The 72,089-nt window shown below is 41.2% G+C and overlaps 1 long non-coding RNA gene and 4 pseudogenes across 1 annotated transcript, besides 1 other annotated feature; 4 read left to right on the forward strand and 1 right to left on the reverse strand.

The window, feature by feature from the left end:
- Positions 1-13,111: 13,111 nt before the first annotated feature.
- Positions 13,112-14,578, forward strand: LOC107985475 (translation initiation factor IF-2-like; annotated as a pseudogene).
- Positions 17,063-17,263: a silencer, noted in NCBI's record as "peak4330 fragment used in MPRA reporter construct". NCBI's record gives its function as "represses an SCP1 promoter by STARR-seq MPRAs in K562 erythroleukemia cells {active_cell/tissue: K562}" and the evidence as "EXISTENCE:reporter gene assay evidence [ECO:0000049][PMID:32103011]".
- LOC124904996 (uncharacterized) lies at positions 27,245-30,260 on the reverse strand. The gene is made up of 2 exons (XR_007067807.1): positions 29,839-30,260; positions 27,245-28,517 (listed from the first exon to the last, which is right to left on the reverse strand). It is a non-coding gene; the product is annotated as an uncharacterized LOC124904996 (long non-coding RNA).
- Positions 38,515-39,117, forward strand: MTCO3P26 (MT-CO3 pseudogene 26; annotated as a pseudogene).
- On the forward strand, positions 39,548-40,389 carry MTCO1P1 (MT-CO1 pseudogene 1; annotated as a pseudogene).
- Positions 70,968-72,089, forward strand: part of ANKRD20A16P (ankyrin repeat domain 20 family member A16, pseudogene) — a 4,050-nt pseudogene continuing 2,928 nt past the window's right edge.

Genomic DNA, 72,089 nt, shown 5'->3' on the forward strand with positions numbered 1-72,089 from the left:
CTGGGGGACCGCTCATATTCTCCCGAGACCTGTGAGTCTCTGGGGGACTCCTGGGTGCATGGGGCTGACTCCCACAGGAACCTGGGGATGGCTGGAGAGTAACTGGGAGCCACAGGAGAGTCCCTGAGGCCTGGGGGTGAAGAGATGAAAGACACAGGGGTGGAGCACCGTGAGGCTCATGAGTTTGTAGGTGATTCCTGGGTGTGGGGGGCTGACTCCAGCTGAAATCTGGGGTTGTTTGGAGAGTAGCTGGGAGACAAAGGAGACCCCCCAAGAGCTGGGGGTGAGCTGCTGGCTGATGGCAGTAAGAGCATGTGGTATATTATTGATGAACGTGGGGACTCTGAGGAATCCTCAGAGGAGGACACGGGAGAGCCCAATGTCTTCATTGATTGCCCATCACGGTGAGGACAGGGAAATGGGAGCTTGTGGGATTCTGGTGATGACAGAGGTGAGTGTGGTGAAGCCCTAGGGGATGGTGAATGGTAGCTCCGGATCCCTGGTGAGGAGCTTCCCCTTAAGCAAGAGATTCTGAGAGGGGAGAGGAAGAAGCTGGGTGAGGCTCGCATGGACCTTGGGGAGTCCGGGCTGGGGGACCGTTCATAAGAAGAGCCAGACAAGACCCTACTGTTCTTAGGTGCAGACATGATTAGGAAACCTGCAGCTCCCAGGGGCCCGTACCAATTTTCTAACTCGAAGAAGGAAGGAGTGTGTGTGTGCGCGCGTGTGTGTGTGTGTGTGTGTTTGTGTGTGCGGTGTGTGTTTGTGTGTGTGCGGTGTGAGGTATGTGCCCCTTAAGAAAATGGAAATCAACCAACCAATGAGACAGACAGACAGACAGAGATTCACTTGCCCACGTGTTCTGTCCTGTCCTCTGAATCCGCTTCCAAGTCGCAAGACGCTGTGAGCTCCAAGTCCACGCAGAGTCCGCCAAACGCTCCGGCCGCTGATCCGCTCCGCGAAGATCTGAGTACAGGCCAGCCAGGGTGGGTTTAAATAGCCTCGGGCGCAGCCTAGCAGCGGAAAGGGCGGAGCTTCACTCCTCCTTTCCATCAGTCACCCCCAACTTTCCCAGGCTACACCTGGTAGGAAACTGTTCTCCTGCTTTGATTTCATGCGCCACCTTTGGGACAATCTAAGAACTTACAAGTTTTCTTGGCCAGATATATTAGGAATTGTATGCACTGAAACACTGAAAACCAACTAGTGGTTCTGTGGTTCCCACGTTGTGGTTTTGACACCAGCAGCATCCTTGCCACAATCAAACCCCGGAGATGCACAGATCTGTGTTGTAACAAGACCTCCCCCTGACTCTGATGCATGGCAGTTTAAGAAGTCTTTCCGTGTAAACGAAAAGACTTTGAAGAAAAGGTGGAGATATGCGTTGTATAAACATTCTTTTGCTCTGGAACCACGTAGAGACTTGGGAGCCAGTTGGGTGGAGCATTCGTTGGATGAGGGTGCTCGGGTTAGGAATATCAAGGTGTGGCTCCAGATAATCCAATCATGTAATTAAGATTCCAGTTATGCTCATCTGTTTTAAAATTCCGTTTGGGTAAATTCTTTGAGTCAGACTGAGAATGGCAAAGCCTCAACCCCAATTTCCAGGGAGGGTTGAGAGCCTCGGGTGGAGCTGATCACCAATAGCCTATGGTTTAACCCATCATGACTATAGAAGGAGATCTCCATAAAAACCCAAAAGGACTGGGTTCAGAGGGCTTCTGGATAACACTTCCTGGAAGGTAGTGCGCCCCTCCCCACATGCCGGGCCCCACATTTATTTCTGAACTTTTTGCAATGTCCGCTAAAATACAACGGCAAATGTAAGTGTTTACCTGCGTGCTGTGAGCTCTTCCAGCAAATGAATGCAACTAAATCTGGGAGTGGTGGCAACCTGATTTATAGCCAGTTGCTGAGAAGCACAGGTAAAACAACGTGGGGCTTCCCATTGTTATTAGTGTGGGAGGCCTGTCTGGCGGGACTCGGCCCTTTGGAATCTAATGGTATGTCCCTGTAGATAGCGTCACCATTGAATTAGAAGACACACATATGTTGAGAATAATCTCTCTGGTCATTTGCTGCATGTCTTATTTACAATACATAATCAAATTTTTTATTCTGACCTTATGGCACCTGGGTTGAGAACCCATGATTTGAACCAAACATTGGTCTGTCACTTTCTGAGTTTGAAACTTTATTTTGCCTTTAGCGTTTTGTTACTGCTTTTTCGTTTTCTTTTATTTCGTTTCGTTTCTAAGTTCGGGGTATATGTGCAGGATGTGCAGATTTGTTACTAAGGTAAACGTGCGCCATGGTGGTTTGCTGCACCTGTCAACCCATCACCTAGGTATTAAGCCCAGCATGCAGTAGCTGTTTTTCTTAACGCTCTGCCTCCCGAAAGGCCCCAGTGTGTGTTGTTCCCCTTCCTGTGTCCATGTGATCTCATTTTTCAGCTCCCATTATAAGTGAGAATGTGGTGTTTGGTTTTCTTTCCCTGGATTAGTTTGCTGAGGATAATGACCTCACATCACCAGTGTTTTTGTTTTTCAGTATAAAGAGTAGTATTTTATTGAATAAGATTTGCTCACAGGAAAATAAGCTTAAATCTACAATGAATGCCAGACTCTACAGCAGAAAGCAATTTCCTCACTTTTCCACACACAATGGTTCCTACTAAGCGAAAATAAGCCATAAAATTTCATTCACAAATGTACTACTCTGTCTCAAAACATCTCACATAATCATGCACTGTACTAAAGCCTTTAGATCAGTTCTTCCGTCAGGTTAAAGAAGTATTGATTGATGGGCAATCAATGAAGATATTGGGCTCTCCCGTGTCCTCCTCTGAGGATTCCTCAGATCCCCCACGTTCATCAATAATATACCACATGCTCTTACTGCCATCACCCAGCAGCTCACCCCCAGCTCTCGGGGGGTCTCCTGTGTCTCCCAGCTACTCTCCAAACAACCCCAGATTTCAGCTGGAGTCAGTCCCCCACACCCAGGAATCACTTACAAACTCACGAGCCTCACGGTGCTCCACCCCTGTGTCTTTCATCTCTTCACCCCCAGGCCTCAGGGACTCTCTTGTGGCTCCCAGTTACTCTCCAGCCATCCCCAGGTTCCTGCGGGAGTCAGTCCCATGCACCCAGGAGTCCCCCAGAGACTCACAGGTCTCGGGAGAATATGAGCGGTCCCCCAGCCCTGACTCCTCAAGATTCATGCCTGCCTCACCCAGCTTCTCCCTCTCCCCTCCCAGAAACTCAGACCCAAGGGGCAGCTCCTCACCAGAGATGTGGAAGTACTCTACATCACCCCGCAGGGCTTCACCACTCTCACATCCATCATCAACAGAATTCCACAGCTTTACGTTTCCCTTTCCTAACCAAGCAGGACAGTCACTCATGTCATTGTGTTCTCCCGTGTCCTCCTCTGGAGATTCTTCACAGTCACCTCATTCATCAATAATATACCATATGTTCTTACTGCCATCATCCAGCAGCTCACCCCCAGCCACCCATGAGTCTCCTGTCTGTCCCAGCTATTCTCCAACTACGCCCAGATTTCAGCAGGAGTCTCTACCCCACACCCCAGAAACACCTACAAACTCACAGACCTCAGTGAGATCCTCGCCAGTCTCTCTCACGTCTTCACCCCCAGCCCTTACGGACCCTCCAGTCTGTCCCAGCTACTCTCCAACCACGCCCACATTTCAGCGCGGGTCAGTTCCAGGAACCCAGGGATCACCACCAAGCCCACCACTTTCACTGAATTACTCCCCAGTCTCTAGTACGTCTTTATCTCCAACCCTCAGGGAGTCGCCTGTCTGTCCCAGCTACTCTCCAAACACGCCCACACTTCAGCGGGAGTCCGTTGCAGGCACCCAGAAATCACCACCAAACTCACCAATTTCACTGCGTTACTCCCCAGTCTCTCTCATGTCTTCACCATCCCTCAGGGACCCTCCCGTCTGTCCCAGCTACTCTCCAACCACGCCCACATTTCAGCTGGAGTCAGTTCCAGGCACCCCGGAATCACCACCAAACTCACCAATTTCACTCAGTTACTCCTCAGTCTCTAGCACGTCTTTATCTCCAACCCTCAGGGACTCTCCTGTGTGTCCCAGCTACTCTCCAACCACGCCCACACTTCAGCGGGAGTCCGTTCCAGGCACCCAGGAATCACCACCAAACTCACCAATTTCACTCAATTACTCTCCAGTCTCTCTCATGTCTTCACCAGCCCTCAGGGACTCTCCTGGGGGTCCCAGCTACTCTCCAACCACGCCCACATTTCAGCTGCAGTCAGTTCCAGGCACCCCGGAGTCACCACCAAACTCACCAGTTTCACTGAGTTACTCCGCGGTCTCTCTCATGTCTTCACCCCCAGCCCTCAGGGACTCTCCTGTGTGTCCCAGCTACTCTCCTACCATGCCCAGATTTCAGCGGGAGTCAGTTCCAGGCACCCAGGTATCACCTACAAACTCAGCAGTTTCACTGAGTTACTCCCCAGTCTCTCTCATGTCTTCACCCCCAGCCCCCTGGGACTCTCCTGTCTGTCCCAGCTCCTCTCCCACCACGCCCAGATTTCAGCGGGAGTCAGCCTCCCACACTCCGGAATCACCTACAGACTCACAGACTTCACTGAGGTCCTCCCTGGTCTCTCTCAGGTCTTTGCCCTCAGCCCACAGGGACTCTTGTGTCTCTTTCAGCTACTGTCAAAACTTCTCTAGATTCCAGCTGGAGTCAGTTCCAGGCACCCACGATACACCACCGAACTCACGAATTTCACTGACTTACTCCCCAGTCTCCCTCATGTTCTCACCCCCAGCCCTCAGGGACTCTTCTGTCTCTCTCAGCTACTCTCCAACCATCTCCAGATTTCACCTGGAGTCAGCTTCCCGCACCCAGGAATCACCTACAAACTCACGGACCTTACTGCAACCCTCCCCCATTTCTTTCACCTCTTCACCCCCTGCCTTCAGGGACTCTCCTGGGTCTCCCAGCTTCTCTCCAGCCTTCCCCGGATTTCTGCCACAGTCAGCCCCAGGCACCCAGGACAACCCTAGACACTCACAGGCCTCACGAGACTATCTCCCTATGACCTGTACCTATACAGGGATGGCTCCCACGCATCCCTCAGTGACCCCAAACCCATCTCCACTTACACTCAGACACTCCCAGGGCCTGACAGCTACTCCCCGTTATTGTCCTTCAGTTCGAAGCCCTGGCCAATCTACTAGCCCACATGACGCAGTTACATGGCCATTTCTCCACATTTCCGGTGAGGGCCCCACAACCAGCCGCACAAGAGCCCCTCCTGCATTCCGTCCTCACACGCAGGCCTGTCCATCTACTTGCTACTGTCACACTTTTGCCAGCAGAAGAGGCCCCTGTAATGGCCGATATCACCACCCAGTCTATCCTCACCCCACAGCTGTGCAGCAGGACCCTCCTGCTGGCCCACGTGGCTGCCAGAGCCCATGCTGGCACGACGCTCCAGCAGGTCGGCGTCCCTGCGGGACACACTACCGGTGACATGGCTAGCATGACCCTCCTTCCTGGCAGTGACACTGTTGATGTGAACCCCGGTTTCACATCTGTCATTTGTAAATAGGACCATTTTCCCTTTTCGCTCTCCCTTCCATTCACAGGGCTTTTCATTCTCTCTGTTTCTGCCTCCGTTTCAGATATTTACTCACCTTTTTCTCTCTCACTATGTCTGCCGTGGTCTCCATTAGAGTGCGCCACATAAGATTCCCCCATTAAAAGTCATGAATTGAGTGGCTTTTAGTATACCTGTGGTTGTGCACATTCAATTTTAATTCGCAATCCATTGTAGAACGTCTTATCACCCCCGACCAGAGAAAAACCCTGTAGACATTAGTCACTCCTCATTCTGTCTCAAACCATCAGGGCCTGATGGGAAGGCACTTTCGTCTGTGGGGGACCCATGCCCTGCTTCTCCGTGGCGCGGTTTTTTTTTTTTCCTGCCATAGATCCCTCACCTCTCCTTCCTCAAATCTCACCTTCCCCTCTTGGGTCTTCTGTCTGCCTTGGGGTACACCTAGCGGCCCGAGGTGCACTGTGGGCTCGAACCAGGGACTCCAGTGTCCCTGAGGCCCAGCGCAAGGCCTGATGGAAAGACACTTTCGTCCGTGTGGAAGACCCAGTCCCCGCTTCTCCGTGGCAGGTTTTTTTTTTCTCTGCCCCATGTGCCTCACCTTCCCCTCTTGTGCCTTCTGCACGCTTTGGGGTACACCTAGCGACCCGGGGCACACCCTGGTCTCGAACCATGGAAGCCAGATTCCACTGGGCCAAGCTCAGTGGCTGATGGGAAGACACGTTCTTCCTCGGGGACCCAGGCTCTGCTTCTCTGTGGCGTTTTTTTTTTTTTTTTCCCCAGTTGCCTCACTTTCCCGTCATGGGCTTTCTGCCCGCCTTGAGGTACCCCTAGCCGACCCGAGGCACACCGTTGTTTTGAGGCAGGGATGCTAGGGTCTCCGGGGCCCAGTGCAGGGCTTATGGGTAGGGACGTTCGTCCATGTGGGACCCAGTCCCCACTTCTGGGCGGCACAGTTTTTTATTTTATTCTCTGCCCCAGGTGTCTCACCTTTCTCTCATGGGCCTTCTGTCTGTCTTGGGGTACCCCTAGCAGGCCGAGGCGCACGCTGGGCTCGAGCCAGGGATACCAGGGTCCCCGGGGCACAGTGCAAGCGCTGATGGGAAGACAGTTTCTTCTGTGGGGGACCCAGGCCCCGCTTATCCGAGGCACAGTTGTTGTTGTTTTTTTCTCTGCCCCACGTGCGTCACCTTCCCCTCATGGGCCTTCTGCTTGCTTTTGGGTACCCCTAGCGGCCTGAAGCACACCCTGGTCTCGAACCAGGAATGCCAGGGTCCCCTGGGCCCAGCGCAAGTGCTGATGGGAAGACACTTTCGTCCGTTGGGGACCCAGGCTCCGCTTCTTCGTGGTGCAGTTTTTTTTTTCTGCCACAGGTGCCTCACCTCTCCTTCCTCAAACCTCAACTGCCCCTCCTGGGATTTCTGCCCGCCTTGTGTTACCCCTAGCAGGCCCGAGGCGCACCCGGGGCTCGAACCGGGGTCTCCAGCGTCCACAGGGCCCAGCGCAGGGACTGATGGGAAGGCATTTTCACTCTTGGGGGACCCAGGCCCAGCTTCTCCTAGGCGCGGCTTGTTTTCTTTTTTTTTTCTGCCACAGGTTCCTCACCTCTCCTCCCTCAAACGTCAACTTCCCATCATGGGCTTTCTGTTCGACTTGGGGTACCCCTAGCGGCCCAAGGCGCTCCCTGGACTCGAACCATGGATGCCAGGGTCACCGGGGCCTAGCGCAGGCGCTGATGGGAAGGTACCTTCATCCGTGGGTACCCAGGCCCCACTTCTCAAAGCTGCGGTTTTTTTTCTCCGCCCCAGGTGCCTCACCTTCCCCTCATTGGCCTTCTGCCTGCTTTGGGGTACCACGAGCAGGCCCGAGGCGCTGCCGGATCTCCAATCAGGGTCGCCAGGTTCTCGGGGCTAGCGCAGGGGCTGATGGGAAGGCACTTTCATCAGTGGGGACCCAGGCCCGGCTTCTCCGAGGTGCTGATATATACATATATATATATATATGTATATATATATATATACATATATATATATGTATATATATATATATATATATATATATATATATTTTTTTTTTTTTTTTCTACCACAAGTGACTCACCTCTCCTCCCTTAAATCTCGCCTTCCCCTCGTGGGCTTTCTGGCTTCCTTAGGGTACCCTAGCATGCCAGAGTCTCTTCTGGTCCTTGAACTAGGGTCGCCAGAGTCCAGGGGGCCAGCGCAGGGGCTGATGAGAAGGCACTTTCGTCCGTGGGAGAACCAGGCCCCGCTTCTCTTCCGCACGTTTTTTTTTTTTTCTGCCGCAGGTGCCTCACCTCTCTTCCCTCAAACCTCACCTTTACCTCATGGGCCTTCTGCCCGCTTTGGGGTACACCTAGCGGGCCCGAGGTGCACCCAGGCCTAGAACCAGGGTCGCCTGGGTCCACGGGGCCCAGCTCAGGGACTGATGGGAAGGCACTTTTTTCCCATGGGAGACCCAGGCCCCACTTCTCCGTGGCGCGGTTTCTTTTTCTTTTCTGCCACAAGTGTCTCACCTCTCCTCCCTCACAGCTCACCTTCCTCTCATGGGCTTTCCACCGCGTTGGGGTACCCCTAGTGGCCCGAGGCTCTCCCTGAGCTCGAACCAGGGACTCTAGGTTCCCCGGGGCCCAGTGCAGGGGCTGATGGGAAGGCACTTTCATCCGTGGGGTACCCAAGCCCCACCTCTCCGCGGCGCGGGTTTCTTTTTTTTCTTTTTCTGTGACAGGTGCCTCACCTCTCCTCCCTCAAAACTCACCTTCCCCTCACGGGCTTTGTGTCCCCAAAGCCCCCCTTGGGGTGCACTTAGCGGCCGAGGCACACCCTGAGCTCGAACGAGGGACACTAGGGTCCCTGGGTCCCAGTGCAGGGACTGATGGGAAGACACTTTCGTCTGTGGGGCACCCAGGCCGTGCTTCTCCGCGGCGAAGTTTTTCTTTTTTTCTCTGCCCCAGGTGCCTCACCTTCCCCTTAGGGGCTTTCTGCCCACCTTGGGGTACCCCTACTGTCCCAAGGCGTACCCCAGGGTCAAACCAGGGACGCCAGGGTCCCCAGGGCCCAGCGAAGGGGCTGATGGGATGGCACTTTCATCCGTGGGGGACGCAGGCACTGCTTCTCGGCTGAGCGTTTTTTTTCTCTGCCTCAGGTGCCTCACCTTCCCCTCATGGACCTTTTGTTCGCTTTGTGGTACCCCAAGCTGTCCCGAGGCGCACCCTGGGCTCGAACCAGGGTCGCCAGGGTCCACCAGGCCCAGCATAGGGCCTGATGGGAAGGCACTTTCATCCGTGGGGGACCCAGGCCCCGCTTCTCTGAGACGCGGTCCTCTTTTTTTTTTTTTTTTCTCTGCCCCTGGTGCCTCACCTCTCCTCCCACAAACTTCAACTTCCACTCATGGGCCTTCTGTCCAAGTTGGGGTACCCCTAGTCGCCTGAGGCACACCCTGGGCGTGAACCAGGGATGCCCGGGTCCCTGGGGCCCAGCGCAAGGGCTGATGGGAAAAAACTTTCGTCCCCGGATGACCCAGACACCGCTTCGCGGCGCATTTTTTTTTCTTCTTTGCCCCAGGTGTCTCACCTTCCCCTCATGGGCCTTCTGCCTCTCTGCGTCTGCGCCGGCGCTGTGGGCCTCTCTGCGCCTGCGCCGGCGCTGTGGGCCTCTCTGCGCCTGCCCCGGCGCTGTGGGCCTCTCTGCGCCTTTCGCCAGCGCTGTGGGCCTCTCTGCTCCTGCGCCGGCGCTGTGCGCCTTTGCGAGGGCGGAGCTGCGTTCTTCCCAGCACAGACAAGGAGAGCATCGCCAGGGCGGAGCTGAGTTCTCCTCTGCACAGACTTCAGAGATACAGCGAAGGCGGAGCAGTGTTCTCCTCAGCACAGACCCAGGCGGGCCGGGGGCACCGCGAGGGCGGAGCTGCGTTCTGCTCAGCACAGACCCGGGGGACACCGCTAAGGCAGAGCAGCGTTCTCCTCAGCACAGACCTTTGGGGCACTGCCTCGCTTTGGGACAACTCGGGACCGCATAGACGGTGAATAAAATCCTTCCCTTTTGCAGCCCTGAATAATCAGGGTCAGAGACCAGTTAGAAGGGCTCAGTGTGGAAAAGGGAAACCAAAAGCCCCTCTGAATCCTGCCAACCGAGGTTCTCCCCAGCCAAGCCAAGGCAGCCGCAGTGCGAGATCCACACCGCAGCCTCGGAAGACAAATGCAGCATTCCTAATGCAGACATGACACCCAAAATATGACACCCCCATTGCTCATGTAACAAGCACCTGTAATGCTAATGCACTGCCTCAATACAAAAATATTAATATAAGATCCGCAATCCCCTTGCTGCTATGCAGTCCTAAGACAGAGATCATAATAATCAACATTGACATAGTACAAACGTAGTAAAGAACCTAGGGTTAAGGTTGGTGTTAGGGTTAGGGGTTAGGGGTTAAGTTTAGGGTTAGGGGTTGGAGATAGGGGTTGGGGTCAGAGTTAGGAGTTAAGAGACAACGTTTAGAGTTAGAGGTTAAGAGAGGTTAGGGGTTAGGGATAAGGGGTTAGGGTTGGATTAGTGTGAGGGTGAGGGTTGTGGTTAGGGGTTAGGCTTAGGGGTTACGGTTAAGGGTTAGGGTTAGGGGTTAGGGTTAGGGTCAGGGGTTAGTGGTCAGGTTCAGGGGTTAGGGATCAGGGTCAGGGGTTAGGGATCAGGGTCAGGTTCAGGGGTCCCACTCTTTGAGTTGTCCATTTACTCTGCTGACTGTTCCCTTTGCCATGCAAAAGCTGTTTAGTTTAATTAAGTCCCAGCTATTTATCTTTGTTTTTATTGCATTTGCATTTGGGTTCTTGGTCTTGAAATCCTTGCGTATGTCAATGTCTAGAAGGGTTTATCCAGTGTTATCTTCTAGAATTTTTATAGCTCAGGAATTAGATTTAAGTTCTTAATCCATCTTGAGTAGATTTTTGTATAAGATGAGAGATGAGAATCCAGTTTTATTCCCCTACATGTGGCTCGCCAATTATCCCAACATCATGTGTTGAAAAGGGGGTCCTTTCCCCACTTTATGTTTTTGTTTACTTTGTCGAAGATCAGTTGGCTGTAAGTATTTGGGTTAATTTCTGGGTTCTCTCTTCTGTTCCATTGGTCTATGTTCCTATTTTTAAACCAGTACGTTGGTGTTTTGGTAACAATAAGGTAAGCCTTATTGTACAGTTTGAAATCAAGTAGTGTGATACCTCCAGGTTCTTTTTGCTTAGGCTTGGTTTGGTTACATGGCTCTTTTTTGGTTCCATATTAATTTTAGAATTGTTTTTGTAATTCTGTGAAGAATGATGGTGGCATTCAGATGGGGATTGCATTGAATTTGTAGATTGCCTTTAACAGAATGGTAATTTTCACAATATTGGTTCTACCCATCCATGAGCATGGGGATGCGTTTCCATTTGTTTGTGTCATCTATGACTTCTTTTCTTTCTTGTTTTTTTTTTTTTTTCAGAGGGAGTTTCGCTCTTGTCGCTGAGGTGGGAGTGCAATGGTGTGATCTCGGCTCACTACAACTTCTGCCTCCCGGGTTCAAGCGATTCTCCTGCCTCAGCTTCCCGAGTAGCTCGGATTATAGGCGTGTGCCACCGTGCTTGGCTCCATCTATGATTTCTTTCAGTAGTGTTTTGTAATTTTCATTGTAGCTGTCCTTTGATTCCTTTGCTAGGTATATTCCTAAGTTTTGTTTTTTTGTTGTTGTTGTTTGTCGCAGCTATTGTAAAAGGGGTTGAGTTCTTGATGTGATTCTCTGCTTGGTAGCTGTTGATGTATGGAAGAGCTACGGATTTGTGTCCCTTAATCTTGTATCTGGAAACTTTGCTGAATTCTTTTATCAGTTCTAGGAAGTTTCTAGAGGAGTCCGTAGGGTTTTCTAGGCAAAAGATTATATCATCAGCAACAAGTGACAGTTTGACATCCTCTTTACCGATTTGGATTTCCTCTATTTCCTTCTTTTGTCTGATTGCTCTGGCTAGGACTTCCAGTACTATGTTGAAGAGGAGCGGTGAGAGTAGTCTCCTTGTCTTGTTCCAGTTCTCAAAGTGAATGCTTTCACCGTTTCCCCATTCAGTATTATGTTGGTTGTGGGTTTGTCATAGATGGCTTTTATTACATTAAGGTATGTCCCTTGTATGCCTATTTTGCTGAGAGCTTTAATCATAAAGCAATGCTAGATTTTGTCAAATGTTTTTTCTGTACCTGTTGATATAATCATATTAGATTTTTTTAACTCTGTTTATTTAGTGTATCACACTTATTGACTTGCATATGTGAAACTACTCCTATATCATTGGTATAAAACCCACTTGATCATGGTGGATTATTTTTTGATATGTTGTCGGATTCAGTTAGATAGTATTTTGTTAAGGATTTTGGCATCTGAGTTCATCAAGGATATTGGTCTGTAGTTTTCTTTTTTGGTTATGTCCTTCCATGGTTTTGGTATTAGGGTGATGCTGGCTTCATAGAATGAATAAGGAGGGTTTCTTCTTTCTCTGTCTTGTGGAATAGTATGAAAAGATGGGTATCATTTCTTCCTTGAATGAAAGAAGACATTCTTTGAATGTCTGGTAGAATTCTGCTGTGAATCTGTCTGGCCCTCAGCTTTTTTTGCTGGTAATTTTAAAATTACCATTTCAATCTTGCTGCTTGCTTTATTGGTCTGCTTGGGGTATCTAATTCTTCCTGATTTAAGCTAGGGGAGTTGTATTTTTCCAGGAATTTATCCAACTCTTCTAGGTTTTGTAGTTTATGTGCCAAAAGGTGTTCATAGTACCCTTGAATAATCTTTAATATTTCAGTGGTGTCAGTTGTAATATCCCCTGTTTCATTTCTTAGTGAGGTTATTTGGATTTTCTCTCTTCTTTTCTTGGTTAATCTTGCTAATGGTCTACCAATTTTATTTATCTTTTCAAATAACCAACTTTTTGTTTTATTTATGTTTTGTATTTGTTGTTGTTGTTGTTGTTGTGTCAATTTCATTTAGTTCTGCTCTGATTTTTGTTATTTCCTGTGTTTGCTGGGATTGGGTTTGGCTTGTTCCTGCTTCTCTAGTTCCCTGAGATGTGAACTTAGATTGTCTGTTTGTGCTCTTTCAGACTTTTTGATGTAGGTTTTTAGGACTACAAACTTTGCTCTTAGCAGTGCCTTTGCTGTACCCCAGAGGTCTTGATAGGTTGTGTCATCCAGTTCGAAGACATTTTTTACATTTCCATCTTGATTTCATTTTTCACCCAATGCTCATTCTGTGAGGAACAACCAAATTGTTTTCCGCAGCAAGGGCATCATTTTCTATTCCTAGCAGCCAGATCATGAGGGCTCCAACTTCTCCACCTCCTTAGCAACATTTATTTTCTCTGTCATTGTTATGAAAGCCTTACTTGTGGATGCAGAGTGGCATGAATGAAGTCAATTAACACGTTTATTACCTCACAGAATAGTCACCTTTTGGGTGCATGGGTGGGATAAGAAAACTTAACTCCATCCCCTGTGACGGAATAGTGGCCATTCCAGCTGCTCCAGGCTCCAGCAGAGGAAGACCGGGGTATGTGGCCCCACCAGGGTGACCCTCAGGCCTGGCGCGCACGCATTCCAGAGGCCACCCAAACCATGCTCTGCCATCTGGGCGCCCAAGCTGCCGTCGCCCCCTGTGTGCAGGCAGCATCTGCCTGGCAACCCCCGAGCCCGCTCGCGCTCCTAGCATCACAGAAGCAGGGCCACGTGTCCCAGTGGCTGCAGCCAAGCCAGGCATTCTGCCCTGCGGCAGCAGCTGCACAAGAGCGAGAACTGAGAACCCACCGCTCAACCCCACACGAGGTGACTGCCGAGTGCCCATATAAACGGCTCCGATCTCCCTCAGGTGGAGGAGTGGTCGGGAGGCATGGCCTGGGGGCCCTCAGGCTTGGCGCGCTGGCGATCCCAAGGCCGACCAGGCCATGCACCTCCAGCCTGCCTGGGCACCCGAGCTGCAGCCGCCTTCTGCGTGCAGGCAGCAGCCTCCAGGCAACTCCCGAGCCCGCCCACACTCCCCACATCTTGGAAGCAGGGCCAAATGTCCCTGTGGCTGTGGCCAAGCCAGGCGGTCTGTACTGCAGCAGCTGCACAGGGGCGGGAACCGACCCTCAGCCCCATCCCCGGTGGCTGCAGAGGGCCCCTGGATAGAGATCTGGAGCTCTGACAGAGGAGGAGCCGGGCCAGGGCAGGGTCTGGCAGGCTCTCAGGCCAGGGGCACCCGCGATCCAGAGGCCGCCCAGGGCATGCTTCACCACCTGGGAGCCCAGCTACAGGCGCCGGGCGACTCCCAAGCTGGCTGGCGCGCCCAGCCTCGCAGAACCGGAGCTAGATGTCGCCATGGCTGCGACCAAGCCAGGCGGTCTGCCCAGGGGCGGCTGCACCGGGGCAGGAACCGACCCTCAGCCCCATCCCCGGTGGCTGCAGACGGCCCCTGGGGCGGCCCCGATCTCTCTTCGGAGGAGGAGAGGGGCGGGAGTCACGGCCAGGCGGACCCTCAGGCGGGAAGGAGTGCGCGCCTGTGATTCCGGGACGTCCCGCGCCAGCCCAGGAGAACCCGCAAGCCAGCGGCGCCTGTTTCTCTGTGTGATTCTTTGAGGAACCACCAAACTGTTTTCCACAGCAAGTGCATCATTTTCTATTCCTAGCAGCCAGTTCATGAGGGCTCCAGTTTCTCCACCTCCTTAGCAACATTGATTTTCTGTGTCGTTGTTATGAAAGCCTTACTAGTGGATGCAAAGTGGCATCTCATTTGGGTTTTGCCTTGCATTTTATTAATGAATAATGGTGTTTAGCATCTTTTCTTTTCCTTCTTAGACATTTGTGTATCTTCTTTGGAGAAATGTCTGTTCAAGTCCTTTGCCTATTTTTTAATTGGGATCTTAGAAATTCTGTTGTTGAGTTGTGGAATATTAAGCTTTTATCAGATACACATTTTGATTTTATCAGATACATATTTTCTCACATATTATGGGTTGTCTTTTCACTTCCTTGATAGTATCCTTTGATACATAAAGGGTTTTTTATTTTGATTAAATCTAATTTTCGTGTATTTTCTTTTGTTATCTGTGCTTTTCTGTCATATTTCAAAATACACTTAAAACTCAAAGGTCATAAAGGTTTACCGTGTGTTTTCTTCTAAGAGTTACATATTTTTAGTCCTTACATTTAAGTATTTTATTAATTTAGAATTAATTTTTGTATATACTGCAAAGTAGGGGTCTAACTTCTCTCTTGTGCACTGACATCCAGTTGTTGAAGAGACTGTTCTTTCCTCCCTTGACTAGACTTGGCCACCTTGTTGAACAGTCATTGACCATATATGTGAGGACTAACTTGTAGGATCTCAAATCTGTTCTATTGTATTGGTCTGAAAGTCTATTGGTCTTATTCCAGTACCACACTCTCTTGATTACTGTAGATTTGTAGTAGGCTGTGAAACTGAAAAATGTGAGTTTTCCAATGTTCTTTTTCAAGACTGTTTTGTCTGTCAGATCCTTTGAATTTTTGTATGATTTTAGAATGAGTTTCTTTGTTTCTGCAAAAATGCCTTTGGGATTTTGATGGTATTGCATTGAATCTGTAGATTACTTTAGATGGTATTGTCATCTTAACAATATTGTCTTACAACCCGTGAACACAGAATGTCTTTCCACTTATTTCCACTCTCTTTAGTTTTTTGCAGCAATGTTTTATGTATACCACCATGGTTAGATTTATGCCTGAATAACGTATTATTTGATGTCATTATAAATGGAATTTTTAAAATGTTTTCATAGTTCTTTACAACTATATAGAAATATAGCTCATTTGCCTATGTTTGTTTGCATCCTGCCTCTTTTATTAGTTATAATCGGTTTTGTGTTTTGTTTGGAGCTTTATACCCATAAGATCATGTGTAGATATAATTTTACACCTATTTTTTATTTCTAATTTAGATGCCTTTTATTTCTTTGTCTTGCCTAATTGCTCTGGCTAGAACTGCCAGTGCTACGTTGAATACAAGTGGCAAATGCACCATCCTTTTCTTCTAGATGTTAGGAAAACAGCTTTCAGTGTTTCATCATTGATCATGATATTAACTGTTGGGTTTTTGTACATCCCATTGTCATGTTGCAGAAGATCCCTTCTATGCCTAGTTTATTGAGTATTTTTATTATAGAAGGGTGTTGTATTTCATCAATGTTTTCTCTGCAGCAATTGAAATAATCACGTGCTTATTCATTTTACTGTTACAGCATATTACACTGATTGATTTTTTATATGTTGAACCACCCTTGCATTTTGGGGATAAATCTCAAAGGGTGATAGTTTACAATCCTTTGATTATACAGTATTGCTGCTGCTAGTATTTTGCTAGTATTGCTAGTATTTTGCTGAGATTTTTGCTTATATATTCATAAGGGATATAGTGCTGTATTTCTCTCTTTTGTGCTCTCTTTGTCTTTGGTATAAGGATAATGCTGTTATCAAAAAATGAATTAGCAAGTATTCCTTCTTCATATATTTTGTCAGAAGAGTTTGAGAAGAAATGGTATTAATTCTTCTTTAAATGTTAGGTTGACTCACCAGTTAATGCAGCTATTTGGTCATAAATGTTTCTTTGTTAATCGCTTTCGATTACTAATTCAATCTCCTAGGTTATAGGTCTATTCAGATTTTCTCTTTCTTCTTGAGCCACTTTGGTAGTTTGTGTCTTTCTAGCGATTCATCCATTTCATCCAGGGCACCTAATTTGTTGCTAGACAGTTGTTCACAGTATACTCCTGTAATCCTTTTGTATTTCTGTAAAGTTGGTAGTAATGGCTCTGCTTTCATTTATCATTTTAATAATTAGTCTTCCATCTTTTGCTCAGTCAATATAGTGAAAGGCTTGATCTTTCAAAGAATCTACATTTTTTCATTCTACTGCTCTCCAACCTTCTGTTTTATTGATTTATGCTCTAATTATGCTCTTTATTATTTCTTTCCTTCTGCTAGCTTTGGATTTAGTCTTCCACCTGGATTTATTTTGAGAGTGATATTGATGTAACTTCATGGAAATAATACTAGATAGAAAGTTAGCAGATAGATTCTCTATCTGATGAGAGTTTGGTGCAAGTCGAGTACCAGGTTACCAAGTTTTATTTTTTTCTCTGACCCAAAAAACAATTTGGCAGCCGGTGAGAAACTCTCACAGCTCTGGATGTGAGTTTAGGACACTGCATTTCTAGCATTCAATTTCTTAATACTTTTTTGCACAGGGATCATGGCACAATTTGCAGTTTCCACCCTGCCCATGGAAGATGAGGAGTCCATGGAAGATGAGGAGTCTGTTGAAGATGATTCCGTGGAGAGCAGGATGGTGGTGACATTTCTCATATCAGCTCTCGAGTCCACGGTGAGACCTTCTGTTCTAACATGATATAATTTGGTAGAACTGGGTGGTAGATAAGGTTGATTTTTTTTTTGTAGAACTTATAATTTTATGATTTGTAGTTCTAATGAGTAGATCTTTTTCTGGAATAGTAGTTATGTTCAAACACTTCTAACCAAATGTGCCATGTTGTCCAGTCTGGTCTCAAAATATGGGGCTCAAGAGACCTGCCCACCTTGGCCTCCCAAAATACTGGGATTACAGGTGTAAGCCCCTGAATCTGGCCAGATATTTTTCTTTTTATGGCTGAATAATACTCTGTGTATGTATATATTACATTTTCTTTATCTATTCACCTACTGATGGGCATTAGGTTTGGGCTACCTTCTGGCCACTGTGAATAATGCTGCTGTTAATCGGGTGTACAAATACCTGTTTGAGTCCCTGCTCTCAGTTCTTTTGGGTATATACGCTTAAAGGGTGTTGATGGATCATATAATTCTATGCTTCATATTTTTAAGGAGCTGCTAAACCATTTTCCACAGTGGGCTGTACCATTTTACATTCCAAAAAGCAATGCATACAGCTTCCAATTTCTCTATAGCATTGCTGACAGTTAATATTTTCTGTTTATGTATTGTATTTTTATAGTGTTTGAAATTAATCTGAGGCTTTTCACTGATACCAAAATATTAGGAAATGTTTTCCAAAAATAATACTGCTTATTATAGAGGATTTTACGTGTTACTTGATGCCCTGTGATCTGTTTTCTAAGTAAGAAGAGGAACTTCTTGGCTGGGCACAGCGGCTCATGCCTGTAATCCTAGCACTTTTGGAGACCGAGGTGAGTAGATCACCTAATGTCAGGAGTTCAAGACCAGCCTGGCCAACATAGTGAAACCCAGTCTCCACTAAAAAAAAAAAAATTAGCTGGGTGTGGTGGGGGGTGCCTCTAATCCCAGGTATTCGGAAGGCTGAGGCAGAGAATTGATTAAACCCATAAGGCAGAGGTTACAGTGACCGAGATTGCACCACTGCACCCCAGCCTGTGTGACAGAGTGAGAGTCCATCTCAAAAAAAAAAGGAAAGAAAGAAGAAGAACTTCTCTCCATCCAGCCTCATTCCACTACACCAACTCTTCTGTGTCTGGTTGTGCAGGGGAGAAAGGGAGCTTGGCAACTCTTTGCTGTGTTGAGTTGTGGTAGCCCATCACTGGGTTGTAAAGTGCCTTGCCTCCTTTCCTCCCCTCCTTTTTTTTGAGACAGAGTCTCACTCTGTCGTCCAGGCTGAGGTGCAGTGGTGCGATCTCTGCTCACTGCAACCTTAGCCTCCTGGGTTCAAGTGATTCTCCTGCCTCAGCCTCCCAAGAAGCTGGGACTACAGGCACATGCCACCACACCTGGCTAACTTTTTTTATTTTTAGTAGAGACAGGGTATCACCATGTTGGCCAGGCTGGTCTTGAACTCTTGACTTCAGGTGATCCACCCACCTTGGCCTCCCAAAGTGTTGGGGTTAAAGGCATGAGACACTGCGCCCATCCACCTCCTCTTTTACCTGGGAGAAATGCACAGATTCTGGGTGCCATGTGCATTTGTTTTGGGAGTGATAATTGATCTAACTTATGGAAATAATACTAGATAGTTAGCGGATGGATTCTGTATCTGATGAGAGTTTTGGGCAAAATGAATTCCTAGTTTCTGAGTCTTATTTTTCCCCTGATTCAAGATAACTGTGAATTATCCAGCCAGTAAAAAACTCTCACAGCTCTGGATGTGAGTTTAGGACACTGGATTTCTACCACTCATTTTCTTACTACTTTTCTTGTGCAAGGATCATGGCACAAGTTGCAGTTTCCATCCTGCCCATTGAAGATGAGGAGTCTGTTGAAGATGAGGAGTCCTTGGAGAGCAGGATGGTGGTGACATTCCTGTCAGCTCTCGACTCCATGGTCAGACCTTCTGTTCTCACATTCTGTAGTTCGGTAGGACTGGGCGGTAGATAAGGTTGATTTGTTTTTGTAGAACTTACAATTTTGTGATTTTTAGTTCTAATGAGTAGAACTTTTTCATGAATAGTAGTTACGGTCAAACACCTCTGACCAAATGTGCATGTGGAGTTTCTACACTGATTTTCAGACAATCTGGATCCCAACTGGGTATCCCACAATTCCATCCTGACACTCCCTGGAGTTAGTGCAGACCCTGCAGGATGGGAGCTCAGTCCCAGGAGTCTACCCTCACTCCACATACCAATTGCAAGTCTTGGGTTGTTACATGTAGTTTTGACCAACCAGTTAGAAAACAGGGTTTCATGACCCCCATTGGTGGGTGGAATCATTTGCTCGGACAGCTTGCAGAACTCAGAAAAACAGATTGTTTTCTTTTTTTTCTGAGATACAGGGTCTCAGTCTGTTGCCAGGCTGGAATGCAGTGGTGTGATCAAAGCTCACTGTAGCATGGGACTCCTGGGCTCAAGTGATCCTTCCACCTCAGCCTCCCAAATAGCTGAGATTATAGGCCTGTACCAGCATATCTGGCTATGTTCTTTTACTTTTTGTAGAGATGGGGTCTTGTTATGTTGCCCAGGCTGGTCTCAAATTTCTGGGCTCACGTGATCCTCCCACCTTAACTTCACAAAATGCTGGGATTATGGGCATGAACCACTGCATCTCACCAATTTACTTTCTTTTACTGGTTCATTTTAAAGGCTAAATCTCAGAAACAGCCAGTGAAAGAGATGTACATGCTGGGCACAGTGGCTCATGCCTGTAATTTCAGCACTTTGGGAGACTGAGGCGGGAGCATCACTTAAGTGCTCAGGAGATTAAGACCAGCCTGGGTAACAAGGTGAAAATGCATCTCTACAAAAAGATTTTTCTAAAAATTAGCCAGGCACAGTTATCTATAGTTCTAGCTACTCAGTGCCTATAATTCTAGCTACTCAGGAGGCTGAGGTGAGAGGATGAGAGGATGGGGCTTGAGATAGGGAGGCATAGTTCGCAGTGAGCCATGATTGTGCCATGACACTCTAGGCTGGGAGACAGAGCCAGACTCTGTCTCAAAAAAAAAATAAAAAACACACAGGGCAAGGTATGTCGAGAGGGGTACAGAACTTCCATGTCCTCTATTGTGCATATTACATTCCTGGTATCTCCCTTGTGTTCAGCAACCCAGACATTCTCCAACTCCAGCTGTTGAGGGCGCTTATGAACGCTTCATTATGCAGGCATGATTGGTGAAGTCATTGACCATTGGTGATTAAGTCAGTCTTCGGCCACTATTTCTTCCTGGAGCCCAGGGGGTGAGACTGACAGTTCCAAGCCTCTAATCACATGGTTTGTTCTTCTGACAACAACCACCCCTTTTTCTGAAGCTGTCTACAAGCTTTCAGTCACCCAGTCATCTCAGTAACATCACCAAATGCATTCTTACTATGGTGATCCCAAAGGTCTTAGAGGCTCTTGTGTTAGAAACCTGGGACTAAGACCAAATATTGAAACAGAAGATGCCCCATCACTTTCATCACCAAGGCCTTTATAAGAGCTTGAGAAGCTCTTTGCCAGGATGAGGGGCAGAAACCAAATGTGTATTTCTTTTCTTTTTCTTTTGAACACAGAGTCTCTGTTTCACCCAATCTGGAGTGCAGTGATGGTGTTGTAGCTAACTGCAGCCTCAACCACCTGTGCTCAAGCAATTCTCCCACCTCAGCCTTCCAAGCATCTGGGACTACAGGTGCACACCATCTATGCCCAGCTAATTGTTGTATTTTTTTGTAGAGATAGGATCTTGTTATATTGCCGAGGCTGGTCTTGAACTCTGGGGCTAAAGCGATCCTTTCACCACAACCTCTCAAGTAGCTGAAACTACAGATGCATACTACCATGCCCAGCTAATTTTTTCTTATTTCTTTTTGTTGTTTAATTGAGGGGGTCTCGCTGTGTTTCCCAGGCTGGTCCTGAAGTTTTGGCCTCAAGCGTTTCTCCTGCTTTGAACTCCTAAACTGTTGGGATTATGGTTGTGAGCCACGGCCTCTGTGTCCAGCAATCACAAGAGGTCTTTATAAGTGAAAGAGGGAGGTAAGAGAGTCCGAATTGAAGGAGATTTGATGATGGAAGCACAGGTCACAGAGGGAGATTTGAATATGCTTTGCTTCAGGCTTTGAAGATGCAGTTAGGGGCCATGAGCCAAAGAATAGGAGTGGCTTTAGCAACTGGGAAAGGCAAGGGAACATATTCTCTCCAGAACCTCCAGAAGGGATGCAGTCCTGCTGGCACCTTGACTTTAGCCTTAATAGACCTATTTTGGACTTCTGGCCCCCAGACCTCTTAGTGAGTAGATTTGTGGTGTATTAAGCCACTCAATGTAGGGTAGTTTGTAACAGCGGCAAGAAGAAATGAACATGAAGCCAGAATTGGTGGCCCACACCTATAATTCCAGCTATTTAGGAGGCTGAGGCAGGATGGTTGCTTTGGCCCAGGAGTTCACGATAAGTCTGGGCAACAAAATGATACCCTGTCTACATGGAAAAAAAAAAAAAATTAGCGGGTGTGGTGGCATGCACTTGTAGTCTTAGCTACTAGAGGCCCTGAGGCAGGACAATTTCTTGACCTAGGAGCTCCAGGTCTCAGTGCGTTGTGATCGTGCCATGGCACCCCAGTCTGAGTGACACAGCGAGATTATATCTTAGAAAAAAAAAGAAAAAAGAAATGAGTGAGCATGGCAGGAATAGGGACAGATAGCAATATTAAATAGAGTGGTCAGGGTTGGCCTCCTAAGTGAAAATTGAGCAAAGACTTGAAGGAGGGGAAGGAGCTGGCCAAGGTACTGAGGGAAGAGCATTTTAGGCAGAAACAACAGAATAAAGATGCTAAGAGGGAACTCCGTGGTGTGTCTGAAGCTCAGGAAAGAGGTCTGTGGAGTAGAGAGAGGGAGAGAAGTAGGGAAGGAGGCCAGGGAGTTGTTGGACTCAGATCAGTACAGATTGTGTAAGCCCTGGGAGGCTATTGCTGGGGCTTTGGTTTTTATTCTGTCTGAGATGGGAGATGCGGAAGGGTTCTGAGCAGAGAGTTGACACGAACTGTCTACTGATTTAAAAGCATCCCATGGCAGCTGAGTTGACAAAGATTGTGGGAAGATTTGGGTAGAAGCAGGGAGGCCATGCTGTGGCAACCTCCAGGTGGGAGATGATAGTGGTTCTGACCAGGGCCCTGGCAATGGTGAGAGATGGTTGATTCTTGTTGAAATGTTAAGTAATTAAAAAAAAACCACTACTGCTTTTCCCAATTATATGAAGTATGGGATGCTAGATTACAGAGATCTTAAGTCGGGCCAGGTGTAGTGGCTTATGCCCGTAGCTTCAGCACTTTGGGAGGCAGAGATGGGAGAATGGTTTGAGTCCAGGAGTTTGAGACCACCCTGGGCAACACAGCAAGACTTCCTGTCTATGCAAATAAAAATTAATAAAATATAATTATCCCGGCATAGTGGTATTTTCCTGTAGAACCTGTTACTTAGGTTGTTGAGGTGGGTAGATCTCTTGAGGGCGGGAGTTTGAGGCCAGCTTGGGCAACATAGCAAGGCTCCTCTTTCTACAAAAAAAAAAAAAAAAAAAAAAATTAGCTGGGTGTTTTGGTGTTCATCTGTAGCCGTAGCTATGGTGAGGGTGAGGCAGGAGGATCCCCGGAGCCCAGGAGGTCACGGCTGCAGTTAGCTATGAGTGCACCCCTGCATTGCAGCCAGAGTGACAGAGTGAGACCCGGTCTCAGAATACAGATACAAGTAAAGAAATCTCAGCTCAGAGCAGTCTGTTTGTCACTATGCAGCCTTTGCAACCCCATAGCTGCGCGATTGGGTTTGTGTTGCTGGAGGTGAGGAGACCCGTGCCCAGGTGTTGTTGCCTGTCTAATCAGTTTATTTTAAAATATATTAATGAAATTTATTTCATCATACTTTATGGCCTCATACCTGAATGGTTTTTTGAATTCTCCTTTGAATAGCTTGTAACTATTCAAACCTCTTATTGATTCTATAATTAATTCTTTTTCTAATTAGCTTTTTAAAAATCAGAATTGATATTAGACTAATCAGTTATTAATGAGGAGATGAAATTGAGTTGTTTGTACACTTTATCTAAGATAGTGTTATATTGGCTAACTCAAATCAGTAGTTCAGCAAATGCAGAATCAGAGCTTCTTCAGCGTGGAACTCTCTTGTGGTTCTTGAAGATGCCATTTCTTTCTTTTTTTTTTTTGAGACAGCATCTTCCTCTGTCACCAGGCTCGAGTGCAGTGGCACAATCTCAATTCACAGCAACTTCTGCCTCCCGGGTTCAAGCATTTCTTTTGCCTCAGCCTCTGAAGTAGCTGGGACTACAGGCACATGCCACCATGCCCGGCTAAGCTTTGTATTTTCTGTAGATACGGGGTTTCAGCATGTTGGACAGGCTGGTCTTGAACTCCTGACCTTGTAATCCACTGGCCTTGGACTCCTAAAGTGCTGGGATTACAGGTGTGAGCCACCGTGCCTGGCCTCTTTTTTCAGTCTTTAATAAACTGCTGCCATCATTTCAGACCACTTGCTATTTTAGGCACTTAGAAATTTTTCACTGGAATTCATGTAAAGAAAGACCATGGGTGTTTGTACTGGATTTAGTATTCATCCTTCGACTGCATGACTCACCCCTAGTGCCATAATTTTACTAAAGAATTTTTCAGATACTACTCAGCTGGCCACTGAACCTAACCAGCAACCCACCCTCAACCATTCAGTGGTCTTTTGTTCTTCTATGTTCCTCCTGAATGTTGATTACTCTCAGAAGGTGATAAAAACTTGGATTTCTTTTTTTTTTCTTTCTAGAGACAGGGTTTTGTTCTGTCACCCAGGCTGCAGTGCAATGGCATGATCATGGTTCACTGCAGCCTGAAACCCCGGACTCAAACAGTCCTCCCACCTCAGCCTCCCAAGTAGCTGGGACTACATACATTTGCCCCTATTCCCAGCTAACTTCTTTATTTTTTATTGTACAGATGGGATCTTGCTGTGTTGCTCAGGATGTTGTCAGACTCCTGGCCTCAAGTGATCATTCTGCCTCAGCTTCCCAAAGTGCTTGGATTATATGTATGTGGGAGCCACCTGTGTTCAATGCCCATTTTCTTTTTCTTTCTTTCTTTTGGAGACGGACTCTCACTCTGTCATGCAGGCTGGAATGCAGTGGTGTGATCTCAGCTGACTGCAACCTCCACCTCCCTGGTTCAAGCAACTCCCCTGCCTCAGCCTCCCGACTAGCTGGAATTACAGGCCCATGTCACCACTCTCAGCTAATATTCTTGTATTTTTAGTAGAGACAGAGTTTCAGTATGTTGGCCAGACTGGTCTCGAACTCCTGAAATCAGGCAATCCACCCACCTTGGCCTCCCAGTGTGCTGAGATCAGAGGCGTGAGTCACCACACCATGCCCAGCCATTTTTAAAATAATAACGTTATTGAAATATGATTAACGTATCATGCAATTCATTTATCAAAGTACACAATTCAGGCCAGGTGCAGTGGCTAATTCCTATAACGCTAAGACTTTGGGCAGCTGAGGCAGGTGGATCGCTTGTGTTCAGGAGTTTGCGACTAGCCTGGGCAACATGGCAAAACAGCATCTCTAGCAAAAATACAAAAATTAGCTTGGTGTGGTGGCTCATGCCTGTAGTCCCAACTACTTGGGGACATGAGACTGGAAGATCACTTGAGCCCAGAAGCCATAGGTTGCAGTGAGACCAGATGGCACCACTGCACTACAGCATGGGTGACAAAAGGAGACCGTCTTTAAATAACTAAAGAAAAAAAGAAAGTATACAATTGAGTGGTTTTTAGAATATTCAAGGAGCTGTGCATCCATCACCACAGTCTTTCTTAGAAGTGATTACCCACTTGTGAGTTACCCACTTATGAGTGAGAAACCCTCACCTCTTAGCCGCTACCTCCTACGTACCCCATGTTCATAGGCAACCAGTGATTTATTTTCTGTCATTGTAGTTTTGCCTAATCTGGACCTTTTATAGAAATAGAATTGTACAATGTGTGATCTTTTGTAATTTGCTTTTTTTTCTCTTAGCAGAATGTTTTCAAATTTCTTTCATGTTATAGTGTGTATCAGGATTTCTTTCCTTTTGTAGCTGAGTAATATTTTATGTTTATCCATTCATTAGTTGATGGACATTTGTGTTGTTTTTGCGTATTCACCATCATGAGTCAGGCTGCTATGAACACTCGTACGTAAGTTTTAGTGTGAACATATATTTTTATTTCTCTTGGATTTACACTCAGGAGTGAAATTGTTGCATTATGTGATTACTATACATTTAGTCTTTGAGAAACTGCCACGTTGTTTTTCAAAGTGGTTACACTGGTCAGGCACAGTGGCTCACACCTTTAATCTCAGGTATTTGAGACGCTGAGTTTGGAGGATTTTCTTAGCTCGGGAGTTCAGGACCACCCTGGGCAACATAGGGAAACAATATCTTGATTTTTTAAAAAAATCAAATGCCAAGAAAACACCCAAATTGATTACACCATTTTATATTCCCACCAGTAATGTATGTGAGTTCCAAGTATTCCAATTGTCACCAACTTTTTTTTTTTTTTTGAGACAAAATCTTGCTCTGTTGCGCAGGCTGGAGTGCAGTGACATGAACATGGCCAGTGCAGCTGTGACCTTCCAGGCACAAGTGATCCTCTCACCTCAGCCTCCTAAGTAGCTGGGACTTACAGGTGCATGCTATCATGAGCAGCTGATTTTTACAGTTTTTGGTAGAAATGGGGTGTTGTCATGTAGCCCAGGTTTGTGTCAAACTCCTGAGCTCAAGTGATCTGCCTGCTTCAGCTTCCGGAAGTGCTGAGATTACAGGTGTGTGCCACCATGCCCGACTGGTGTAACCACTTTGGAAAGCAGCCACTGAGCCCGGCCTTCACCAGTATACCAATATTTGTTAATATCGTTTTATTTTTTACAATTTTTAAATTTTTAAAAACTTATTATTTTACCTGTATTATTGATTATAATAAACAACGAATAATTTTGTAGTAGAGTTGAGTCCCCCCAAAAAGTATTTATTGTTTAACTGAAGTAGTTTTTTTTTTAACCTGGATATATATTTTTTCATTTTCACTTTATTTTTAGTGTTTATTTTTAAAAATTATTTATATGTATTTTTATTTTAATAGGTGTTTGAGAAACAGGTGGTGTTTGGTTCCATGAATAAGTTCTTCAGTGTTTATTTCTGAAATGTAGTACCCCTCATTACTCATTAAATTATATATTAAGTCATTATAAAATCATTAATAAACCAAGGACTTTAGTAAAATGGGAATTTTATTTTAACTTGCAACCTGGGACGTAACTGTCAAAAAAATTAGAGAAATTACCACATTAAGGTTTTCAAATCTTGAACTGAAAAATGAAAACCTTGGTGCACCTAAGAACCACCAGCCCACTGGTCAAAGTGAACAAAACTAAATGAAAAAATAAAACCAAGAAAACCAAACTCAGGATTATTAGGTATTCTGTAATGCTATTTTATCTTTGGACTCACAGAAAATAATTATTATTATTATTACTATTATTATTATTATTATTATTTTGATATGGAGCCTCACTCTGTCACCCAGGCTGGAGTGCAGTGGTGCAATCTTGGCTCACTGCAACCTCTGCCTCCTGGGTTCAAGTGATTCTCCTGCCTCAGCCTTCAGAGTAGTTGGGATTACAGGCAGGTTCCACCATGCCTGGCTAACTTGTATTTTTGATAGAGACAGGGTTTCACCATGTTGGCCAGGCTGGTCTGAAACTCCTGATCTCAAGCAATCTGCCTACCTCAGCCTCCCAAAGTGCTGGAATTACAGGCATGAGCCACTGTGCTCAGCTGAAAATAGTTAATTTTATGTATATTTCAAGTCAGAATACAACCTATTTTTGAATATTTGATGACTTTAGGATACTATATTAAATCTTAATTGAATTAATACAAGTTTAGGTGTAAAGATGATGTTTATGTTGACAAAAATTATTAGTGTTTTACATATATGAAAGTAACAATATCATATATTTTTCGTACTTGTAGAATACTTTGAAATCTATTATTAGCTAACATTTTATATTCATTTTGGGTTTTCACATTATTGTTAGATCCAGAGAAAAGTAATATTTTCTGAATACTCAAATCATAAACATTTTGCTGGATGCATTCATAGATACTTTATTTAAAAAGTACACTAATTGAAGTTTTACACCATTTTATGATTCATCAAACACAGCAACTGAATACTGGCGTATAGCAACATTTCAGATGATGTTAGTCTAAGATAAAACTCATAACACATTTTAAAAAGGGTAAAAGGAAGGAAAGGAAAAAGGATACAAGGCTGTAGAAAGATTTTAAAAACAAACGTCGTATGTCTGAACCTTTGCCTGGAGTTTCATATTTTGTGAAAAGCAGTTTGTAAGTAGAGGACTCGTAAGTGCACCTAGTACACTGCAATGGCACAGACACGGCAGATAGTCAATAAAATGATCTTTAACTTCTGATCTAGGTTATTTTTGTTGTTGTTCATGTATTAACCTAGTGAAACTCAGCCAATAGATGGAGTGGCATTGACCTGTACAACTTCCAAAATCCCATCCAACCTTAGTGTCCTCTGAAGTTCTCCATAACTTATTGTCTGTTCCTACCAACATTTAGCATAAGCTACAGCTTATATTGTTAATAATTCTTCTATGTTTATGTGCTGACTTGCAAATAAATGGGCCTATATAGTCTTTATCTAGTGTTGGATTGGGATCAAAAGCTTCATGAAATCATTGTTTTTAGTATACGTACAGATGGATAATTGTATAAATAAGTACAGATGTGTATAAATGTGTGAGTATACATACATATATTTTCTAGCTCCTCTAACAAAAGGGCCTAGAAACAACATCATCCCAGTAACAATGAGAACACCACTCTCCAATTAAAGGAACCAAGGCTCCTTGGGGACATATTTGATATCAGGATTGGGCAGGGAAAATACAAGATTAGTTTGAAATATTTTGTCATGTTAGGAAGTAAGGAAATGCTCACAAAATGGGGAAAATGTGAAAGGGAAACAGATCCACTTTGAATAAACTTCCATAGCCAAATTTGAGAAAATTGGGGCAATAAAATAGATAACAATAGTAATATATTACAATCTACAGAAGAAAATTTTCAATTAATCCAGGCCGGGTGCGGTTGCTCATGCCTGTATTCCCAGCACTTTGGGAGGCAGAGGCGGGCAGATCACTTGAGGCCAGGAGTTCGAGACCAGCCTGACCAATGTGGTGAATCCCTGCCTCTACTAAAAATACAAAAATTAGCCGGGCATGGTGGCACATGCCTGTAGTCCCAGCTACTCCGGAGGCTGAGGCAGGAGAATGGCTTGAATCCCAGAAGGTGGAAGTGTAGTGAGCGGAAGTCGCACCATTGCACACCAGCCTGGATGACAAAACAAGACTCCAACTCAAAAAAAATCCATATTGACATAAATAATAAACCAAAGATTGAGAATGGGTAGTATTTTATTACAGTAAGATTTCATTAAATGTAGGAGACATAAAATATAAGAATCATCACTTTGCAAATATCATAGTAATAATTGTTGCAAGAAAGAACCTTGGAGGGATGCTAAGATTAGTGGTGAGTATATGTTGGGAAAGAACATATTTGCATAATATGAAAGTATCTTCCCACAAGATAATTACAGAATAGTAACTTCAAAGTGGAGATGTCAACTTAGCCAAGTGATCAAAGTTAACATTACTAATAATAAGATAAATGAACTTCATGTAACTTCTTATATGATGCACTGAGTAGGACAAAACATCAATTCTATGGTATTCTTAGACAAAATGTATAACTTTAGTCCTAACCGTGAGAAAACATCAGACTAACTGAAATTGAGGAGGGACATTCTACAAAATAACTGCCAGTATTCATCAAAAGCATTTTAGAAAGACTGAGGAATTCTCCAGAGACATGGAGGCATGTTATCTAAGTGCAATGGAGAACATGCATTGTATCATGAACCAGAGATGGACAACAGTAGGATATGTACAATAACACCCCAACATTTGAACATTACACAAAATACTTCAGAAAAGCCTATTGGCCAAGAAAAGTTTCACACACAAAAAAAATAGTTTAAACTGAAAGAAAATTTTTTAAAAACTTAATAAAATGTGGGATGCAGATAAATCGTTTCTTAAAGGTACATTTATAGATGTAATATATTGAAAATAAAAGGCTTCAATCAATGACCTTTAGGTTCTTTTTTAAGAGGCTAAAAAATGAGCAAAGTATATCCAAATTAAGAGGAAGGAAGATGATAAAGATAAAAATGTAAACCAACAACATAGCAAATAACAAAAGGTGGAGCTAATTAATATACCCACAAATTGGTTCTTTGAAAAAAATTTTTTAATAAACAATGGCTAGCAAGATTTATCTCGAAAAAAATTACAGAAGCTACATAATGTAGATAATGGGAATTAAATAGAGGATGTAACTACAGAACCTACAGACATCAATATAATTATGAAAACTTTAGGCCAATACATTTGACAATTAAAATAACATGGGAAATTATTTGTAAAACTAATTCTTAAAACTAATGCAAAATGAAATAGAAAAAGTAATAGCTTCTCTATGTATTGAAGAATTTTTTTAATTAAAAAAGATTTCTATAATTACAGGCTACATGCTTTCTCAGGTGAATTCTATCAAACATTTAAGAAAGTACAGAGAGTCCTCAACTTACAGTGGCTTGACTTGTGCTCTTCTTACTTGATAATGGTGCTTTCATCTGTGTACGTTAATGATGAGCATCAATATGACCAGTTTTTCACTATCAGTATAGTTTTCAATAAATTTCATGAGATACTCAATATTTTAAAATGGGCCTTGTGGTAGATGATTTTGCCCAATTGTAGGATAATGTAAGTGTTCTGAGCAAGTTTAAGGTAGGCGAGGCTAAGTCATGATATTCAGTAGGTTAAATATATTAAATGCGTTTTAGACTTACAATATTTTCAATTTAGGATGAGTTCATTAAGACATAAAACAATTGTAAGTTGAGGAGTATCTATAACATCAATCTTGAACGGACTCTTTTTAAGAAATAGAATTTAAGGGCCGGACACAGTGGCTCACACCTGTAATCCCAGCACTTTGAGAGGCCAAGACGGGCAGATCACCTGGGGTCAGGAGTTTGAGACCAACCTGACCAGCATGGAGAAACCCCCGTCTCTACTAAAAGTACATAATTAGCAGGGCATGGTGGCGCTTACCTGTAATCCCAGCTCCTTGGGAGACAGAGGCAGGAGAATAGCTTGAATCTGGGAGGCAGAGATTGTGGAGAGCCGAAATTGTGCCATTGCACTCCAGCCTGGGCAACAAGAGTGAATCTCCGTCTCAAAAAAAAAAAAAAAAAAAAGAAAATTTAAAGGGACATTTCCTATCTTATTTTATGAACCCAGTATTGCCGATTCCAAATCGAGACAAAGGCATTATACAACTTTGATGTTTATCCCTCATAAACATAGACTCAAAAGTCCTTAAAACATAATAACCAATTGAATGTAGCAGTACATAGAATGGATAATAAACTGTGAACCAATTAAATTTCTAGCAAGATTGCAAAGTTAATTTATTATTTGAAAGATCAGTTTAATCAATTTCATTCACCTGGATGGTTACACCTGGCAAAACTCAGCAAACTGTGCACTTTAAAATAGTATTTATTTTATGTAAATTATGTTTCAATACAATTGATTTTTTAAGAAAAAAAAACGTTTCCCAGAGTGATCAAAGTGGAGGGCAGGGAACAGTAAACATCAGTGCTTATGTTATAGCTACTAAAAGCCTCCCAATTCCAACGACATGCTTTCAAGCAGGTCTGATCCTTCCCCTGGAGGATACCTCTGACCCAGGTGTGCTACAAATGCATTGCCCCTAGTTGCTTCTGTCACCTTAGTGATGGAAGTGACAAGAGGGTACTGGAGAAAGAAAAGGTGTACAAGGTTCCAAATGTACATTCTATTTCCAAAGGACATTTGTGAAGCCAGTGGAAAGCGAACAAACAAGCTGCTAAATAAGTCACAAGTGTGTTCTCGTACAGTTTTGCGATTAACTAAATAGGACATTCAACAGATAAAATTTGTTTTACATAGTTACTCCTCTAACAGGATGAACTTGTGGATTGTGAGATAGGACTGATATAACCTGTTTTCTCTCTGCCTCTTTTTTTTCCCCCAAGTTTTGTGTGCAATACATTAGGAAAAATATAATTGGGCTACAAAGCTACAAAAATGGCTTCCTGGCAGTTCCATGCTTGTTTCCATGTGGTGCCTATGTTTGGCACTATGTTCTCATTTGCACTTTCCTACTTGATTAGTTAATGTATGAAGGACAAGCCTGATCTCTACTGTGAATTTTTACCAAGGTATTCTAGTAGAAAAATGAGTATGTAATGGTGCTGTGGAATGCTAAAGTGTGTAAAACATTAAGAATCTAAAAATTTGCTCATTTCCAAGTTTTGTCCCAGAGCAACTGTGCACTCTGATTATATCGCTACTGCTATTTAAAGTTATCCATTTGCATGTCTAAAAAATAGATTCATACTGATTGTCCCATTTTGATCTCAAAAAACTCCTGAATATGAGAGTCGTGATCAAGGGACGCTTCATGAAATGTTCCAAAGTTAAAGTGTGCAATGAAACCAGATTTATCATAGCCTTATTTAAAATAATTATTTCTAAAATTGTTATTGTTTAATTATAAACGGTATCCTTTCAGGATACTTGGAAGATCCATAGCAGTGTTTTTATTTTCACAGAACAAGCATAAATTATTTATGAAATAATAACTCAGATACAGAGATTACTTCCTATTGGCCTTACATATGAATATAAATAAATACATATTATGAACATGAGCATACTTATTTTATAATTATGTAAACGTGTGTGTAATGTTATATATAAGTTCAATAAAGTCATGCTTATACATGGTTTCAATTCATGCTTCTAAAAACCACTCAATGTAGTCATTATCATATGTTAATAAATAATCTCTGAAAATGTGCTTCTAGTAGTTGCACAATATCCCATCATAAAGATTGTCATGCTGTTTTTAAATCATACTTTTGGGTATATAAGTTATATCTGATATTTTTCTGCTACATATATACTATTATAAATCTATTAGTAGCTGATTTTTTGTCAACACATATGATTGTTTCCTCACAATAGTACAAGAGTTGGTTGTAACTTTATTTCCTTCCAACATTTATTTTAGGTTCAGCGGGTACATGTGCAGGTTTATTATATGGGTAAAATGTGTGTCAATGGGATTGGTGTACAGATTACGTAGTCATCCAGGTAGTGAACGTAGTATCTAATAGGGAGTTTTTTGATCCTCACTCTCCCCCAACTCTCCACCCACAGTAGACCTTGTGTCTATTGTTCCCTTCTCTGTGTCCATGTGGACTCAATGTTTAGCCCCCACTTATAAGTGAGAACATGCAGTGTTTGTGTGGTTTTCTGTTCCTGCATTAATTCACTTAGAATAATGGTATCCAGCTCCAATCATGTTGCTGCAAAAGACATTATTTCATCCTATTTTATAGGTGTGTAGTATTCCATGGTGTATGTACGCTGCATTTTTTTAATCCAGTCTTCTGTTAACAGGCATCTAAGTTGATTCCGTGTCTTTGCTATTGTGAATAGTGTTATAATGAAAATTTGCGTACATATGTCTATGACAGAATGATTTATATTCCTTTGGGTATATACCCAATAATGGGATTGCTGGGTTGAATGGTAGTTCTGTTTTAAGTTATTTCAGAAATCTCCAAACTGCTTTCCACAATGGCTGAACAAATTTACATTCCTGATGAAACTGGAGACTTCCCTGACTCCCCTTGGCAGGATGTGCAACAGGGGTGTGGCTTGTCTGGCCACCGTGTGTGCTGTCAAACCCCTTACTGGGCAGGGAGGCATGCAGACAGGCAGGTGCAATAGGCAGGGCAAGTGGCCATGGTACTGTCTAGGGGTGGGTTCCTGCGACTCCCACAGCCCAAGTGGGCATGTGTTACAGTGCACTCTTTTAGCTTTGCCATCCACAGATGGCTTAAGTGTTAACCTGTTCAGTGCCCTCTTGGTACCCAGTTCCTTGTCCAGCATCCAGAAAGAATTAAGTTGCACACAGACTTGAGGATGGTGAATGTGGGGGTTTTATTGAGTGGTGGAGGTGGCACTCAATGGGATGGATGGGAAGCTGGAAAGGGGATGGAATGGGAAGATGATCTTCCCCGGGAGCTTTGCCATCCAGAGGCTGATCTCTCCAACCACTGCCAGCCAAACTCGTCTTGGCATTCAGATGCTCCTTCTCTTCTTTCTGCCACATCATTCTGCAATTCTCCTCTTCTGTTCATCTCCTCATCTGCTTGTCTGCTTCTGGAGCCTGGGGTCTGGGGCATATATGGGTACAGGACAGGGGGTGCATGGTGAGCTGAAAGACAACTTTTGGGTGCAAAAGCAGGAATGCCTGTTCCCATTTAGGGCCATGGGTTTCCAGGCTTGTGGGCAGGGCTTTGCCAGGGAACCACTCTCTTCTACCCAGTAGTTCCCTGTCTCCTTTCTATATCACCACCAGCAGTGTATAAGCATTCCCTTTTTTCCACAAACTTGGCACCGTCTGTTATGTTTTGATTTTTTAATAATAGCCATTCTGACCGGTGTGATATGGTATCTCATGGTTCTGATTTTCTGATGATTAGTGATGTTGAGTATTTTTTCATATGGTTGTTTGCCATACATACGTTGTCTTTTGAAAAAAGAATCCACAGACGGCTTAAGTGTTAACCCGTTCAGTGCCCTCTTGGTACCCAAGTCCTTGTCCAGCATCCAGAAAGAAGTTGCACATGGACTTGAGGATGGTGAATGTGGGGGTTCATGTTCTTTGCCTATTTGTAGTGGGTTTGTTTTTTGCTTATTGATTCTTTATACATGCTAAGTATTAGACCTTTTTCAGATATGTAATTTGAAAATATTTTCTTCTGTTCTGTAGGGTGTTCTCTGTTGATAGTTTCTTTTGCTGTGCTGAAGCTCTTTAGTTTCATTAGGTCCCACTCGTCAATTCTTCTTGTTGCAATTGCTTTTGGAATCTTCATCATGAAATATTTGCCTGCGCCTATGTCCAGAATGATATTTCCTAAGTTTTCTTCTAGGGTTTATATAGTTTTGGGTCTTACATAAGTCCTTCATCCATCTTGAGTTGATTTTTGTATATGGTGAAAGGAAGGGAGTGTACATGCCCCTGTGATATTGTTCCTAATATCCAGGTTGGGAGAGGATATTATACTCAATATTGCAGGAAGTGTCGACCACCCTGAATGTTGCTTTTAATATCCGGGGAGAGAGGGTGATATTACTCCCAATATCATCCTCTCCCCCCACACCCTGCATAGTACAAGCAATATCAAAGGGGGTCTGTGCAACACGTGCAATATTGGGAGTAATATCCTCCCCCAACATGGATATTAGAAACAGTATCACAAGGGGTTGTACACCACCTGTGATATTGGGGAGTACTATCATTTTCTTTCCCCATGGATATGTAGAACAATATCACAAAGGTGGTGTACAACCCCTGCTATATTGGGAGTAATACTGTACTTTCCCCACCTAGATATTAGGAACAATATCACGGGGGGTTATACACCACTGCAACATTGGGAGTAATATCATCCTTTCCCTCCCTGGATATTAGGAACAATAACTCATGGGTGTCTACACCCTGTTCCATATTGGGATTAATATTTTCTCCCTTGCTGGACATAAGGAACAATATAACGGGGGGTATACACTCCTTATGATATTGCCAGTAATATTATAGACTCCCCCCAGGGATATTAGAAAGAGTATCAGAGAGGGGTGTACATCCCCTGCAATATTGGGAATAATATTCTTTCTTTCCCTGGATATTAGGAATAATATCACAAAGGGGTTGTATAACCCCCGTGACATTTTAATTAATATCATCTTCCCCACTGAATATTAGGAACAAATTCCCAGGGGGTTGTACACCACCTGCAATATGGACAGCTATATCATTGTCTCTCCCCCGAATATAAGGAACAATATCACAGGGTGGTTGTACACCCACTGTGATATTGGGAGTAATATCATCCTCTACCCCCTGGGTATTATGAACAATATCATGGGGAGGGGGTGTATGCCCTCTCTGATATTGGGAGTAATATCATCCTGTCCCCTCTGGATATTAGGAATGATATCACAGCGGGGCTGTACCTTTTCTGCACTATTGGGAGTGGTATCACCCTCTCCCCCTATGGATATTAGGAACAATATCACAAAGGGGGTGTACACATCCTGCGATATTGAGAGTAATATTGTCCACTCTTCCCCGAGATATTAGGAACAATATCACAGGCGGAGTGTACACCCCCTGCTATTTTACCTGTAATATTATTCTCTCCCAACCTGGATATTAGGAATAATATAACAGGAGGGGTGTACACCACCTGTGATATTGGGAGTAATATCATTCTCTCCCCCCATGGATATTGAGAACAATATCACAGGGGCGGTTTACACCTCCTGCGACATTTAGAGTAATATCATCCTTTTCCCCCATGGATATTAGGAATGATATCGCATGGGAAGTGTACACCCCCACCATATTGGGAGTAATATTTTCTCCATTGCTGGACATTAGGAACAATATCACGGGAATGCACACACCCTGCGATATTGCCAGTAATATCGTAGTCTCCTCCCAGGATATTAGGAACAATATCACAAGGGGGGTGTACATGCCCTGTGATATTGGAAGTAATATCATCGACTCCCCCCACGGATATTAGTAACAATATCAGAAGGGTGTACACCCCTTGCGATATTTATAGTACTATCATCCTATACCCCCTGGATATTAGGAACAATACCACGGGGGGTTTATACCCACTGTGATATTGGGAGTAATTTCATCCTCTACCCCTTGGATGTTAGGAGCAGTATCACAAGGGGGGTGTGCACCCTCTGTGATATTAAAAATAATACCATTCTCTCCTTCTCTGGATACTAGGAATAATATCACAGTGCTGGTGTGCACCTTTGGAGCAATATCATCCTCTCCCCAACTTGATATTAGAGACAATATCATGGGGGGTGGCGTGTAACACCCTGCACTGTTGGGAGTACTATCATCTAGTCTTCCCCTGGATATAAGAAACAGTATCACAGAAGGGGTCTACACCTCCTGAGATTTTGGGAGTAATATCATCCTCTCCAAATCTGGATATTAAGAACAGTATAATGGGGTGTGGGGAGTAATATGGTGGGAGTAATACAATCCTCCTCCCCACTTGCTATTAGGAACAATATCGCAAAACGTGTGTACACCCACTGTGACATTTGGAGTAATATCAACATTTCCCCACCTGCTATCATGGGGAGAGTGTACACTCCTTACGATATTGGAAGTATCATTGTCTCTCACTCTCGATATTAGGAAAAATAGCACAGGGTGTGTATACACTTCCTGTGATTTTGGGAAGAACATCATACCCTTCTGTCTTTGATATTAGGAACAATATCACAGAGGGGGTGTACAACTTCTGTGATATTATAATATTCTTTCTTCCCATGGATATTAGGAATGATATCCCGGGCGGCTTGTTGTACACCCCCTGTGATACGGACAGTAATATCATTGTCCTTCCCCCTACATATTAGAAACAATATCACAAGGGTGGTATACACCCCCTGGATATTAGAAACTATCACAGGGGGGCTGTACAACCTCTTTGATACTGTGAGTAATACCATTGTCTCCCCTCCTGGGTATTAATAACAATATCATAGGGTGGGTGTACACCCCCTGCAATATTGGGAATAATATCATCCTCTCTTCCCAGGGATATTAGGAACGTTATCACAGGTGGGGTTTACACCCCCTGCAATTTTGTCAGTAATATTACTTCTGGATGTTATTGAATATATCACAGTGGGGGTGTACAACCCCTGTGATATGGGGAGTAATAGCATCCTCTTTCCCACTGGATACTACAAACAATATCGCAGATTGTGTACAACCTCCTGTGATATTGTTCACAATATTTAGGGAAGGAGAGGATGATATTACTCCACATATGGCAGGGAGTGTTACATCCCCTGTAATATTGTTCATAATATTTAGAAGACGACAGGATGATATTACTCCCAATATAGTAGGAAGTATACACTCCCCTGTGATACTGTTCATAATTTTTAGGGGATTAGAGGATGATATTACTTCCAATATCACAGGGAGTGTACACTGGTGATATTGTTTATAACTTTCAGTGGATTAGAAGATATTATCCAGAATATCACAGGGGTTGCACACCCCAAGTGATATTGTTAATATCCAGTGGGAAAGAGGATGATATTACTCCCCATATCACGGGGGATGTAAACCCGTTTGTGGTATTGTCACTTACATCCGGGGGGGAGAGGATGATATTACTCTGCATATCATAGAGGGTGCACACGGCTGTAATGTTGTCCATAATAACATCCAGAGGGGAAGAGAATATTATTCCCATGTTTCAGAAGGTGTACACACCCCTGTGATAGTCTCTGTAACATTTAGGGAAGAAGGGGATGATACTACTCCAGATATTGCAGGGGGTGTACATCCCCCTGTGATACTGTTCGTAACGTTTAGGGGGAAGAGGATGATATTACTCCCCATATCGAAGGGATTGTACATCTCCCTATATATTGTCCATAACATCCAGGGCAGGAGAGGATATTACTACTCCCCATATCACAGGGGGTGGACACCCCCCTCTAAATATGTCTAACATCCAGGCGGGGACAGGAGGATATTTTTCCCCATAACCCAGAGAAAGTAAACCTCCTGTGATATTGTCCATAACATCCAGTGGGGAGAGGATGATATCACTCCCCATATTGCAGGGGGTGCACACTCCACTCTGATATTGGCCGTAATATCCGGGGGGGGGTGAAGTATGAAGTCACTACACATATCGCAGGGATTATTAGTATCAGATTGTTTGAAGGGCTCACAGTAAGGGTAGTAGTAGGGCGAGTTCTAACTCAAATAGGGGAAATGTGATGTCTACTAGAAAGAATTTTATGGAGAAGGGAATGTGGGCAGAGGATAGAGGGTCAAATCTGCATTCATAAGGGCTAGATTTTTCTATATATATTTATTTTATACATATATATATTTTTTTCTCTCTTCTCTACATATATATATTAAGTTGTGGGAGCCAAAATGTAATAATTATTAGTAACAGGGCTAATAGGGTGTTGATTACTAGGGTTAATGTTAGGTGAATTACTGTTTTTCGGATGCTATCAAAACTTTGGAAATCATGGTACTATTTATACTAAAAGAGTAAGATCCTCATCAATAAATAGAAACATACAAGAATAGTCATACTATATCTACAAAGTGTCGATATCAGGCAGCGGCTTCAAAGGCAAAATGATGACTAGATGTAAAGTGGTATTTTAATTGGCGGAGAAGGCAGACTGAGGAATGTTGATCCAATAATGATGTGAATTCTGTGAAAGCCTGTAGCTATAAAAAAATGTTGAGCCATAAATACCATCAGAAATAACAAAGGGAGCTTTGAAGTATTCTGAGACTTGTAGGAAGGTGAAGTAAATATCTAATATAATTGTAACAAGTAGTGCTTGGATTGTATGTTTTTGATTATTTTTTGTTAGGCTGTGATGGGCTCAAGTAATTGAAATTCCTGATGCAAGTAATACAGATGGATTCAGGAGAGGTACTTCCAGGGGGTCAAGGGGAGAAATACCTGTTGGGGGTCAATGCCCTCCTAATTCTGGAGTAGGGGCTAGGCTAGAATGGTAGAATGCTCAAAAGAATCCAGCGAAGAGGAATATTTCTGAGATAATAAATAGGACTGTCCCATATTGGAGGCCTTTTTGAACAGTTGTTGTATGGTGACCCTGAAATGTACTTTCTCAGATACAGAACACCCTTGGTCAATTGAATACAGATCAATCACTTTAAGTAAGCTAAGTCCTTACTAAATTGATGAGACTGAAACCCATGAAAACTTAACAGCTAAACTCCCTAGTCAACTGGTTTGAATCTACTTCTCCAGCAGCTGGGGGAAAAAAGGTGAGAGAAGCAGGATTGAAGCTGCTTCTTTGAATTTACAATTCAACATGAAAATCACCTTGGGACTGGTAAAAACAGGCGTTGACCTCTGTTTTTAGATGTACAGTCTAATGCCCTACTCAGTCATTTTACCCTTTTTTCTCACTTCATTTATGTTGGCTGACAGTTGACTATTCTCAACCAACCATAAAGATATCGAGACATTATATTTATTATTTGGCACATGAGCAGGGATAGTCAGTACAGCTTTAAATTCGAGCTGAACTCTACTAGATGATCAAATTTATGTCATTGTTATAGCCTATGCATTTGTCATAATTTTCTTTATGGTAATACTATAATTGGAGGTCTTGGCAACTGATTAGTCCCCCGATAATTGGCGCCCCCGATATAGCATTTCTCTGCATAAATAATATGAGCTTCTGACTCCTCCCACCCTCCTTCCTTTTATTACTTGCATCCACTATAGTAGAAGCCGGCACTGGAACCGGCTGAACAGTCTCTCCTCCCTTAGCAGTAAACCTAACACATGCAGGCGCCTCTGTAGATTTCACTATCTTTTCACTCCACTTGACAGGTGTTTCTTCTACTTCAGGGGCTATTAACTTTATTACCACAATTGTTAATATAAAACCCCCAGCCATGTCCCAATATCACACACCCCTCTTCATCTGATTAGTCCTAATTACAGCAGTTCTTCTACTCCTTTGTCTCCGAGTCCTAGCCGCCGGCATCACTATATTGTTAACTGACTGCAATCTTAATACTACTTTTTTCTATCTGGCTGGCGGAGGTGATCCTATCTTATTTCAGCATTTATTCAGATTCTTTGGTCACCCTGAAGTCTACATCCTCATCCCACTGGGCTTTGGGATAATTTCCCACGTCGTAACATACTATTCTGGAAGAAAAAAGAACCATTCAGGTATATGGGCCTAGTGTGAGCTATAGGATCAGTTGGGTCCTTACGGTTTATTGTATGGGCCCACCGTATATTTACGGTAGGGATAGTTGTGGATACATGAGCCTGCTTCACCTCTGCTATTATAATTATTGCTATTCCTACTAGCGTCAAAGTTTTTAGCTGACTAGCTAGCTACACTTCACGGCGGTAATATCAAATGATCCCCCGCAATGCTGTGAGCCCGGGGATTTATTTTCCTTTTTACAGTAGGAGGCCTAACCAGCATTGTATTGGCCGAGGCTTATATTATGGTTCATTCATATATTTAGAAACCTGAAAGTTTCTAAATAAGTTGTAAAAAAGTTGTAAAAAAACCCCAGCTGAAATAACTACGAAGGTGCCTTTAATATTCTGAAGACAAAATAGCTAAGATCCAAACTGGGAGTAGATACCCCGCTATGCTTAACTCTAAACTCGAATAGTTAGATCAACAAAACTGTTCGCCAGAACACTACAAGCAACAGCTTAAAACTCAAAGGACTTGGCGGTGCTTTATATCCCTCTAAAGGAGGCTGTTCTATAATCGATAAACCCCAATTTACCTCACCACCTCTTGCCCAGCCTAAATACCTCCATCTTCAGCAAACCCTGGAAAGGCCGCAGAGTAAGCACAAGTATCTACATAAAAACTTTAGTTCAAGGTGTAGCCCATGAGGTGGCAAGAAATAGGAACGTTTTCTACATCCAGAAAAATGTCGCGACAACCGTTATGAAATCTAAGGGCTCAAGGAGGATTTAGCAATAAATTGAGAGCAGAGTGTTTAATTGAATAAGGCCATGAAGCATGCACACACCGCCCGTCACCCTCCTCAAATACATTCTAGAAACTCATTGTACACTCCCCTGTGATATTGTCCATAATATCCAGGGAGGGAGAGAATGATTTGATTTTTTTTTTTGAGACAGAGCCTTGCTCTGTCGCCCGGGTTGGAGTGCAGTGGCCTGATCTTGGCACACTGCAAGCACCGCCTCCCAGGTTCACACCATTCTCCTGCCTCAGCCTCCCTAGTAGCTGGGACTACAGGCGCCCGCCACCACGCCCGGCTAATTTTTTGTATTTTTAGTAGAGACGGGGTTTCACCATGTTAGCCAGGATGGTCTCGATCTCCTGACCTCGTGATCCGCCCGCCTCGGCTTCCCAAAGTGCTGGGATTACAGGTGTGAGCCACCGCTCCTGGCCAGAGAGAATGATTTTACTCCCCATATCGCAGGGGATTTACATTCCCCTGCATTATTTTTCGTAATATCCAGGGGGAAGATGAAGATGTTACTCCCCATATAGCATGGGAGAACAATTCCCTGCGATATTGTTCATAATATCTCTGGGGGAAAGAATTATATTTCTCCTTTTATCGCAGGAAGTGTACACCCCCTTGTGATATTGTTTATAATATCTAGTGGGGGAGAGGATGATGCTACTCCCCATATTGCAGGGGGTGTACAACCCCCTAGAATATTGTTCATAATATCCACGCGGGGAGGAGATGATGTTACTACCCATATCGCCAGGGTGTACTGCCCCCTGCCATATTGTTTGTAATATCCAGGCTGGGAAAGGATGATATTACTCCCTGTATCACAGGGGATGTACACACCCCTGTGATATTATTAGTAATATCCATGGGGGAGATAATACTACTTCCAATACCATAAACACCCTGTGTGTACACCCTCTGTGATATTGTTTGTAATATCCAGGGTGGGAGAGGAGTATATTACTCCCTATAAGGCAGAGTGTGTATACACCCCTCTGTGATATTGTTCATAATATCCACTGGGGGATATGATATTACTCCCAATATCATAAACACCTCACATGTACACCGTCTGTGATATTATTTGTAATATCCAGTGGGGGAGAAGATGATTTTACTTTCCACATTGCAGGGGTTTACACCCCTCTGTGATACAGTTTGTAATATCTAGAGGGGGAGAGGGTTATATTACTCCTCATATCTCAGGACATGTACACCCCCTGTGATATTGTTTGTAATATTGTTCCCAATATCCTTTTCCCCCATGGATATAGGAACAGTATCCCATAGGACGTGTACACCCCCTGCCATATTGGAAGTAGTAGTGTTTTCTCCCTTGCTGGACATTAGGAACAATACCATGGGGGGGTGCACACCCCCTGTGATATTGACAGTAATATAATCCACTATCCCCTAAATATAGGAACAATATCACAATGGTGATGTACACACTTGGTGATATTGAAAGTGATATGATCCTCTCCCCACCTGAATATTGGGAACAATATCACAGAAGGGGTGTACACCCCCTGCGATATTGACAGTAATATCCTCTCCCACCCCCGGATATTAGGAGCAATGTCACAGAAGGGTTGTACACTCCCTGCGATATTGACAGTAATATCCTCTCCTCCCCGGATATTAGGAACAATATCACAGAAGAGGTGTACACCCACTGTGATATTGACAGTAATTTCCTCTTCCCCCCCGGATATTAGGAACAATACCACGGGGGGTGTACACCCCCTGCGATATTGACAGTAATATCATCCTCTCCCCGCCAGATATTAGTAACAATATCACTGAAGGGGTCTACACCCCCTGTGATAGTGACAGTAATATCCTCTACCCCCCAGATATTAGGAACAATACCACGGGAGGATGTACACCCCCTGTGACATTGACAGTAATATAAACCTCTCCCCCCACCCTGGATATTAGGAAGAATACCACGGGGGGTGCACACCCCCTCTGATATTGGGAGTAATATCACCCACTATCCCCTAAATATTAGGAACAATATCACAGGGCGGGGAGTACACCCTCTGCAATATTGGGAGTAATGTCATTTCCCTGCCCCTGCATACTAGGAATAATATCACAAGGGATGTACACCCCCATATGCTCTTGGGAGTAACATCACTCTTTCTTCCCATGGATATTAGGAACAATATCACAGAAGTGGTGTACATACGCTGCACTGTATAGAATAAAGCAGGCGGAGGAAGATGGGATAACCTTGCTAGCTGAAGCTTCTGGCTCTCTTTTTTTCTTCTTCCCGTGCAGGACACTTGCTTCCCTTCTTCCTGCCCTCGGACATGAGACTCCAGGTTCTTATGCCTTTGGACTCTGGGACTTGCACCAGCGGCTTCCCCGAGGCTCTCAGGCCCTCGGCCTCATACTGAAGACTGCACTGCGGGCTTTCCTGGTTTTGAGGCTTTTGGACTTGGACTGAGCCACTACTAGCTTCTCTCTTTCCCTACCTGGCAGACAGCCTATTGTGGGACTGCCTTCTAACCGTGTGAACCAATTCTCTCTCGTAAACTCCCTTATACATATACCTGTATCTTGTTGGTTCTGTCCCTCTGGAGAACCCTGACTCATACATTTTGTTTATTTTTTCTCCATTGCCCTTTCCTCTGCTTCTAGGCTTACCTAGACCACCACCATTCTTTCCCCCTTTCTAAAGTAAAAATTGTCTTTTTCTCACTAAATTCATGGCATTCTGCCCGTTTTCCATGGCTTTCCTCAGCCCTGCTCTGTTTATTCTTGCTATCTTAAGAGGAAATCCCTGCCTCTTCCGTGGCTTTTCCCACTTGGTCTACATACTGGTTTCTGTTGTTCTCAGAGACACACTGGGACCTTTCACATCTCACTGTCACTTCTTGGAAGGGCTCTCTACCTCGTCTGCCTGCTGAGCAACCTCTTGGGGAGACGCGGGCCCTCTTGAGTCACTGAACTTGAGCTATTTGGTGTTGGTATGTTAATTTATCTTCTTAGACCACTTACCACTTCTTTAACTTCAAAAGAGAAGAATAAGTATTATTTTCCATGGTTGATATGAAGAGTAGAAATAACTTATACAAAATGCATTGCAGTTAAGTGATAATAAATGGCCGTGAATGCCCTTATTAATGTTATTCTATCAGTCTCGGCTCAGATACCATCTGCTCTGTAAGCTCTGCTCTGAATCATATCTGCTTCTTCTCTGGGTTCCTTGTGCTCTGTTCTTAACTACTTTAAAGCAGTAATTGTTCTGATTCTAATTAGTGATCCTTCCCAATAAAATTTTAAATTTGTAGATCTCTTCCCCCCACCCCTGCCCCAGCCTAACCAGTGTTTTCTTACTTTTTTGTGTACAGGCTACATCACTGGTCTTTCATTTGTGGCTAAATAAATGTTGTGTTAGAAGAGTAAAGAGTTCCCAGTTACATGGGATCTATAGTTCTACAAAATGAATGTATACATAATCCATGTAAATATTCCACTTATTTTAAAACAATTTTTTAATTTTTAAATTAAATTTAATTTGTGCATGTGTGTGAGACCAGAGTGAGACCAGAGATGGCGGCGGTGAGGGGCGGTGGTCTCACCATGTTGCCCAGGCTGGTCTTGAACTCCCCTTGAAGTGCCCCCCTCCTCACCTGGCCCCCCTCACCTTGCCTCCTCCCCCTCACTCCTATGCCAGTCCCTGCCATTCCCTACCCCCTCTGCTGACCGCAAGACTCAACAAGTGACTTGCTGAGCAAACCCTGCTGAGAAGAGGTCTGTTTAGGGACACAGGAGGCCAAGTACACAAAAAAGCAAAAGAACTAGCATGACTTTTTCAATGGATGTCTATTTTACAGGGCTGGCTTCAGATTATTGTTATAGCTTTAAATAAAAGGACCGTTTTGTCATCTCGGCCCATGGCCTACATTATTTCTTTACTGTCCATTGCCCTGGGCGCTTGACTAATAATTTAACAGCAATTTTTTTTTAAAATTTTAAATCATGATTCATCGCATTGCTGTAAGAGTAATTAGAGGTAAATTAGGGCTTGAAACTGCCTGTAGTGGGTTACTTTCTGAGATCTTAGCATAATTATCAGGTGAGAGGGTGAAGTTTTAATTAGCGCTAAGTGGGACAGAAATTCAATGCACTGAAACTACAGTGTCCAATTCAGTAGGCGCTAGCCACCTGTAACTATTGAGCACTTGAAATCCTGGCTAGTCCTAATTGAGATGTGTTGTGTTAAATATACTGGATTTTGTCATTGGAGTGGGAAGAACAGCGTAGAATATCTGCTTGATAATTTTTTATATTGATTACATGTTAAAATTATTACTATGTTTACTATTTGGGACATACTGAGTTAAGTATATTTAAAATTAATTTCACCTTTTAATGGGGCTTACTAGTACATTTAAAATTACATATGTGGCTCACATATTTATTGGACAGCACGGCTCTAGAAGTTTAGGAAGAAATAAGAAAAATATTGAGAATAGGTAGCAACAGTAGGAAGTTTGACCTCCTGTAAGACTGATTCCAATAAAACTAATAGGTGATAGTTTTAATTGGCTTTTTCCTACTAGAAAAAGTAAGTGTACTTTACATGTCTCTTTGTTCTCCCTCTTTCCCCTTCAATTTAGTGGTTAGCGTGTATTTACTATATCAGGCTTAATATTCACTAAGCAGTGTTAAGAAGACTTAGGTAAATGATTCCCTGATGAACACACTTGATTTTCAAAGCACTTTCCTAACCCATTTTTAATTGGAATAGAGTCAAAGGTAGATGGCTTATTATTAGTAATCTCATTTAAACCTCATGGAATTTTCCTGCTAAATCTCAAAGTAAACAATTTGTTATAGGCTGTTTTGTCAAGTGCATGGAAGGGACAGCATAAGACATGTGGTACTTCATTTCAAAATTGCTTGAGATGGTTTTCATTATAATCATACATTATTTGCTTCTGGTTTTCCAGAAAAGCCAGCTAAACCTGTGGTTCATTTAGATATAAATGAAATATCCTCAAAGGATTGCTCAAAGTGACTTATGCAACTTGAATATATATTTTTTTCTGTAGGGTGTTTATTCCAAATTATCTGGCCATTTGTGGCAATTTGCAGTTTTTTAGAAAACACCAAATATTTTTCAAGTTAGAGATGTTTTAATAAAAACAGTCATATTGAACTGGAAGCAGCCAAATAAAATGGTCCTTTATTTCACAGTTGAGAATTTGAAATTGGAAGGTAATTAACATATGTAAGGATGATGTATTTGCTGCCTGGCTTATAGGAATGAGCCAAGGTGTTTTTTGAGGGATGTTGTTGCTGTGTATGTCCCACCTATTTTGCTTCCTTAATGAACAATGCAAGTTTGAGACAGAAATATTTGAGAACATTTTTATCAGTTGCGACATTTTGATAGTGAACATTTTATATCTTCTGTAAACTTAAAATGTTTGCATCTTCTGTCTGCTTAAAATGTTTAATTTGTTATACCCAAATAATTTGGCTATAATTGATAATTTAATTTATCAAATTAAATTGTTTTTTTTTCCCTTTAGACTTTCTTCAGTCACATCTGAATAAATCACTTAGAAGTAAGCTAGATGTAATATAATGAAATGCTTAAAAGGGCTGTGTATCTTCATATTACACTTACAGTGACTTTCTGCTGTACCCATTATATTCTACCTGCAGCTAGTTGAGGTAAAGAGAGGGCATTTAACTGTCAAGGGGACCTGTTAGGAGACTGTAGAAATCTGGAAAATCTCTTGGGTCTTTGAGGGATTTTGGGATGCAGAGAGTGGGGCTGGGATCTCTGGCTAGGTTGGAGCCAGCCTGCATTTGTATCTTTATCTTGGAAGCAAACTTAGAATGCAGAGATAGATGTGGCCTGGATGCTGCTAACTCTAGCCAACCACTAAATCTTAAGGTGGGAGAGATGCAGGCTTTGGCTGGGTGCTAAGCTGCTGTAGCTGGTTGAATGTAGAGGTCACTATCTTTTCTGAATACTTGTAAGTAAATTAAATCATTCTCTACTCCTGTATGCCTGCCAACCAAATGGGAAATCGCTATAGAAAAGATGGCTTAAATTTTAGTCTTTGAAGTGGTTAATGCACGTTTCTGGAATCAAGATTTAATGTGGACTTGGATTGGATATTGAATATTTTTGATTTGTCTACTTTTCTCTCCATAGGGAGCTTATAGCTTCATTGCACTGTGTGTGACATTTGGGTCCTGTTTGGCAGCAATGACTGCCTTTCTGTTTAGTGTCTGTGTGCTATGAAGATTGCACACAGGGGTCCAGATGCATCCTGTTTTGAGAATGTTAATGGATACACCAGCTGCTGCTTTGGATTTCACCCATTGGCGGTTTCTATAAAAACTTTAGACACAGTGAGCCACTCTTCTCACGGAATGGTGGAAACCCTCCCAATTCCAATTTCCTAAACACCAGCCAAGGGCCAGCCTTGCATGCAGGCCTTTCTAAGGATGGCAGTCTCTTGCCTGTTATATGAAATCTTTTCTGCACACTTTGTATAACCCCAACTTAATTTTTGGTGTTGTTTTAAAATTTCATTTTAATAACATAATATTATAAGATAAGGTAACTTGGTACTAATTTCTGTTGTATGATCCATCTTAAGTTGCAGCGCTGGTTACTTTTTTGACTTTCAGTGACGAACAGCTATTTGTACATAAGTTACCATAGCAATTTAGGTAATTATAATCTGTCCTATTTATCTCATTTACCTTTCAGTAAAATTGTTAAATAAGCAAAATAATTTCTGAGTTAAAATTAGAATAAAAATTGTCTTTTATTTGGATTACATGAATAATCTAGTTTTCATATTGTGCTAAAGCCCTGCTTAGAATTATGAAATAAGATAAAATATTCAATCATTTTTATCAATATTTTCTTACCTAAGCATGCAATTAAATTTATTTATTTTATATACTTCAATTTGAGAAATAATGACCACATGTTGTTACTTTGGTCTTCAATGATCTCTAATTTTTAGGGTCGCCATGTCTTGCTTAAATATATCATAGTAACAGGTTCAGTGAATATCTTTATTTTTAATTTTATTTACTTATTTTTTTTTGAGACAGAGTTTTGCTCTTGTTGACCAGGCTGCAGTGCAATGACACAATCTTGGATCATTGCAACCTCCACCTCCCAGGTTCAAATGATTCTCCTGCCTCAGCCTCCCAGGTACCTGGAACTACAGGCATGCACCATCATGCCCGGCTAATTTTTTATATTCAGTAGAGATGAGGTTTTACCATGTTAGTCAGACTGGTCTCGAACTCCTGACCTCAGGTGATCCACCCACCTCAGCCTCTCAAAGTGCTGGGATTACAGACTTGAGCCACTGCCCCCAGCCATCTTTTTTATTTATTTATTTTAATTGTTGTTCTGGAAATCCTGGGATGCATAGACAGTGAATATCTTTTTTGTTTTTTGAGACAGAATCTCACTCTGTCTCCCAGGCTGCAGTGCAGTGGTGCTATCTTGGTTAACTGCAACCTCTGCTTTCTAGGCTCAAGCGATTCTCCTGCCTCAGCCTCCCGGGTAGCTGAAATTACAGGTGCCAGCTACCATGCCCAGCTAATTTTTGTATTTTTATTAGAGATGAGGTTTTGCCATGTTGGCCAGGCTGGTCTTGAACTCCTGACCTCAGGTGATCCACCCACCTTTGCCTCCCAAAGTGCTGAGATTACAGGCATGAGCCACTGAGCCCAGCTGAATATTTTTTTTTAAATCAATAACCTTATTTCTTAGAGTAGTTTTAGGTTCACAGCAAAATTGAGAGGAAGGTACAGAGATTTCTCATATATCCCATGCCTCCCACACACGCATAGCCTCCCCCATTATTAGTATTTTCCACCAGAGAGTGGTCCATTTGTTACAACTGATGAACTTACATTGACACATTATAATCACTTGAAGTTCATAGTTTACATCAGGCCTCACTCTTGATGCTGTACATTCTGTGAATTTGGACAAATATATAATGACATGACATGTATCTATTACTGTAATATTATCGACAGAACAGTTTCACTGCCCTAAAAATTCTCTGTGCTATGCCTGTTCATCTCTCCCTTTCTCCCTAGCAACTCGTGACAACCATTGATGTTTACTCTGTCTTCATAGTTTTACTTTTTTCAGAAGAGTCATATAGTTGGAATAAGAAGAGTGGATATCTTTTTGAGTAGTTAAAAAATTAAAGCTCCATGGCAGTTGAATGTAGTCATTTAAGATGTTCTTTGTCCTTTTGTTTTTCTTTTGCTTCTTTATCATTGTAAAGAATGATGTATTCTGATGAGATATGATTTACATACTTAGAAAACATGATTTGTATAGATATGTGGCACATAATAGAAAGGGTTGAGGAAAAGGACACCACGCCGTACTACACAGCACAACCTGGAGCATCTTGCTCTGTGAGGTGGGTCCAGATAGACTCTTTAGCAATGGAAGAGGACAAGTGCAAAGTGTTGTGCTTTATAAAACTGGAATCACAAAGTCTTTCATACTTACCTTCGGTTGGAAATAAGACCAGGCAGTGAATGCTATTAGGTAAATACATAAGTTCCTCACTGATCCTCTTCCTTTGAGGGATGAGGTTGACAACAGCCTGTATTATGATGGCATGACTCACCTACAACTAGATTCTGTCATGAGAGATGACAAGGGAGTTTTGCTTTATGCGAGGTGAAAAAATTTTTTTCTCCTACTAGGGAGATGGGCAAACATTAGAACATTCTGGTAGTAAAAGGGCATTGATAGTTTCCTTTCTATATATTTTTTCACATCAGATAATATTGCCCGGCAGCCTGCCATACCTCCCCAGTGTTTATTCAGCTTCTCTCTGAATGTGGATAAGCTCTTAAAGGAGTGATCTTTCCAGTGGTTCTTTCTGTGGGAGGTAAAATGGCAGGTGAATTTGGGGCTTGTTATACGTAGGCCAGAGCAAATAGCTACAACTAAGGAAACCACCCAGCACCTTACCCAGAAGAGTATTAGCCAGAGTAACACACTGATCTCTCTTGAGATCTTCTCCACTGGTGGCTGGAAAGTATTTGCAAGGATTCCTGTTTCTGGTCTGATTCCTATGTTTTGTTGGTTTCTGGCGATAGCATGTTTTATTCTAAACTAAACAGTTTGATCTGAAGAGCTAGAGAGGCTGTGTGGTGTTATAACAAAATAAGTGCAGTAACTACACCTTAACTGTGGGAGATACATTTCAAGACCCCCAGTGCATGCATGAAACCATGAATATTACTGAATCACAAGCTGTTTTTCCCTATACATACATATCTATGACAAAGTTTAATTTATAAATTAAATTAAATCTGATGTTATCTGTAGATAGGGTGTGAGAATTGAATTGTGTCATCAGCAGGAATGATTGCTTGTTTGTTGGTGGGGAAAAACTCTCCACACATTTGGTTACAGAAGCCTTCTTTGTTGATGATTGTTGCTGTGGTGTGACAGCAGAGAAAAACGTGTCAAGTATGTCTTTCTGCGCATATAGTGGATAAGGGGTACTAGTGTATACTCTGTTGTAATGGCCCCTCATATTTTGGTCCAGAAATCATGCTCTTTGACACTGTTGACTCATCACACCTGTTCTGCTAACAATACCATTTTTACTCAATCTCATAGGCTTTGGCTAGGATGACTTGTATACTTCAGTTCACTTGTAGATACCAAATTTTAATAAATTTATTCTTCTTTGCATCTAATAAATACAGAGGGAAGAGTTCTTACTGCATTAATTACCTACCAATACTTATAATGAATGTTAATTCTAATAAGTTCCCAGGCATGCTCCCAAAGGAATGCTTTGTAACAAAACGTCAGTCTTATGCTTTAAAAAACCAAACCAAACCAAAACAACAACAACAACAAAAAACAGGATCTAAAGCATACACACAAGTGTGCACAATTTTTTTATGAAGGTAGAGTCTTACTATGTTTCCCAAGCTGGTCTCAAACTTCTGGGCTCCTCAAGTGATCCTCCTGCCTCATCCTCCCAAGTAGTTTGGATTAGAGGCATGCATCACTGTGCATTCTTATGATTTTAATATTCTGTACATTTATTATTGATTTAAAATGCATTTTACCTTTTTCTTTAATAGATGTTGGAATTTCTGATGAATCTGCAGTCAGGTAAGATTTCATAGATTTAAAAAATTATGTTAACTAAGAAAATATAGATGGAAGAAACTAATATCTGTTGAGTGTTGTATTCTGGGCTAGACATCCTAATATGTTCTATGCATTTATCATCTCATAAAGCCATCATAACATCTGTGTTCCTATAACCTACTGTTAAATAAACAACTATGGATTAGAGCTGATTAATTGCCTCATGATCCCATAGTTAACAAAGTAGCTGGCCTACAGTTTGACCATCAGCCTGCCTGCCTTCCAAATCCTTTCTCTTGCTCCTCAGCATAGATTGATAGATATCTGTGCAGCCCTTGGATCATAGTATAGGTCTGAATCAGATCAATCAGATTCATTAATTTGATTAACTTCTAAATTAATGAGAGTTTAAATACCTTGAACTCTCATTTAAGTTTATTGTTAGAATGTGGTTAGTCCTAATAAATTTGACGATTTCAGTGTAACCAGTATCTTATTTTTACCTTCAAAGGCTCTAGGGCAGATCTGACTTAGCTTTGGCCATAGGACTGTAAGTTTTACCAAAGCAAGTTTAGGCAAGTCTTAGAGACAAATTATTTGACTTCACAGTTTGGCTTTCCATTTAGGCAAGTATTTCTGCTTACTTCCATAATACATTTTTTAGTCCTGTTGCTTTTTCCATGACTTTTATATAATCTTGTCCTCATTTTTTAAAACTTTCTTCTCTGTTTTTCTTGGTGTTTCTTTTGTTCTATTATTTTTTCAAACTCTGCTGCCTATGTATTCCAAGTTTTTCTATAGACAGAATCAAGAGGACATAGAATTACAGAATTTTAAGGAATCTTGGAATGAATTAAAATACCTTCTAGTATTTTTCTCTGCGTTGAACATTCTGGTCAAGTGATTCTCTAGATAGAGAATGTGAGGCTCAAAGAGATTACGAAGCTTTTTTTTAGACATAGGAATTGGCAGAAATGAGATTTGAACTCATGGTAAAGCCCAGTACTCTTGCTTCTTTCTATGTCCTATTAGCGTGTGTTTTAATAATACAAACGGGAGTGAGTCTGTGGATAGAATGAGAATGGAATTAGCTGGTGAACCCAATGGAAGTAGATAAGAATGGAATGAGCAGGGGAAGTCCAAGTTTGAAGATAAACAACACTGGATTGGATAGGAGTACGGACTCTTCTACAAGAGATCAAAGTATTGGGGTTTATGACAAGTTTGATAAAGATAAATTATAAAAATGAAGGACACAAGATGTTGGGAATTATCTACAAAGGCACATTAAAATAGAAGGTTCAAGGGAGCTCTAAAAATTTTGCTGCTTTTTTTTTTTTAAATCAAGGACTGACAAACTTGAAGATTTTTACTGAAAGATGCCAAAACATTTTGAGACACTGGGAAGAATGTCTACAGCAGATAGAAATGTGGTGTCATCTACTTCCATCCTGACTTACAAAGGGGTGGCTTAGAGCCCCTGGAGTACTAAGGGGATGGAAATTGCTGAACTACATAGATGTGTGGCACAGGGCAGGTGTCTCCTCACCTCTGCCTCTTTTCACAGTTCACTGATGTCCTTCCCATGTCCATGTGGGCTGGGTCAGGGGCATGATTAGCTGGAAAATCAGTCATGGAGTTCAGTTGGGTAGTTGGTAGTGTGTATAGCTGGTGGCAGGTGATGGAGACTCCAGTTAGCTTGTTTTTCAGGAGCAGGGATATAGAGAGCTCCTACTCCTGGTCATTTGAGGCCATTCTTTCAGGAATCTGTGCTTTCATACACTGAAGATTTAAAGATTGGAGACTTCTGTGGAACCCTGCAGAAGTAGAATCTGGAAGTGGGTGTCCATAGGAAGAAATATACTTAGATAGTACTTAGGGAAATAGAGGTACAACTATCATGACTCTGTTTCTTTTCTGGCAGTCTCTCTCCTTGGGTGTCTGAGTGCCTATGAAAATTTTTAAGGGATTGCTAGTTTATGTGGACCTGAATAAGGTAGGACCTATAGAGTGAAAATAATGGGATTTTATAATTGTGAATATTTTAATCTTTCTGGGAAAAGTATTCTCAATAAGAACATACATCTTTGCTATTTGACTTCTGTACATTTAGCTTTCATACATTTCAAATATTGTGGGGGTTTTCCTGTACCAATTTAGGGTAAAGGAAAGCAATAGGACCTTCCTAAGTTGGATCCATGCTGAGGAATCAAGACTACCATTTTGAAGTGATGTAGATTAGTCTTTTATCCAGAGACAGATCATGGAAAAGAGACAGTGGATCTTTCTACCTTGTTTTAGGTCATCAGTTTTATTCCAGTTTAGGGAACAAAATTTATGTCATCCATTAATTGAATTTTAAGTTCAGCTTCAGGACAGATAATTTGTGAGGGCACATTATTGTCAGGCTCTGCCAATATATTGACTGTCACTATTTGTTATAAACCTCAAGGTTAGTTTTCATTGAATATTTTATAGATTTAGACAGGTGGAGGCAGAAATAGGTAACTAAAATCTCTTTTTAGAACAGAGGACATATTTTAATTATATCAAGAATCGTAATTTAATATATAGATCACTGACTTTTCCCCAGATTATGTTTTCCTTTTTTTGAGGGGGAAGCTGGATATAAACTGGCAGTTAAAAAAATTGTAAAGAAATCAACTTGCTCATTTTCATTGTGTATTTTTGCTCTCAAGCATTTTGCATGAACTGTGTGTGGATTCATTGCCTACATTGGATGATGAAGACTTGAGTGTTGCTACTAAGGTAAAGTGGTCTCTTGTAAAATTAATCTTCTCACTCTGGGTGTAGTTTTGCATAGTATTTACTTTTCAAATTTAGCAGTGGTTTACCTATCATTGTTTTATGGTGGTAATGGAAAGCTGGTCAGAGAAAAACATACACATGGCTAGTTGATTCAAAAAATGTGTTTAACTTTGGTAACTAATAAAGATTGGTAAGTACTGTGACAGGGTGGGAGCTGAAAAATAAATGAACTGGAAAATAAGTAGTCACAGGAAAATCACATTAGGAAATGCTTTCTCCAATAGAAGAAATATGAACTTTGGTTAAAGTTTATTTGGATAAATACTAATACTTTGACTTTTAAATCATACGAGTGTGACTTTCTTAATATTTATTCCTGTATAAACCTTCAGTGGATCAAATTGTTTGCAGTAATCATGGAATCCTCCTGGTAATTTTTAGTGGCAGAAATGTTCAGCACATAGCATATAGCTTTTGTTCTTGGAAACTTATCATTTTGGTGTCATATAGTTTTTAGGAGAGATTGTTTCTCTACTTATATTATTGGTTCTGTAGTGAGACTAAAAAAGTATTAAAAGTTGTAGAAAAATAGCTGAGTTTGGTGGTGTACACCTGTAGTCCCTGCTACTTGGGAGTTTGAGACAGTAAGATTGCTTGAACACAGGAGTTTGAGAACAGCCTGGGTAACATTGTATCTGATTTAAAAATATAAATTGTGGAAATGTAGAAATTTAAATTTATGTTCTCAAGATTTGTATTGCAAAGGGATTTTTATGTGATTTATGAGTTGTCCATGAAGAGTTTATATAAAACACTTCATCTAATTGAATAACATGTATTTTCCTGCAAATAACCAGTTCTAGAAGCAGAGACTCTTAATACCAATATGGTAAGTCTTTATCATCATAATTTTGTCATTGTAGTTTATTTAAAATATTTACTTGGCCAGGCGTGGTGGCTCACACCTGTAATCCCAGCACTTTTGGAGGCCGAGGTGGGTAGCTCACCTGAGGTCAGGAGTTCAAGATCAGCCTGGCCAGCATGGTGAAACCCTGTCTCTTAAAAAAAAAAAAAAAAGCACAAAAATTATCCAAGCATGATAGTGCATGCCTGTAATCCCAGTTGCTCAGGAGGCTAAGGCAGGAGAATCGCTTGAACCCAGGAGGCAAAGATTGCAGTGAGCCAAGATCGCACCATTGCACTGTAGGCTGGGTGACAGAGCAAGACTACATCTTAAAAAATAAAATAAAATAAAATAACCACTCAAAGTCCTTATATCATATTCTGAAAGTTTGAATGTCAGAAGGTTTTCTATTTAGTTTTTTAAATGATCATTGGAAGCTCCTGCATACCATAAGCTACTGGAGGTCAGTAAACATATTTGTGTGTATCCTGGAGTACCTAGAATACAGTCTTCCATGTAAGAAGCATTTTACTTGTTGTTTTTTGAGATGGGGTTTCACTCTGTCACCCAGGCTGGAGGGCACTGGTGAGATCTTGGCTCACTCTGATCTCCATTTCCTAGGCTCAGGTGATCCTCACACCTCAGCCATCCAAGTAGTTGAAACAATAGAGCTATGTCACCATAGACCTGTGTCACCATGCTGGGCTGAGTTTTGTAGAGATAGGGTTTTGCCTTGTTGCCCAGGCTCTTCTTTAATTGTTGGGCTCAAATGTTCTGCTCGCCTCAGCCTCTCAAAGTGCTGGGGTTACAGACATGAGACATTCAGCCTTAATAGTTGTTTAATCTGAATAAATAAACAAATGAATTTTTATATAATGGAATGTTATAAGTAATATAATAAACCTAATGTATCTAATCATTAAATATTGTATTTAAAATATTGCTTACATTGTATTATTTTTTAATATTTAACGGTGTATAAGTTTTGACATGTTATGTTGAGAATTTATGCCATAATTAAAAAGGAAATAAAATAGAAATAGGTCATCGGTAGCAAAGAGGGTTACAATATATTTTCTAGTATCATTCAACTGGAATCTTAACATTGAGATTTTAGATTAATATTTCTTAAGCTTTTTATTAGACCCAACTCATGTTCCATTAAATACACCATTTCAAGCCATACATTACTCTTTATTATTATTATTATACTTTAAGTTCTAGGGTACATGTGCACAACGTGCAGGTTTGTTAAATATGTATACATGTGCCATGTTGGTGTGCTGCACCCATTAACTCGTCATTTATACTAGGTATATCTCTTAATGCTATTCCTCCCCTCTCCCCCCACCCCATGACAGGCCATGGTGTGTGATGTTCCCCATCCTGTGTCCAAGTGTTCTCATTTTTCAGTTCCCACCTATGAGTGAGAACATGTGGTGTTTGGTTTTCTGTCCTTGGAACAGTTTGCTCAGAATGATGGTTTCCAGCTTCATCCATGTCCCTACAAAGGACATGAACTCATCATTTTTTATGCTGCATAGTATTCCATGGTGTGTAAGTGCCACATTTTCTTAATCCAGTCTATCATTGATGGGCATATGGGTTGGTTCCAAGTCTTTGCTATTATGAATAGTGCTGCAATAAACATACATGTGCATGTGTCTTTATAGCAGCATGATTTATAATCCTTTGCATATATATCCAGTAATGGGATGGCTGGATCAAACAGTATTTCTAATTCTTGATCCTTGAGGAATCTCCACACTGTCTTCCACAATGGTTGAACTAGTTTACAGTCCCACCAACAGTGTAAAAGTATTCCTATTTCTCCACATCCTCTCCAGCACCTGTTGTTTCCTGACTTTTTAATGATTGCCATTCTAACTGGTGTGAAATGATATCTCATAGTGGTTTCGATTTGCATTTCTCTGATGGCCAGTGATGATGAGCATTTTTTCATGTGTCTGCCATACATTACTCTTTAGAATTCTGGTGACCAATTCTTTTTCTGGGTGGAAAGTTGATGGAAAGTTCCAGTTTTCTCTCTCTGTTATAATAATGTTCTTTCAGGTAATGGTAGATGACCATATTTAGCTAATTGAATGTCTTATAGTAAGAAACACTATCACAGAAGTACTTACAAAAAACTAATTGCAGCATAAATATTAATTAGTATTATCAGAGTTATGAAAGACCGAAGGCTCTGTTATAGATCTATTTCCCCATGTACTTTATTGTACTTCATGTTTTTCGTTTTCTTTCTTGGCTTAAGCTCATATTTCATTGACTAATTAGGCTTGTTTTTTGTTTGTATCTCTCTTTTAAATTGAAATTTTTGGGGAGGCAGGGTCTTGCTCTGTTGTCCATGCTGTAGTGTAGTGGCATGATCTTGGCTCACTGCTGTATCCACTTCTCAGGCTCAAGTGATCCTCCCACATCAGCTTCCCAAGCAGCTGGGACTACAGGCACACACCTTCATGCCTGACTCCTTTTGGTATTTTTTGTGTAGAGATGTGTTCTCATTATGTTGCCCAGGCTGGTCTCCAACTCCTGAACTCAAGCAATCCACCCACCTTGGCCTTGCAAAGGGCTGAGATTACAGGTGTGAGCCACCATGCCTGGGCAACATTGAGATTGATTTAAAGAAATTGATTAGGGCTGGGTGTGGTGGTGCACACTGCTTATCTCAACATTTTGGGAGGCAGAAGTGGAAGATTTGCTTGAGCCCAGGAGCTTGAGACCAGCCTGGGAGGTATAATGAGGCCTTGTCTCTACAAAGATAACAATAAAAACATTAGCATGACATGATGGTATGCACCTGTAGTTCCAGCTATTCAGGAAGTTGAGGTGGGAAGATTGCTTGAGGTCAGGAGTTTGAGACCACAGTGAGCCATAATCAGGCCCCTGCATTCTAGCCCTGGGTTGACAGAGTGAGACCCAGTTTCATAAAAAGAGATTGATAAGAAACTCTTGATGCAACTCATTATAATTTTAAATGGAAACTAATTCTTGATATTACCTTAGCAGTGTGTCCCCGAGAAAGTGTCAGAGCCTTTACGTGGACCTTCTCATGAAAAAGGAAACAGAATAGTCAATGGAAAAGGAAAAGGTGAGAACCGTATTTTATTTAAAAAGTCATTTGATGGAGACCAGGCGCGGTGGCTCACGCCTGTAATTCCAGCACTTTGGGAGCCCTAGGTGGGCGGGTAATGAGGTCAGGAGATCAAGACCATCCTGGCTAACATGGTGAAACCCCATCTCTACTAAAAACACGAAAAATTAGCCGGGCATGGTGGCGGGTGCCTGTAGTCTCAGCAACTCAGGAGGCTGAGGCAGGAGGATGGTGTGAACCTGGGAGGTGGAGCTTGCAGTGAGCGGAGATCGTGCCACTGCACTCCAGCCTGGGTGACAGAGTGAGACTCCATCTCAAAAAAAAAAGGCATTGATGGAATGTTTCTTTTAAAATATGAGCACTAATAGAGTTTAATAGCTAAAGAAAATGTCCTATTAACTGTATCATAAGTAAAAGATAAATGAAATGGTGATAAGTGGTGTCTCTAACCAAGGGTCAGCAGTTGATTCTATTGGAAGTACCACTAAAGGAGGTGAGTTATGAGTTCCATTTTAACATACTCTAAGACCTGAGGCAAGTCAGGAGAGAGGGAAGAGGAAATGAATAAAAGAGAAAGAAAGAATGAGGAGGGCAGAGTGTACATGGAATAAATAAAAAAAAGTGGATGTATGTAATGGAGGGTAGTAAAGTCAAATTGATCTGTAGAAGAAGGAAGAACAGGGTGTTAGAAATAGGAAGGAAGATAAAGTGAGCTTCCAGTACCAAAATGTGTCATATAATTACAGTAACATTTTCCTTCTCTTGCTGTCATTCTCGCTACTGGGGAGGCATTAAGGATTGAGGTACTTTACCATGCAGACCTGTGTTTTATCTACCATAGATGAACATCACCATAAATGGTCAGCCATGTATGACTGTAATTTGTTTTCATAGAAAATGTTGTAACTTCATAGGATAGTATCATATTAACATAATTGAAAAGAATAGTGTTGGGTGATTTATTGGGAAGAAATTAATTAGAGAAGCTTTGCCTGATTAAAAGTTCATTAGAAACATTATGGCTTATAACGTAGTATTAAATTCAGGGACATAATAGGAAAGAAGTTGAGGCTAGGCCAAAAAGGCCAATTAGGGTAAACCAATATGGAAGCACACCAGTGTAGAACAAGGCATTCAAATTGTCATGAATACGTTGAGGAGCTTCTGGAAAGTGCACATTCTGACTCAGCAGGTATTGGAGTCTGCATTTCTCATGAGCACTCAGGTGATGTTTGTGCTGGTCCTTGGACACAGCTCTGAGTAGCAAGGGAATAGCCTTCCTTTAGAGAAATCTGGAAAAAGAACCACTGGAGAGCAATTTAAAAGATAACAGAATCCAGGGAAAGCTTTAATTTCCTTTTATTTCTGAGCATGATTCTAGCCACAGGGGAAGGAAAATGAGATGAAAAAAGAGAGATTACAGGTGTATACTACTGCTGAATACAGATGAAAAAAGTGGTCACAATCATCCATAAAAAGCAGTTAGGAAGGGAAGCATCAGGATGACAGTTCTGATAATCATTTTTTCAAAGGAAGAGGGATGGTGAAAGGACACAAAAGGAGGAAAGAAAGACATTTGCTGGGGTCTTGGGAGTTAAAGCCAAGTTAACTTGAGACAACTCACTTCCAGTTGCTTCAGCATATGCCCAGTCTCACAAAAGAGGTTATTGCTGTGGAGAGTACTGGAGACAGGAGGGAGTGCTAGAGTTGGGGTAAACCACAGCAGCTCATTTCACTTGATAACTGTCAGGCCTCAGGGAGAGAAGTTTCACTGACATGAGTGAATAAGATATGATTAAGTTGCATATAGATGCTTTGGTGAAATTTTTTTGAGACAGCCAGTTCTTCGATATGATAGCTGTTTTATAAAAGTCCTTTACAGTGTAAGATAATATACCAAACTCAGTTAATTTTAGAAGTAATCATAAAATTCATTCCATGAAAACCAAAATTATCATTTTCAATAAATACTGCACTGATTTTGAAATATAAATATGTATTAATATCCAGCAAGTCTGTGGTCATTCAATGTTTTCTTTTTTGATAAATATTTTCATATCAGAAGCTTATTCGACATGGTTTATTTGATGTGTTTTATGGACCACCTTGCATGAGTGGATCAAGGAGCTCTAATTCAAGGCCAAATGAGGGGATAGGAGAAATGTAGGTGCTGCAGTAGCCCATGTGATCATGGGAAAAATGAGTAGTTTGATTAGCTGTTATTTCATAAGTGTGTATCCTAGCTGATCAATGTAGAACCCTTTCTTTGATGAGAGGTGAATCACACATTCACCTGAACTGTCATCCCAACTGCGTATTTCCTCAGTGACAAGACAAGGGGAATTTATTTGTGCTGTGCTGGCAGCAATGCCTCTGGTGTGTGGAGTTAAAATACTCTGTACATTCACCATCAGCTTTGACATTGATTCTCTCAGGTTTGATTTGCCCCTCTGTTTAATGGTCCCTTTTCTCCTCATCAGTCCACATGTTCACGGTTATATCAATGCTTTTCTATTTTAAGTATAGGCATTTGAAACATAATCTCACTACTGAAATATAAACTGTGCATTTTGGGAATCCTATATTCCTATTTTCCTCATTGTGTTTCTGTCATGTTGCTGTCCTAGGCAATGAAAAGAAGAAGCCAAGAAGAACCCTCAAAACCTTAAGTAATTATTTTTATAGCCAGACCTGAGAATTCAGCTCGACAGTAACACTGCATGAATGTTTGGTTGGCCTTGTCATACTTACATATAATTGATGACATATCCCCTTTGCTTTGTAGGGCCTCCTGCAAAACATCCTTCCTTGAAGGTAATTAATTATGTATATTTTTGAATCACTAACTCCATGTTGTATAAAATATATATGATTTATGAATCGTTATCTTTTAAAACCCATTCAGCCTAGCACTGAAGTGGAAGATCCTGCTGTGAAAGGAGCAGTACAAAGAAAGAATGTACAGACATTGAGAGCAGGTACATTTAATGGAATACTGGAAATAAAGTACATTCAATGATTGGATGTACTCATATTATTCTTATTCCTAATTCTATTTGTTCAATATTGAACAGAAGGCATTGACATAAATGTTATTGTTGGTATCCATATTTGAATAAAAACAAATTTAGAAGCATAAAAAAGATTTTAAAAATGTAAGCTTTAAGTCAGATGTTTCTGTTTAAATGTTTTGAATAGCATGAAGTTTTCAGTATAAAATTTTTATACTTGTCAGGGATTCAAAGCAGTGAATTTTGAGACTCTTAAGATATTTCCAGTGAGTTAAGTGCTAGTTGGAGTTCTGATCTTTACCTAGAGGAAAGCTTTACTTATTAAAGTGTCAGTTTCTGTTTTAACTTCAGAGGCTTGCTGCTAGTGTTATTACACTGATGATCTGAAGCCTATCAGATGTTCTAATGAGCAAGACTGTGTGTGTAGGTGTATATATAGATGTGTGTATGCGTGCGCTTGTGGCATCTTTGACTATTACAAATGACGAAAGTAATGATTCATTTATGACTGGTAGACACAGTCTTTTAAAATGGTGATTTTGAGCCTTTTTGGTGTTAAAGTTTTTAAAACATGATTGCATAGAGGCTACCAACATCATAAGTTGGTTGTTTTTCATTTCAATGCCCTTTTGAAATCTTTAATTACATTGTGATGCTCAGAAATAATATGCAGAATTTTTTGTGTCCTAAAATGGTATGTGAGTGGTTATACACTTTATATACCTTTCTGCCACTTTCTTTGGTGTGTTTTGTATTATATTTTCCACTTGTACCCACATTGGTGTGATTATCCCTGGTTTAATTCATTTTACACTGTTCATTGTATTCCCTCATACCACTTTACCACATTTAGTTAGACTCTCCTGTTGCTGATAAATGAAGAAATAAAAAGAAAAATAATGTCAGATTAAGAGGGCTTTTCTTTAATTGGTTTGTATCTATTAGCGTTTACTATATGAGAGTTTAAACCTGAAAAGTTCAGAATACAAGCATACACCACCATATTTTATTAATACCCTTAGAACTATGACTCATGAGCCTTTAGCCTATGAAGTTAGCACAATTCATTTCTCTGAAGAAGAATGCTGGGCTGTTCTCAGAAAAGAAAACTGAAAATAGCAAATGATATTGTCTTATTTTACCTCTTGGACATCCTTGAATGAAACTGCTACTAAAGGGATACTCGGATCAAAATTCAGATCTAATGTTTTGAACAGTATAGTTTGTGAATGTCCAGTGATCATGAGCCCTTGATGGGGAAATGACCCTTCGAGTTTCACTTTTGCATTCTCTTTTCGTTGACTTGTCTTGAAAGCTTAAATTCAACTATTTTATTTTTACAGAAACCAGGAATATAACTTTTAAAATATATGTCTGTCCTGTCTCACGGTGTTGTGTACTCTTCAGATCTTGTATGAACATAGACTTATATGGGAAAAATTAGGTTGTTTGTTTATTTGTGTTTTTGAGACAGAGTCTTGCTCTGTCACCAAGGCTGGAGTGCAGTGGCTCAGTCTTGGCTCATTACCACCTCTGCCTCTCGGGTTCAAGCAATTCTCCTGCCTCAGCCCCTCGAGTAGCTGATACTACTTGCACGTGCTACCATACCCTGCTAATTTTTCTATTTTTAGTAGAGATGGGGTTTCACCAGGTTGGCCAGGCTGCTCTTGAACTCCTGACCTCAGGTGATCTGCCCACCTCAGCTTGCCAATGTGCTGGGATTACAGGTGGGAGTCATTGTGCCAGCTACAAATAAGATTTTTAAGGCTATTATACTTTATACAATTCTTTGGTCTATGTGAATTCTGAAGGTATTCATGCATTGAGGGAAGATTATCTCAGTTTAATGAAAGCATTTTTTAATTTAACGTATATTCATTAAAATTTTTTTTGAAGTTTTTGTCTCTAGTACACAGAAACACACAATAATGTCATGGGTATTTGACCTTAATGTGTTTATGCACAAACTTAGTTATTGAAATATTTTCTTATACCTGAAGAATCTTAATTACTAATAAACAAATTTCTCATGGAAAACAACATATATAACAGAGATGGTTGAGTGATTGAAAGTAAACTGTAGTAAATACCAGAAGCTTAGAACAAGTTAAGTAAACTTTTCTGAGTTAATAGCAATTACAAGACTTTTAAAATACATTAGACCACGGGGGAGTAGTGCATTTGTGGGGTAGAGGACAACATGGTACTGCTTCAGTGAAGAAAGAACTTTTACACCTTATTACAATTTGTATTATTATTTACATTCTAATAAATAAAAACTTTATTTTCAGATATTTTACATCATGTTTCTACTAGTTGAACCATCAATAGTAAGACTTTTCAAAGATTTGGGAAGTTGTGAGTTGATGATAAATATCTGTATCACCATCAGTGATAAAAATCAGACAGCAACTACCACAGATTTTGGACACGCGAACTTCATAGTTAAAGAAAGGATTAATCTTGGAGCTGTGTTTCTATCAAGGAATTACACTCTTCTTTACCTGTGTGAATCGCAGTTATTAGAGTAGAAAGAGAGCAAAGAAGGGAAAGAAGCATAGAAAATTTTATTCTAGATTACCTCGTTTGGCTTCATGCTACCATAGTTCTGACTTTTAAAAAGTCATTTTGTGGTCAAATGTACTTTGTGTTTACTCCCCTTATGCAGCCTACAACCAAACAGAATGGTTCTTAGCAAGGCATTTGTATTCTTCCCTTAAGGAAAGCAACATATAAATAACAAAGAGAATGGGAAGAAAGAGTGATTTCATTGAGGTTGGTATTTAACATAAATTTGAGTGCAGGTACCATGATTATATTTAGAATTTTGTGGCTGGATGGGAAAACCAGCTAGATGTCTATAGATTTCCTACTCAAACACAATGTGCCTTTGTTTTACTTTTACGTCTCTAATTTAGCAATTATTAGGTACAACTGTATGCAGTGCCACTAAAAATACCTCCCAAAACCAAATATTAAATAATGTCTATGGCTTTCTGTTTTATAGTGTTGATTTTTGCAATATTAATGGGAACCACTTAGCATTTGCCTTGTGGTGTCTCCTCAGCTGTATTCACATATTCCATCACCTTTTCTTAATGGATAATCATGCACTATGAGTAAGGGTTTTCAGAAAAGCTGTGCCTTTTAAAGATAACACAGGAGCATCAAATTTAATTCTGCTAGGACGCCTGGTCTACTGATTAACTGCAGCTAATATGAGGTCTACTTCACATCCAAGTTAAATTCAGTGCCCTTAATCAGTCATATGATGAGGTCAACAGTAATAAATTATGCAATATTTTTTCACCCACCCCTATAGTTTTAATTTCTTTTTCCCCTTGTGTCTGTGTTTAACATTTTGCTTTGCAAAACATGATGATAATCTTCTAAAGTAGTGAGGACAAGCTATAAATCCAAAGTTTCTTACCTATGCAAATGACTTGTTTGCTCTATTTTCTCATGAGCTTGGTAGATCCAGGAAACATAACTTTTAAAACAAAATCCCCATATATTGCTGGGTGTGGTGGCTAGTGCCTGTAATCCAGCACTTTGGGAGTCTGAGACGGGCAGATAACCTGAGGTTGGGAGTTTGAGACCAGCCTGACCAACATGGAGAAACCCATCTCTACTAAAAACACAAAATTAGCTGTTCATGGTGGCACATGCCTGTAATTCCAGCTACTAGGGAGGCTGAGGCAGGAGAATCACTTGAACCCAGGAGGCAGAGGTTGCCATGAGCTGAGATCACACCACTGCACTTCAGACTGGGCAGGAAGAGTGAAATTCCATCTCAAAAAACAAAAACAACCACAACCACAACAACCACCACAAAACCCAAATGCATTTCCTTGGCACAGTAAAACTGAAAAGAAAAAGGGTAAAGTAAATACAAGTAACTGAAAGAGTTTATGTATATTATTTTACTTCTCATTTGATAAAATTTGTAAAGTAATGAGCAGAGTGTATTTCTTCAGGGACCCAGATATATACATTTATTTATTCAATAGAAATTCATTCTTATAATGGCCACTGATACCTATATCCTAAATATTTCTGAAAACATCTCCTCAGGCCTGCATCACCTTTGCAACATTGCCTTATATTTTATCTTTGTTCATTGATTTATATGCCTCAGAATTTTATGCTCCTCACAGTATTTAGAGTGAATTATCCTTAATGCAAATAGATCCGTGAACCACTCCTGAATACCTAATGTCCAAGCATCTTAAAGGTTTATATAAGGATTTCAGAAACTGACTTCTGGGTTGGGCAAGGTGGCTCATGTCTGTGATCCCAGCACTTTGGGAGGCTGAAGCAAGTGGATCATTTGAGGTCAGGAGTTCAAGACCAGCCTGGCCAACAAGGTGAAACCCCATCTCTAATAAAATACAAAAATTAGCAGGTGGTAGTGGCACGCGCCTGTAATCTCAGCTACTCAGGAGGCTGATGCAGGAGAATTACTTGAACCTGGGAGGCCGGGTTGCAGTGAGCTGAGATCATGCCACTGCCCTCCAGTCTGGGAGACAGAGTATAACCTTGTCCCAAAAAAGAAAAGGAAAGGAAACTGATTTCTGCCCAAATCTCCATCTGTATCCCTTTCCCCATCTGTCTTTTTCTCTGGAATTACTGAGCTGCTGGTAATGGCCCCTCACCATTCCTCTTCTGCAGAGAAATACATACTCTCTTGGAGGCTTCTCTTCCTCTCTTGTTGCCGCCTGGCATGTGCTCACCCTTTCCTGCCCTCTGCCTCGCTTAATCTGGCTAACCTCACTCTCTAAGTCTCAGCTCATGGGTGATCTTTAGGAAAGCCATCCCTGACAGCTTCTATTTTCCTTCCTTATTCCCCAGTGCCTAACACTTAGCAGGAACTCAATAAGTAATTATTTAGCAAAATTAAGACTGTTTATACAAAGATGATTCAAAAGATTGTCCTCTACAGTCTAGCAGCAAAGGGGGTCAACATGTAAAGACATGATGTGCAGGTCAGGTGGTAAAGTGACACTAGAAAAATTGACAAGGTACTAAGGGACCCCAACGAAGCAGACACCTGTGTGTGTGGAGAAAGATAGCTAGAATCAAGGAAGATTTCACATAGCATTCTGAGCCTTTTTTTCTTCCTCTTTTTGGAGACAAGTTCTTACTCTATCACCCAGGATTGGAGTGCAATGGCATGATTGAGACTCACTGAAACCTCAGACTTCTGGGCTCGAGGGATCTTCTCATCTAAGCTTCTTGAGTAGCGGGGACAACAGGAACATATCACCATACCTGTCTAATTTTTTGTAGAGTCAAGGTTACCTATGGTTCCCAGGCTGGTCTTAAACTTTTGGCCTTGAGCAATTCTCCCATTTTGGCCTTCCAAAGTGCTGGGATTACAGATGTGAGCTATTATGCCCAGCCTACTTTCTGAGTCTTAAAAGATGAAAATAAATTTTTCAGAATAGCAGGGGAAAACATTTGTGATATAAAAAATGGGGTGCACACTAATTGAGGTATAAACAACAATAATTTTGCAAGTTATTAGTAACTGCTAACTCAATTAGTGTCTTGTTAAAAAGATACTGTTATGAAGTATAGTAAAGCATTACATTGTATATTTTGACTGTATTTCAAATTTCTGTTTTGTTTCCAACAGTTTTGTTGACTTACGTTGGGTGGAACAATTTGTGAGTGTCCCTGAGATTTTGCATGGCTTGAATCTGGTGATATCTGGTGTCTCCCCAAGTGGTTTGTTGAAGTTTTGGATAATTAGAAGTATTTCTTACAGAAGTAAATATTTCAGTAAACATTGTTTCATTCAAACTCTCAAAATATAAAATACAAAGAAATGTTATTCTCTATTTATTTTTATAAAGATTATAGTCTTTATCTAACTCTTCTTAGTTCATTTGAACTAAATCAATGAATTTGTCAACAGAACAAACCTTACCAGTGGCTTTAGAGGAAGAGCAAGAAAGGTGTGAAAGAAGTGAAAAGAAGCAATCACAGGTATATGAAAATTTAAGTTCTTGTTTAATATTAGGTTTTTTTTGCTTTACTAACAAAGCATAGTCCAAATGACATGACCTTTCAGACTATACCTTTAGAATCCAATAGATCATAATTTTATATTTAATTTTTAAAACATCTTAACCAGTTATGAAACTTAAGATATTCTTACTATCTCTAGTAACTATTAGTTATTCTAGTAATTCTTAGTATCTCTAGTAACTCATAGTTGTCTTTACCCTTGGAATTGAGGCAAGAAATTTTCAGAATTATCTTGCTGTTTTATTTATGTAACCTTACTCATAATACACAAGGTAACATGAAGTATTGGGTCATATTACTGAGGAATAGAAATTATGAACAGTTTAACAACAATGGCCACTGAGTTAAACTAGTGTTAAAGGAGTCATCATTGCCAGTGTTTCAAATGTTGCAGTTTTATATTGCTGGTCACCAGTGCCGAGGTTAAAGATTTATTCTGTTTTGTGGTCACCAGCTGACTTCTGTGTCTGTGTTCAGGGAGTGAATGGGGTCATAAAAGTCAATGCAGTTGCCTATTAATAGAATCCTACCTTGCAGAATGGGACCTTTGGTGTCAGGGTGTGAACAATAACTTTATTTCAACATAAATACATAGTAAACATTACTAAAATTTAAAAAATCCAAACCCTATCACTACCGGAACTTAAAATATATTAGAAGTGGATATAAGCAGAAATTCTATCTAGATACATAACACTATCATAGTATATCATTTGAATTAGAATTTAAAATTTTGCTTCTCTTTCTTATTGGTGTTCAGTTTAGCTCTTAATAATTTAGTGTTTGCCTAGTGCTCTAGTTCATCTTCAGAAATAAACATGCACTGTAGGGGCTCACTCTTTCTGGTATGCTGAGGTAAAGTCTTTGTAAGAGAGGAAGCTTTTATAATACTACCTATCATCTTTGAATTCATTTCTGGTAGATTTTACACAAATGCATTAAGTTTAGTCCAAACAGACACTGAGAGTTCAGCTTGCTGGTTCATGTTTCTGTCCTATGTTAAGCCAAGGCAAATTATTTTTCACTTTTTAGATACAATCCCATAATTTAAGAGTAGCAACACATAGATTAAGTTTCACAGTTAAATTTTAATTATTTTCTAATATTTCTTTGTTTATACTTGATTAAAGCTAATTTTAAAACATGCACTCTGACAGAAAAGACATCTGAGAAACAAAACAAGCAAATTTGTTTTCCATTTTGCACCTGACCCCCCCCCAAAAAAGTCTCAAGAACCAGAACTGGGTAAGAACTGTGATAAAGGGAATCTATCTATATATTCATGACTTTCTTTAAAATTCATTACAAACAAGTTCAAGCTGAATATTGGTAAAAGTTCTGAAAACTCCAAAATTACTGCTTGCCCTGAGGAAGAGCTCCTACATGGTAACTCTAAAGAGGGATGAACAAAAAAGGAGTGCCCTCTAGTGTGATGAATCATGTCCCTGATTGTGAGGAGAAAAATGTATCTGGAGGGTCTAGCTCTGTGGCAGTCCAGGCAGCGCCTGAACAGAGGAAGCCCATGTCAAATGTCTTTTTATTCCATTCACACTCCAGGTCCCTGAAATACACTTACCAGTCATCTTCTAAGCTTCATTTAAATTAAAATAAATCAGACTATAAAAATGATAACAAACCAGACACACAGCTTGTTTCTAACACAGATGATGAAAATTTTTGTTATGATATAGAAACTGAAAAAGTAAAGAACCCAGTAATTATGATTGAAATGAAAGATGATTAAGAGTTTGACATGCAAATGGAAAAATGTATAAACCCAAATACCACTAATTGGAAATTAGACATTAGGCATTGGTCTCAGTCTAGAGATCCAGAAAGTCTTTTTGATTTGTGGTTTACCCACCCCAAAGAAATGAAGCATATGATTCAGATAGAAAGCCACAGTATTTCTGCTGCTACAGATACTTATAAAAACAGAAAACCAACACAATGCTTATTCCAGAAGCCACTGAATGACAATCCCAGTGTTAATAACTACAAAACCATGAATCTTGAATTATAAAATCTGGGTTATTCTTTGCCACATAGTGAGAGAACATCAAAAAATATAGCTAGAAACTTACAGCAAGATATTTCAAGGTCACTAACATAGCACATGTGTACATACGTAACAAACCTGCACATTGTGCACATGTACCAGAACTTAAAGTATAATAATAGTAAAAAGAATGAGGTAGGCATGTTACAAGTAGAGTTCCTGGCTTTGGAGAAAGAGAAAGTCCAACTTCAAAAAGACAGAGGTTCACTTGCTGCTTCTTTTTTCTCTTTATCAATTATTTGATTTAGTCAAATTTTCTATTCAAGAAAATCCCATGTGTACAGTTACAGCGGGGTTTTCTAAATGTGTAATTATGTGTCAAAGTAGACTAGTCCTGCTATCTAAACAATGGTTCGGAGAATGTTCTCATAATGTTTGTTCATTAATCAACCTAAGTCTCACTCTCAGTCTTCCAAGTGGCATATGAGCTGGGAAACTAATTCAGCCATATACCATGTGACCTTCTGAACCAGATCAACATAAAGAAATTGCTAAAGAAATAAGCTTTAGATTCTAGATTCTTTTTACTATAGTCATTTAGAGATGAATTACATTTATTTAATGATAGAATGGGAATACAATGGGAGGGAAGCAATGACTGAGATGAGCCACAAAAACACGTCTCGCCTTGAGAGTTGCAATGAATATTCCCAGACAAATGAGTCTGTTTAATGTGTTTTCATGCATGCAAGTTTATCTGCTTAGCTCAAACTGTTTGAATTTATAGTTCCATCATGGTTATTTCCAATATTTTGAAAACAAATATATACTTCCACATATTTAAAAAAATCACCACTCCAATATTTCTGTTGAATCAGACCTTACATTATGTTGTTTAATAAAGTATGGTAAGTTTTGGCATGTATGATTTTTATCATGTAAGAAGAATAATTTCTTAGCTAAAAATTTAACCTTTGACTCTTTAGTAGAAAGTTGAGTTCTGTACACTGTGTTCTAAAGATAGACAAAAATCTAGAGATTTTCTTCTTTCAAAGTAAAAGCAGATGAGGCCTTTTTCCACCCTCTGAGGTGTTAAATTGCTTTGCTCGTTAGACTTTTAATATATCTGACTAATTTGATAAATTTATCTGGTAATTTATGTAATTCAGCAACATGGAATTGTATAATGTTATTTGGTGCCATGAAATGCTAGGGAATGCCGCCTCAAGAGCTCTGGATGAAACATTTCGTATGTCTTGGTTGGTTTGACTCCCATTTTCAGTAGATAATATGGCTTAAGTAGATAACTGTACCATATGTGTTCCACCTATAAACATTTGTGGTAACTGAATGTGAAATCTGGGAAGCATCTCGTTTTCCAGAATTCTGCACTAGGAACTCAGCAGTTTCATTCTGCTTCTTGTGTTGTGGCAAACAAACATTGGTTCCCATAGTTCAGGGAGAACTTTCACTTTTTTGATATCCCAGGATTCAAAAAAAAAAAAAAGAGATAAAAGGCAGTGGGGAAAAGAATAGCTCAGTGCAGAAAAGGGAAAACTTCTTTACTGTTCTTGAAGGCCTACAAGGTTACATCCTCTTAATCTGGCTATTTCATGTAAAATCCATGTGGCAATGACAGAAGATATATGTTATGCCTGTGTCTTTTTATTTCTCTGTTTCTGCCAGTCAACTAGCATAAACATTTATATCAGATAGCAAAGAGTGGATGCGAATAAAAGCACAAAATGGAGAAGAGTCCTTTTTGAAATTTTGGAAAATTCTTCCATTCACTCAAACAGAAATGAGCAGACTTGACAAAAATTTCAATGATAAAATGATGAGTATCTTATAATTATTATGTATAATGATAAAATTAAAGTAAGCACAAAATACTTTTATCATTAAAATGGTGATAGTTAACCTGAATCAAGTTAAAAAATCAGGGAAAAAGTTTTTTTATTGAATAAAATAATAATTATTATTCATATTACTTTTATTAAAGGTCAAAGAAGGAAATAATACAAACAAAAGTGAAAAAATACAACTATCAGAAAATGTATGTCATAGTACATCTTCTGCTGCTGCTGACAGATTAACCAAAGAAAGAAAGATTGGGAAAACGTATCCTCAGCAATTTCCCAAGAAACTGAAGGAAGAGCATGATAGGTAAGTAAGCCTATAGCAGTTTTTTTTTTTTTTTTTTTTGAGATGGAGTTCCTCTCTTGTTGCCCAAGCTGGAATGCAATGGTGTGTTCTCACCTCACTGCAACCTATGCATACTGGGTTCAAGTGATTCTCTTGACTCAGCCTCCCTAGTAGCTGAGATTACAGACATGTGCCACCATGCCTAGCTAATTTCTTGTATTTTTAGTAGAAATGAGGTTTCACCATGTTATCCAGGCTTGTCTCGAACTTCTGACCTCAGGTGTTCTGCCCACCTCGGCCTCCCAAAGTGCTGGGTTTACAGGAGTGAGCCACCGTGCCTGGCCACCTATAGCAGTATTTCTCAGCAGATAATTGTCATTGTGCTATAAACTAATTCAAAATTGGACTAATGTTCATTATGATTAACAAGTTTTATAGTTTTACCAGGGATATTTAGCCCTGCCTAGTAATCAGAAAAATGCAAATTAACATAAAATAAGATATATTTTGTAAAGTCATGCTGATATTGAAAAAGTAATTCCTACCATTGAAAATGAGAGGAAAAAGGCATTCTCATACAATGTTGGTATATGAAATTGGTAAATTATTTCTGAAGGGTAACTTAGTGCTGTTTATCAAAATTTCAAATAACCTGACATCCCTTTAACTCAACAACTCCACTTCTGGGACTAGATTTCACAGGAAAACATAACTTGTGTAAACATACACACACTTATTAAGGGCATTAATTATATATTACACATAATGAACAATAGCTTAATAAATATATAAAATATATGTAATAAGAAGGTGAACTGGAAGTATTAAGAAAGAATTAGAAAAAGTGTGGGGTAACAGATGTTAGACTCTTTAGCCTAGTTTTAGATGACAATAATCTGCAGATATAGTTTGTGTGAGAGATATCTTACTCTGTAAATCATTTGGAGAGACACCTGCAATATTTCATAGAGATGA

This window comes from Homo sapiens, chromosome 21, assembly GCF_000001405.40.
Source record: "Homo sapiens chromosome 21, GRCh38.p14 Primary Assembly".
In the NCBI taxonomy this organism is placed as follows: Eukaryota; Metazoa; Chordata; class Mammalia; order Primates; family Hominidae; genus Homo; species Homo sapiens.